At 46.4% G+C, this 70,257-nt stretch overlaps 8 protein-coding genes across 8 annotated transcripts; 6 read left to right on the forward strand and 2 right to left on the reverse strand.

The window, feature by feature from the left end:
- Positions 361–1,308, forward strand: LOC100516817 (olfactory receptor 52H1-like). Its single transcript, XM_003129448.1, has one exon. It carries the CDS (start codon positions 361–363, stop codon positions 1,306–1,308), a length of 948 nt encoding a protein of 315 aa, XP_003129496.1.
- On the forward strand, positions 9,667–10,626 carry LOC100516987 (olfactory receptor 52H1). The gene has a single exon (XM_003129449.2). It carries the CDS (start codon positions 9,679–9,681, stop codon positions 10,624–10,626), a length of 948 nt encoding a protein of 315 aa, XP_003129497.1. The 5' UTR covers positions 9,667–9,678.
- LOC102165028 (olfactory receptor 52D1-like) lies at positions 20,465–21,399 on the forward strand. Its single transcript, XM_021062224.1, has 2 exons — positions 20,465–20,670; positions 20,727–21,399. The coding sequence occupies exons 1-2, from the start codon at positions 20,465–20,467 to the stop codon at positions 21,397–21,399; spliced, it is 879 nt and encodes a 292-aa protein (XP_020917883.1).
- UBQLNL (ubiquilin-like) lies at positions 24,509–26,741 on the forward strand. Its single transcript, XM_003129450.3, has one exon. It carries the CDS (start codon positions 24,750–24,752, stop codon positions 26,589–26,591), a length of 1,842 nt encoding a protein of 613 aa, XP_003129498.1. The 5' UTR covers positions 24,509–24,749; the 3' UTR covers positions 26,592–26,741.
- UBQLN3 (ubiquilin 3) lies at positions 29,428–31,483 on the forward strand. The gene has a single exon (XM_021102667.1). The coding sequence runs from the start codon at positions 29,437–29,439 to the stop codon at positions 31,393–31,395; it is 1,959 nt and encodes a 652-aa protein (XP_020958326.1). The 5' UTR covers positions 29,428–29,436; the 3' UTR covers positions 31,396–31,483.
- LOC102167734 (ubiquilin-1-like) lies at positions 47,876–50,741 on the forward strand. Its single transcript, XM_013989472.2, has one exon. It carries the CDS (start codon positions 48,245–48,247, stop codon positions 49,745–49,747), a length of 1,503 nt encoding a protein of 500 aa, XP_013844926.2. The 5' UTR covers positions 47,876–48,244; the 3' UTR covers positions 49,748–50,741.
- LOC100517356 (olfactory receptor 52D1-like) lies at positions 52,730–56,075 on the reverse strand. Its single transcript, XM_021062361.1, has one exon. It carries the CDS (start codon positions 54,891–54,893, stop codon positions 53,937–53,939), a length of 957 nt encoding a protein of 318 aa, XP_020918020.1. The 5' UTR covers positions 54,894–56,075; the 3' UTR covers positions 52,730–53,936.
- Positions 59,518–62,343, reverse strand: LOC100525938 (olfactory receptor 52D1-like). Its single transcript, XM_021102668.1, has one exon. It carries the CDS (start codon positions 61,863–61,865, stop codon positions 60,909–60,911), a length of 957 nt encoding a protein of 318 aa, XP_020958327.1. The 5' UTR covers positions 61,866–62,343; the 3' UTR covers positions 59,518–60,908.

The following is a 70,257-nucleotide window of genomic DNA, read 5'->3' on the forward strand; positions in this document are numbered from 1 at the left end:
TTTTTTTTTTTTTTGTCTTTTGTTGTTGTTGTTATTGTTGTTGTTGTTGTTGATATTTCTTGGGCCGCTCCCGCGGCATATGGAGGTTCCCAGGCTATGGGTTGAATCGGAGCTGTAGCCACTGGCCTACGCCAGAGCCATAGCAACGCGGGATCCGAGCCACGTCTGCAACCTACACCACAGCTCACGGCAACGCCGGATCGTCGACCCACTGAGCAAGGGCAGGGACCGAACCTGCAACCTCATGGTTCCTAGTCGGATTCGTTAACCACTGCGCCACGACGGGAACTCCCCCTATGTTTTCTAATGTCCATTGCATACAGTTTGTTTTAGGACACAGAAGCTATGCATCCGCTCTCCATGGCCGTGGACAACCTGACTGGCCCCAACACGGCCTCCTTCACTCTCTTGGGCATCCCTGGACTTGAGCCGTACCACGTCTGGATCAGCATCCCGTTCTGCCTCATCTATCTCGTGGCCATCGTGGGTAACAGCATCCTTCTCTACCTCATTGCAGTGGAGCACAGTCTTCATGCACCCATGTTCTTTTTCCTTGCTATGCTGGCTGTTACTGATCTTGTATTGTCTACCACCTGCGTCCCCAAAACTCTTAGCATCTTCTGGTTGGGTCCCCAGAAAATCAGTTTTCCTGGCTGTCTCACACAATTATTCTTTCTGCACTACAGCTTTGTTCTGGACTCGGCCATCCTGATGGCCATGGCATTTGACCGCTACGTGGCCATCTGCTCGCCCTTGAGATACACCACTATTCTAACCCCCAAGACCACTGTCAAAATGGCTGTGGGAATCTTCTTGAGAAGCTTCTGTGTTATTGTCCCATGTGTTTTCCTTGCACATCGTCTCCCCTTCTGCGGGACACGTGCCATCCCTCACACGTACTGTGAGCACATCGGTGTCGCCCGGCTGGCCTGTGCCGACATCGCCGTCAATATCTGGTATGGCTTTTGTGTCCCCATCATGACGGTCGTCTCAGATGTGGTCCTCATTGCTGTCTCCTACGTCCTCATCCTCTGTGCTGTCTTCCGCCTCCCCTCCCAAGAAGCTCGCCAGAAGGCCCTGGGCACCTGCGGGTCCCACGTCTGTGTCATCCTCATGTTCTACATCCCAGCGTTCTTCTCCATCCTTGCTCATCGCTTTGGACAGAATGTCCCTCGTGGCTTTCACATCGTGTTTGCCAACCTCTATGTCATCATCCCACCTGCCCTCAACCCTGCCGTCTACGGAGTGAAGACCAAGCAGATCCGAGACAAAGTCATTCTTCTGCTCTTTCCTAAGAAGTCCTATTGATGTCTGCCTGAGGTCTAGGAGGCAGGGGACTGCAGTTTTGACCTCTTAGTTATTTTAGGCAGAAGTCTTTTCTGCCGCTTCAGTCACAAAGAAGTTAAAATTTTAGTCTAGGAAATTATATATATATATATATATATAATGTGTTATATATATAATGTGTTATACATATTTATATTTATATATATATATAATGTGTTATTTACATAACACATTATTTCCAGAAACTGAAAAATTGCAATTCCTGTTGAGTGCTCTAGGGTAATACAAAATTTTAAATGAAAATAAAGTGATCAGTATCTCTTTTTCTTTATAAATATGTTTCTAAATAATCCGATTTTTTTTGCAGATTTATACATCAGAGTAGCTTATGTATCATAATAGCATAAGACGTTTCTAGCCTGATGGCTCTGTGAGGTTCTGAATTTTTACTTTGGTTACTTCAATGCATGTCTGCACATCATCAAGTATACATTCTGGCAGGTACTGGGGGCATGTAATGTTCATTTAAGGCATGAATGGCAAATAATTATCAAGTTATTAAACTCACGGTGCAGGTGTTTATTTTGGACTGAGGATGGAAAAACCAATGATGAAATCCAAAGATCATTTTTCACTCACTCCTGAGAAAGCCAAAGGAGATGTTTTACGACAGACAGAAACAAACCAAAATGTTAAAAGCAGTGCCTTTGGAGAGAGGCTATCAGAACAAAACATCAGATTAGGTGTTCAGGAAATCCCTGCCTGAAAGAAATTGCAATTTTTCTATGAAAAATGGAAATCATGAGAAGTCAGTCAATTAGGGAAGGGAGGGTGTTATGATCCAGGCAGAGGAGATGAGAGACCTATACACTGAAAACTCTAAGACATTGATAAAGGGAATGAACAATAAACAAATTCAGGTTGCTCCATTACCCTAAAATAGAGCGTTCTTATGAAACCTTTCATAAGTCAAAACGGTGTAAAGCAAAAATTACCTTAGGACACATCTTGCTGATGGATGCATAAAATAAATTGATAGAATGCATAAAGGATCCCTGACATAGTTCCAGGCTCTGAGGGCTTGATGCTGAGATGCTGAGGGTAGTTCCCAGGGAAGGAGTTTGGTGATGCCACTTTAGCAGCTCTGGGTGTGCACTGCCTCTATAACAGCTGGTTGAAAAACAAAGGCTGACTTTTTTTTTTTTTTTGCTTTTCATCTTTTTTCATAAAAGCTATCATTCTCTTCAGCTTTCTTTCCATTGGTGTAAATAGTTACTAATAAAATCTTCCATAAAAGTGAAATGATATAAAGCAGATACTCTAAAAGTAGGGGTATCAGTACATGGAAACGTCTTGGATTGGGAGAATTAATACTGTACAAATGCTCACATGACCCAAAGCAATCTGCAGACTTAATGCAATTCCTGTCGAAAGTCCAACGGCATTTTTCATAGATATAGAAAAAGTAATCTTAAAATTTGTGTGGAGCCCCCAGAGATCTGAAGATTCAAAGCAATCTCACAAAAGATGCACAAAGCTGGCAGCATCACACTTGCTGATTTCAAACTATGTTACAAATTAATAGGAATCAAAACAATATGGTGATTATAGAAGAGCATAAAAACAGGCACGTGGATCAATGGAACAGAATAAAGATGAATATGATGGACAGTGAGGGAGCAGATGGAGTGAACACACACATACACGCACATGCACTTACACACAGTAAATGTGTGACAGGATGGGTGTGTAAATTATGTGTTGTGGTAAGTAATTTACCATGCATATCTAGATCAAATCGTCATGGCATACGCTTTAAATATATCCAGTTTTCTTTGTCAGTTATACCTCAATAAAGCTGGAAAAAAGACAAGCAAACATGTATGGATGAAAAAACCGTGGTCTGCTTATTTTTGGAAAAAAGCCTGAGGTATTAGAACATGTAAAGACCCAGAGCTGAGAAAAGGCTCAGTGCATTAAGAGACCTGGAAACTGAGGGGGCGGGGTGGGTTTAGGGAGAGGGAGACGAGAAGGTGAGATTGAAGACGACAGAACAATCTAGGTTATTTTCAGGAGTTTAATATTCCAGGAAAAATGGAAAGCTGAGGAGTTTTAAGCACGTGGCAACAAAGCTCTGAATTGTGCTATAAAATATTATTCCTATGTCTTATGTCTTGGGACAGGGTTTGTGATCGTTTTGGGGGTGGTGGGGGGAGTGGCCACTGGATTTAACGGCCACCCTATCCTGCCCTCTCATGTGCACGATAACCCTTCACAGGTGGGCAGCCTGTTTTGACCCGTCACCTGCCTGAAGAAAAGGAAAAGCCACCTTCAGTGAGAACTGGACCAAAAAAACATATTTCCATGGGGCTACCTGGTCCTTGAGAAGCAGCTCTGATTCCATATGCTGTACACACACCTAAACGGGAGTCCAAGCAATTGACAGGGGCCCAGTTCACATGCACAAAATATGAGAGGCGGCATCAGGAAATGCTCACTTTCATTCTTTAATCATTGAATCTCTGGGTCTTTGTTTTAAAAGTAACAATTTCAAGGGAAACAAATTGTTATCTGCATAGTAGCAATGGAGCAGTGAGACTTGCATTTTGAAATGAGTATAATAATATTAATATTAATAGTATTTCTATATGAATCCAATGGAAATCATTCCCTGAGTCCCTAAAATACTATTTTTATTGCCCCAGGCTATGGAAATAGACAGCGGATTCAGGAGATATTTCAGAGGGAAGAGCAATACACTGTGGTTGAAAAAACTGCATGTGACTGGTGAGGTTGACATGGGCTGAGCGTGGGAGCCTTGAACGCATAGCTTTAGGGGGTAGTGACTGTGGTTTGGGACACAGTGGTGTTGACCACAAGTGGGATGTGTAGCCAAAGATGTTCCCAAGAGGCATTTTGATGCCCACAGGCCCATTCTCACATAGCCCCGCAGAGGAAATACTGGCCACGATTCATTCACTCTGACCTCAGTGCCAACCAACGTTCCTGTTTTCTGGTTTGCATGCTCTCATCCACCTTTATACTGGTCCTCTAGGGAAAAGGAGGGGCCCGCACCCCCCCCCCCCCCGCAGAGCTCTTGCACGCAGATGTCAGGGCCTCACTCTGAAGGGCAGTAGGAGACCCTCCTGAAGGGGCCGTGTAATTCCTAAGGCAGGTGCACCGTGAACCTGCTGGGGTGCTAAGCATTTTCACAAGCACTGTCCTAATTTTTTGGTCCTATTACATAATCGTGAGACATGGGGGCTATCACAAAACTTCTTCTTTCTTCTTGTCCCCTGAGAGTGAGAAGAGAGGGTGCGGGGGCCCCTCAGGCCCATTTATTTCTTTCCCACAGTGAATGACGTCCAGGAGAAAAAAATCAATAAATCAGCAGGGGATCAGTCTGTCTAACTGTTCCTTCTTTTCACCGCCACTTATTTTTTGGGTGCGTCTGCCCCTCTCGCAGATATTCTGTGTCTCTCACCACAATCCTTCTGCTGCCCATTGGCCCCATTCCCAAGACTAGGTGAGTGCGGGCTGTTTGAAGGGGCTTGGCTGGGACTAGGATTTGCAGAGAAAGAAAGGGTGGGTGGAAAAAGCTCAGGGCCCCGTTTTCCAGGAGCCATGGTCTGAGCCCCATAACGTCCTTTCCTGAGCACTGTCACTTATTAGCGGAGGTCAAGGTGACCTGTACTGGGACACGGGCTCCATGAACTCAGTGCCAAATGATCAGATAAGCAATTGCACAGCTGGCTTAAGAAAGGCCATGGCTGGGAGTTCCCACTGTCGCCCAGCAGGTTAAAGATCTGGGGTTGTCTCTGCAGTGGCACGGGTTCTATCCCCAGCCTGAGGCAGTGGGTTTAGGATTTGGCCTTGCAACAGCTGCAGCAGAGGTCACAGCTGTGGTTTGGATTCAATCCCTGTCCTGGGAAATTCCTTATGCCGTGGGTGCAGCCAAAAAAAAAAAAGGAGTGGCCATGGAAAGTGCTGTTCTGGGAATTTTTGACAGATATGTGACAAGGACCCATAGACTCAACTGGGGAGTGGATTTAAGTATGCAGGTGGTCTTGTTATTTTTTATACTTCTGTCTATTTCTGTTCTCTTTTTCACTGTGTGGTCTGATGCTTGTGAAAACACAGATGATATAAAAATATAATCTGAGATAAAGGATAAAACTAATTATATGCTCACTATGTTTCAGACACCACACTAAGGGGTAGTTTGGGGGCGTGTCCTCTTTTGTCCTGAAAATAACTAATTCGATGTTTTAGGCCTTTCTCAAAAAATGAGGAATTCAGGGATCATATATAGTCCATGTAAGCTTGACCAAATTCGGACAGACAGTAAATTATAGAATTGCGATTAAAGTGCGTAGCCCTGTGGCTCCACTGCATACAGTGCATACACTATGCCAATGTTTTATTGAGATATTACAGGGACCTGTGCATGTGTGTGTGTTTGCATTCATCATAATATAAAAATCACATTTAATAAAATCAGTACTAATTAATTCATATTATCTAAGACCTAGTTCATATTTATTTTTTAATTTTTTTTAAGATTTAACTGTGGAAGTCCTTATTCTCCTTGTTTAGACCTCGCTCGTATTTAATTTTCCCCAATTATATGTTATCTTCTAATCCTGGGTTATTTAAACAAAGTCCATCCAGAATTACATTTGGTTGTTCCTTGTTTTAAATTTACTCTAATTTAGGAAAGTACTTTCCTCCTCCAATACCCTGTCCTTTTTTAATAGCACCAACTCATGGAAAATACCAGACTGTTTTGCAGCTCGCCCCACATTGTGGATTTGTCTGACTGTAGAGTGACTAGCCTCAGATTTCACTCTGCGTGCCCATGTGCGTGTTTATAAATCTGTTGTACTTGACCTCATGAAAATACAAAAACTATAGAAGACCTTTCCTCTCATACGTACAAATAAAAGATGACTTCAGACAAGCTGGAAGAGCTGGGATTCAGAGCATATGATTTCAGAGTGTTGATGTCACGTATTGTTTAAGTGAGTGAGCAGAGCACAAGAGGGCTTCACCACTCAAAGGCTGCACAGCCTAATCAGATCGCCCCTGTAGGTAACAGGTGAATTCTAGGCCCCCAGTGGATAAGAGGCCTGGATGACGGCGCGTCCAGGGAACACAGCTACTCAGCTATAAAGGGCTGGACTGTGGCCCGCCGTCGGAGCTCTGCCCTGAGTTCCCAGAGCCCAGGCCGTAGGAATTACAGAGGCACCTGGGGTGGCTGTCAGGAACACGATTTTATTTACAGACAAGAGAAGGTCGGAAAGAAAAGAACATTTAGTTTCTCTTTAGCAAAAGCAGAAGAGCGGAGACACTAAGTGTCGGCCTGGGAGGTGGAAGGTACGGTGATCTGGGTCTAAGAATAAGAATATGATGAACAGTGAGGGTGCAGATGGAGTGAACACCAGGGTTGGCCTTGCCGGGTTGGAATCCGGGCTACGTGGGCATCACAAGCTTCCTCTTAGCTATGAACTTGGGAGTCCCTGGCCTTGCTGTGTGGTTGGTTCTGTCAGGATTGTAAATCACTTTCTGTGTGGATGCATTCCTGGAGAAGGAGGGAACTTTAAGAACCTAGTCATTTTGTGTGTGCATAATGTTCCTTATTCATGACTTGAGCAGCTGAGTCACAAACAGCCCTGTCCAGCAAATGAGAATCTGCTGCTCAGCCTCCTCTCACCCCTCCCCTCCTCTCCTGGTCTAAAGGGAACAGCCCGCCTTTGTCCCATCTGGGAAGGGAATCATTTTTTAATACAATTTTTAAAGGTTACACTCAATTTTCAGTTCTTTCAAAATATGGCCTGTATTCCCTGTGTTTTATAGTTTTATAGCTTATAAATACCGCCTAATACCTAATACCGCCCACCCCCTACCCCTATGACACCCCTTCCCTCTCTCTCCACTGGTAACCACCTGTTCGTTCTCTGTATATGTGTGTGTTTCTGTTCTGTTATAGTCACTAGTTGGTTGTACATGTTTTTCGATTGCACGTGTAAGTGATGTACGGTATTTGTCTTTCTCTGACTGATTTCACTGAGCACGATGCCCTCCAAGTCCATCCACGTTGCTGCAAATGCCAAAAATCTCAAGAACTTGTCTTTAAAAGATTAACCCTCAGAGTCAAGATGTGGGGACCTTGCAAAGAAAATGGCAATGACACGATTCAGTCATGGAATATTTTCTATGTGTTTTCCTTGTGCATGTGTGTGCAGGGTATATGCATGTGAGTGTATGTGCACACACGTTTGCAGGTGTGTATGTGTGTGTAAGAGAGAGAGTGGGAAGAGGAGTTGATGTTTGTGGAAGATTATGGTGGGTAAATACATGATGGTAAAATACAGGAAAGAATGAAAGTATAGATCAAGATATGCTTGAGATACTCACGACTAATAAGCTCCCTCTCTCTCTCTCTCTCTCTCTGTGTATCTAAGAGACTATGTGTCCTAGAGTATGTGTGTCTATCCAACAGAATATGTACTTACAGAGACATAACTCTTCTTTCGGACAGAAATCTTGACCACTGGTGTTCTTCAGTCCAAGGGATTAGGATATTACACAACAGCAGACTGTAAAGAAAGATAGAAAACTATCTTTTTGGAGGAAGAAGGACTCACGAGCCTTGACTATAGAAGCATTTAAAATTTAAATTTAAATGACACCTGTGTTCCAGCAGAGTGTAGTAACTCAGGAAGAGTTTGTTGAAATGAATTGGGTGTTTGAAGGGAAAAGGAGTGTAGATCTCACAATCTAAGGAGCGCAGTCGCCAGGTAGCTTGAAAAGAGTGAATGACTGCCCTGGGGCAGAGACTGATATTCAGCAATGACAGAGCAATCCTATATGAATCAACTATGTCCATAAAGTCATACAGACTAAAACCCACCAACCCAGGAAAATTAGGCCCTGTAAATTGTTAAGTTGTATCAGGGATATACTGCATAAAGAAATCAGGGATTGATGCCAATATGGAAAGCTGCCTGGCAAAGGCTGGATAAGTGCTAGGAGTGGGATTGCTGGATCATAATGTAGTTCCATTTTAGCTTTTTGAGGGATGTACATACTGTCTTGCAGAGTGATTACACCAATTGACATTCCCACCAACAGTGCAATAGGGTTCCCTTTTCTCCACACCCTCTCCAGCAATTACTGTTTGTAGACCTTTTGATGATGGCCATCCATTCTGGCTGGTGTAAGGTGTTACCTCATAGTAGTTTTGATTTGCATTTATCCTGGACTGGGTGATGTTGAGCATCTTTTCATATGTTTTTGGCCATCTGCATGTCTTCTTTGGAGAATTATCTGTTTAGATCTTCTGCCCATCAGGTTGTTTGTTTTTTTGATATTGAACTGCAGGAAGTATTTGTATATTTTGGAGATTAATCCCCTCTCAGTCGCTTCACTTGCAAATATTTTCTCCAATTCTGTGGGTGGTCTTTTTGTTTTGTTTATGCTTTCTGTTTCTGTGCAAAAAGTTTTAAGTTTAATTAGGTCCCATTAGGACCTTAAATTAAATTAGGTTTATTTTTGCTTTTATTTTCATGACTTTAGAAGGTGGATCTGAGATGATATTATTGAGATTTATGTGAAATAGTGTTCTGTCTATGTTTTCCTCTAAGAGTTTTATGATCTCTGGTCTTACATTTAGGTCTCTAAATCATCTTGAGTTTATTTTTGCGTATGGTGTTAGAAAGTGTTCTAATTCCATTGTTTTGCATGTAGCTGTCCAGTTTTCCCAGAACCACTTATTGAAGGGACTGCCTTTTCTCCATTGTATATTCTTGCCTCCTTTTTCATAGACTAGTTGACTGTAGGGGTGTGGGTTTAACTCTGGGCTTTCTATCCTGTTCCACTGATCTATATTTCTATGCCAGTACTATGATGTTTTGATGACTGTAGCTTTGTAGTATAGTCAGAGAAGAAAATGAATACGAATTGGAAGGGAAGAAGTAAAACTGTCACTGTTTGCAGATGACAAGATACTATACACAGAAAATCCCAAAGATACTACCAGAAAACTGTTAGAGCTCATCAATGCGTTTGGTAAATTTGCAGGATGCAAAATGAATGCATAGACATGTACTGCATTTTTATATACTAACAATGAAAGATGATCAAGAGAAACTAGGGAAACAATCACATTTATCATTGCATCACAAAGAACAAATCCCTAGGAATAAACCTACCTACTGAGACAAAAGACTTGTACTCTGAAAACTATAAGAAGTGGATGAAATAAAGCAAAGTCACCTTATTTTTAGGGGTGAGTAATGATGAGTGGTTTGAAGTGAGAGTGACTCAAGTGACCCTAACTTTACCACCCTCTGTCCTCAGCTTCCAGGACTTGTGCCATCCTGATCCACCATGGTCATTTTCAACCTGAGCAGTTCCAACCCAGGATCCTTCATTCTCATGGGCATCCCAGGTCTGGAGCAGGCTCATGTATGGATTGGGATCCCCTTCTGTATCATCTACATTGTGGCTGTGGTGGGAAACTGCATCCTTCTCTACCTCATTGTGGTGGAGCGTAGCCTTCATGAACCCATGTTCTTCTTTCTGTCCATGCTGGCCACAACTGACCTCATCTTGTCCACAGCTGGTGTTCCTAAAACACTCAGTATCTTTTGGCTTGGGGCCCGAGAGATCACATTCCCAGGGTGCCTTACCCAAATGTTCTTCATCCACTGTAGCTTCGTCCTGGATTCAGCCATCCTGATGGCCATGGCGTTTGACCGCTATGTGGCCATCTGTTCTCCCCTGAGGTACAACACTATCTTGACCCCCAAGACCATCATCAAGATTGCTGTGGGAATCTCCTTTCGAAGCTTCTGCATCATCTTGCCAGTCGTATTCTTGCTCACCCGCCTGCCTTTCTGCAGAACACGCATCATACCCCACACGTACTGTGAGCACATCGGTGTCGCCCGGCTGGCCTGTGCCGACATCGCCGTCAATATCTGGTATGGCTTTTGTGTTCCCATCATGACGGTCGTCTCAGATGTGGTCCTCATTGCTGTCTCCTACGTCCTCATCCTCTGTGCTGTCTTCCGCCTCCCCTCCCAAGAAGCTCGCCAGAAGGCCCTGGGCACCTGTGGGTCCCATGTCTGTGTCATCCTCATGTTTTATACACCTGCCTTTTTCTCTATCCTCGCCCACCGCTTTGGACCCAATGTCTCCCCCACTTTCCACATCATGTTTGCCAACCTCTACGTTGTTATCCCACCTGCCCTCAACCCCATGGTTTACGGAGTAAAGACCAAGCAGATCAGAGATAAGGTCATAATTTTATTTTATACCAAGGGTACCAAATAGTGTTCCACTGAACACTGGAAAAGATTGGATAAGTTTATACTGTATATTATCGTAGTAAAAAATTGACAAAAGCCAATGCTATTTAAAGTGAGAGCGCTCTACACGTGATTTTGCATATTAGGAAAATGGCATGACCCACATGAAAGACATGGTTCTCTGTATAGAAAACTCCTTGACAGCCTGATCCTCTGTGGACTATGAAATTTCACAGGACTTGATGAAAAAGGAGAGAAAAACAGAGAGCCAAGTTACTCTAAATAGAAAAAAGCAGTCGAAATGCAGAAATGGAGATTTGCATTCGTGGAGAGAGAAGAAAGACTGAAACTGAAAATAATCAGTGAGAAAAGGTTCACTGAGAGGATTAGGAGATGGTTATGATAGTATCAGTTCTAATTATTGTCCGTGTTTGTTTCTATAGTTCCTGTTAAATGTCCCATGCCCCACACCGGGAAGAGCCTTTCCGTATAAGCCTGTTTAAGCAATGAGTTCTCTTTGCAGCCCTGCAATGGGACCGAGAGAATATATTTATCAGTACCAGGGTTGTTGGCACCTGTGCCGGAAGGAAAAAGTTGCTTCTAGGCTCCAAGATACCTTGAGAAAGTGAGCTTCCGAGAGAGAGCCTGGGAGAACGTGACCCTCCGAAATGACTGGAGATCTGAGAAAAGGGCTGGACTTCCCATAATACATGGTGAGACCTCAAGCCAGTTCATTTGTGTACTAAAGTAAAACAATACCAGCAATAATGGTAATAACCCCATTGGCCAGAGGACTTGCGGAGTTCTTACCTGCATAGTGTCTTTCCTTGATTAAAAGAGGGAATCAGGAGTCCCCGTCGTGGCGCAGTGGTTAACGAATCCGACTAGGAACCATGAGGTCGCGGGTTCGGTCCCTGCCCTTGCTCAGTGGGTTAACGATCCGGCGTTGCCGTGAGCTGTGGTGTAGGTTGCAGATGCGGCTTGGATCCCGCGTTGCTGTGGCTCTGGCATAGGCCAGTGGCTGCAGCTCTGATTCAACCTCTAGCCTGGGAACCTCCATATGCCGCGGGAGCGGCCCAAGAAATAGCAAAAAAAAAGACAAAAAAAAAAAAAGAGGGAATCAATTACAAAATAAATTCCTGTGGTGAGGCGTGTGGGTGAGAAGGGGAAAACTACCATGAAGTAACACATTCAAAGTGAGATGCGCCTGGACTTCTTCAGATTTAGAATTGAGAAAACACTGTACGCTGGAATCAAAGGAAAATGTAGGGTTCTCCCAATAATTTTCTGAAAATTATTCATCTGGAAATTATTGAATACATGCTATACTACGTATTTGGGCTATAGTATACTCTAACCTTTTGGGATATGAAGATGAATAATATGGAAAAGGTTCAGCCTTGCTTCCATGGAACTTACTTTTCAAGGAGAGTGACAAACAAGAGGCAAGTAAAGAAATTAATACATTTCTTTCGAATTGTAACATAAGCAATAGAAAAACAAAGCTAAATAAAATGATGGACTAAACCTGGATGAGGAAGATGATGGGAAGAACAGCACATGCAAAGGCCCTGGGGCCGGAAACAGCTTGACATGAACTGAGGCCAGAACTGAGGCCAGTGTGGCCGGCGCAGAGTGAGGGGGCCCAGGAGGTGAGAGATGAGGAGGAGCAGGACCTGCTTTCTGTGCCACCTTTTGCTAAAAATGCCCTCGGATGTCAGAGGGCATGATCTCATTCTCTTTCCCATGGTTTAAATCTTGCTGAGAATGTGGACTAAGAGCTGATATTTTTGAAAGTTTACTAAAAGAATAGTAAGTAAATGGAGACTGAGCTGAGGTCACTTACAAGTACATACTTCTTCTGGAGTTCCCGTGTGGCTCAGCAGGTTAAGGACTTGGCGTTGTCAGTGGTGCAGCTCAGGTCACTATTATGACACAAGTTCCATCTCTGGCCCAGAAACTTCCCCGTGCTGAGGGCCTGGTCAAAAAACAGAAAGCAAAAAAAAAAAAAAAAAAAAAAAAAAAGTACACACTCCTTTCATCCTGGTGGGACCTCAAAGCCATGGTTATTTGCTGACACCCATGAATGGCTCTTTTGGAAGCTTAGTGACCCAGAAAAAACAACAAAGGGATTATCCCCTGCACTGTCTCCATTTCCTTCTCCCACCTTCTATCTTTGTGTCAGTTATCTGTTATTTATTTTTTTTTTTTTACACTTCTCAGGAGAGTTCCTTTATTTCTATGGCTTTGCGGCTTCTTTGCTGGTAAGTCTATACCTTAGTTTTTATGTGTGACCTTCCGGGTAAATTTCAGTGTCTGCTCTCCTCCCTCATACGGGTCGGTACTAATATCACAAGCGGAAGGTAGTCGAATGTGCTTGCAGACTGCAAACACTGTTCTGATATGAGCTTTCATGTTAGCGTTTTCACTAATTATCACCGATAGTCTCATGTCAGACTCAGCATGTTCAGACTTGCGCTCATCATTGTCATTTAAAATCCTCCCACCGCTTCACTATTTACAGGAGGAGAAAACAGCTTAACCCCTATTTGCTCTTCCCTCAAGTTTAAATTTATTGTCCTAGCTGGTGAGACTAGTTGCAAATATTCTGTTCTATTGTCAGACCAGGAATGAAATTACATGTTCTGGTTGGATCAAAAGAAAATGATTATAAAAAACATCAGCAGGAAACACTGAGGAAAAAAAAACTGTCACACACATACATTGTCTTATCCAACATCTATTCTTTTTTTGCAAATTCCCATATCTTATATTAGATATTAATTATTAAGACATTATCAATAGGGGAATTGACTTATTTTATCTTCCTAAACTCAGAATTTAGATCTGTATTCTACAAAGAGTAGGGTCCAAGAAATGTGTCCCTAAGACTTTCCATGTATAACTTTTCTTTAGATCTTTGTGATTCCATTTCTGTTGCTTCTTAGCCCTACTCACTCCACCATCGCATTTGCTTCGACCTCGGCCAGGCACTTGCCCTAAGTATGTAGACCACCTACTGTGTAAACGTTCTATGTCATATGCCGATGGCAATTGCATGTAATTACTGTATTCAGAAGACTAATGCAGGGCTTACTAAAAATAAATAATAGTGCAAATTTACAGCATCTGCCTTGGAAGCAAGGAGGAAGTTGGAGGTCTTACGTCCTGCACCTACCATTTTGAACTTATATTATTAAATAAATTTATAAGTGACATATGTCATGATTCCAGTCCAGTAGCATCCACAATGAAAGAAAATGCATACAGACTAGGAGTAGAGATGTGGAGCAAGAACACACCCTGCTTACAATCAAGAAGTTTATAACCTGGCAAAGGGGCAAGTCACCAGGCAGGTAATTTACTCAGATCGTGTATCCCAATGATTGGGGTAGGCGTTAGGGAAGCACGAGGGAAGCATATTCGATCCTTCCTTGGAGGCAAAGAAAGCTTCCTGGAAGAGTTCGTTTCCGTGATTGTCTTAAAAAATACAAAGAAGCTGAGCCTCAAGAATAAAGGGAATGGCACTCTTGGGCATATATCTGGACAAAACTTACCTTGAAGAAGATACACGCACCCATATGTTCGTTGCGGCACTATTCACAATAGCCAAGACATGGAAATAACTTAAATGTCCATCAACAGATGAATGGATTAAGAAGATGTGGTATATATACACAATGGAATGCTGCTCAGCCATAAAAAGAACAAAATGATGCCATTTGCAGTCACATGGATGGAACTAGAGACTCTCATCCTAAATGAAGTAAGTCAGAAAGAGAAAGACAAATACCATATACATCTGGAATCTAAATATTTGGCACAAAGGAACCTTTCCACAGAAAAGAAAATCATGGACTTGGAGAATAGACTTGCGGTTGCCAAGGGGGAGGGGGAGGGAGTGGGATGGAGGGGGAGCTTGGGGTTAATAGATGCAAATTACCACATTTGGAGTGGATCAGCAATGAGATCCTGCTGTGTAGCCCAGGGAACTATATCTGGTCATGTGCGATGGAGCATGATGGAGGATAATGTGAGAAAAGGAATGTGTATATATATATATATAAAACACAATATATTATATGAAAGAATATATTATATAAAAGAATATGTATTATATATTGCATAGAAGAATGTGTATATAGGTGTGTGTGTGTGAGAGAGAGACTGGGTCACTTTGCTGTGACAGAACACTGCGAACCCACTAAAATGGAAAAAATAAAAATTGACAGAAACTGTAGAAAATTGACAGAACACTGCGAACCCACTAAAATGGAAAAAATAAAAATCATTTTAAAAAAAAGAAGAAGAGGGGAATGGGAGCTGCCTGACAGCAGAGATTGCCGGAGTCTGGGTGGGAACCCATGTGCTACAAAGTTCTGCCGGCCTAGGTGGATGGAGGATGGTCCCTCGTGATGACGCTTTGCTCAGAGGGGCTGGGGGGGCTGGGCAGGGAGAAACTCGGGAGCTCATAACCCGGTCGTCAGTGGCTGCAGGGAGCTGATTGAAATATCAGCACAGGAGGTTTGTAAATAGTCCTGCAGCTTATGCTATTATTGGCATTTAAAAGTCAATCATTAAAAATAAATGAATAAATAAAAGTCGATAATTAATCACACATCCTCTACTTCCTTTTGCACCTTAATTGAGAGAGAAGCATAGGAGTCAGATGGACATAAAAATATGAATTTTGGCGTTCCCATCATGTCTCAGCAGAAACGAAACTGACTGGTATCCACGAGGACATGGGTTCGATCCCTGTCCTCGCTCAGTGAGTCAAGGATCCTGCGTTGCTGGGAGCTGCAGTGTAGGTCACAGACGCGGCTCGGATCTGGGGTGGCTGTGGCTGTGGCTGTGGTGTAGGCTGGGGGCTACAGTTCTGATTAAACCCATAGCCCAGGAACTTCCATATGCCATGAGTGCGGCCCTAAAAAAAAAAAAAAAAAAAAAGTCAAAAAGGCAATGAGTATTATTTCTGGTAGTGTTGAATTCAAGAATGTGATATGATTATATATTTAGATTGGCTTTTACTATTTTCTTTCCAAGTTTAAACTTGGGAGGACACGCCCAAGAGTGAGCTCAAATGCACAGAATAATAAAACTAGATGATGCAGCTGCAGAAGGAGAGCACTGAATCGGATATGGATGTGCACACACATGGATACACGTAGAGAAATGCCTCTAGAACCGTTCTTCAAAAACTACGGATGAGGAGTCACCACATTTTTTTTAATCTCCCCAAACTGTAGATTAACACTTTCGTAAAGTACTAAACTAATTATTATAAAAATAAAATTAAAAAATAAACATCAAATGCACATCTTGTTTCTCTTATTGTATTCAAAAGACAGAGCATATATTACAATAGGTTTAACCAGAATAAAAGTAGGAAAAAAAAAAAAGCCTTCCGGAAATTGTACACACTGTTGCCTGCAAGAGTGCCTATAGGTAATTAATGCAGAGAAGTTATATTACACTGCGAGGTTTTGTCATTCAGCAATTAAACCAAAAGTTATGAGTGGAGAGTGAAAACTTCATATTAAAAGCCTTTGTTTACCTTTTGAGGTAATATCATGGATTGAAATGTTTAAATGTTTTAATATATCAAGTGAGCTTGCATTGTCTTCGTTCATGTATCCAAACAGGCTGCACTGATGACGTTCTTTGTAGGCAACGCGTTATGTTTCAACCATTTCTTGTGAGTTCCTTTTGTTAGGTTTTGCTTTGCTAACATGAGGACTCGGGAAACCTGACAAGGGTTTGTGAACAGAAATTGAAGAAATGATTTTGAAACAAGTTCATCATTCCAAGGACATTTGTTTTTATTTTTTTTCAAAATTAGGCAAATACAATGCTGTATTTTATTGTTTTATCTTCAGTGCTTTATTAGTATTCAGGGTCAACAAGTTATCCTGTACATTTATAGTTTCATTCAAATGATACTTCTGTGAAAGGAATAATTCCAAATCCTTGAATTTGCTATGTGTGGATTTTGTTTTGAGGGTAAATAGAATTTAAAACACACATTAAATTCGTAAGGTATTCAATGATAACTTCCGCAGATGTGCAAAAAAGTAGCTCATTACTTATCGAAAATTATTATTATTTTATGGAATTTGTCATAACAGTCTATAGAAACTCTGATCTTCCAAATTTCTTTTCTATCTGCCTCCACAGTTTATCCACTGTTGGAAAATATGTTGCATAAAAGTGTAAAGACTGTTAAGATTTTACCAAAATGTTGAAATAAGACAATCTGACCATCTAATTAACATTCTTAAGAAATGAAAAGTTTTCTTATTTTGGAGACACACTAAAAGTTTATTTACTTATTTATTTTTTGTCTTTTGTCTTTTTAGGGCCACACCCACAGCATTTGGAGGTTCCCAGGCTAGGGGTCGAATTGGAGCTACAGCTGCCCCCCTATACCACAGCCACAGCAACGCCTAATCTGCAACCTACACCACAGCTCAGGGCAATACCGAAGCCTTAACCCACTAGGCACGGCCAGGGATCGAACCCGCAACCTCATGGTTCCTGGTCAGATTCATTTCCGCTGCGCCATGACAGGAATGCCTCAAAGTTCATTCTATAGTTCAAACACCTTAATAGAACTTTTCCATGCAATAACCATCATTCTTTATCTGGCAGAAATTCCTGAGTTTTTTTTTTTTTTTTTTTTTTTTTTTTTTTTTTGGTCTTTTTAGGGAACTCCAATGTTTCTTCTTTCTTTTTTTATTTATTTTTTATTATTATTATTTTTTTAGCTATTTCTTGGGCCGCTCCCGTGGCATATGGAGGTTCCCAGGCTAGGGGTCGAATCGGAGCTGTAGCTGCCGGCCTACACCACAGCCACAGCAACGCGGGATCCGAGCCGCGTCTGCAACCTACACCACAGCTCACGGCAACGCCGGATCGTTAACCCACTGAACAAGGTAGGGACCGAACCCGCAACCTCATGGTTGCTAGTCGGATTCGTTAACCACTGCGCCACGACGGGAACTCCTCTTCTTTCTTTTTTTAACTGCAACTTGAATGTACAGAAGTTAGTAGCATGATCGTTATTTTTTTTGTATGTGAGATTTGAACATGAAAGGGATGTGAAGAAATATATATAAATATTTTACATTCTTGCTAACATTCCTGACTAACTCTGAACTGCATATAAAACGATGCAGGATACAATAGGAACACATGTAGCTTAGGGTTTAAGTTTGGTATAAAGGAAGGTTCGGATGGGACAGTGATGACTACAGTAAACACACAGGAGCAGCCAGCAAGGTTAAAGAGCTTACATCAGAGCGTTTACCTAAAGACGTGCTCTGGAAAATAAAAGCTTAACTCAATGATGTGTTTAGTGCAATAGGAAGAGTGGGGAATTGTATAAAACTTAATGTGTAAAATTCAAGGTTATTTTCTTTACTGTGTGATAGCCGGGAAGCTGATCAAAAACAGGAATTTCAGGAATTCCCGTCGTGGCTCAGGGGAAACAAATCTGACAAGTATCCATGAGGACACGGGTTCCATCCCTGGCCTTGCTCAGTGGGTTAAGGATCTGGCATTCTTGTGAGCTGTGGTGTAGGTTGCAGATGCGGTTTGGATCTGGCACTGCTGTGACTGTGGTGTAGGCAGGCTACAGCTCCAATTCGACCTGTAGCCTGGGAACTTCCAAATGCTACGGGTGCAGCTCTAAAAAGCAAAAGAAGAAGAAAAAAAAAAAAAAAAAAAAAAAAAAGGGAACTCTGCCCACTTTATGTGTCCTGTGAGTTGGACTGCCATATCATTAAGTAGCCTTGAAATATGTAGTTACGTTGTGTTGGAAAAGGGGCAACCTGCTTAGGGCAGGTGCTCTCACAAGAAGGAGTGAGTTGGGATGCCTCTCTCAGAGCCCTTAGAATAAACTGTCTCACTTGCACAGCAGACTTGCTGTTGAGAGTCTCTGGGCCATATGCCTCGGTAACTGCTGCCAGACTCTCTAGCTTAGAGTGTCTACACACACGCTCCTCAAGGAACAGGTCCAACATGAAAGGGGGTTATTGGACTATTCAGGAATATTGAAAGAACGCATTTACAACGGCATAAAAATATTTTTTACTTATGGTAAACCGTGAATTTGTTCTATAGTGATGTAAGCACAAAATAATTTTATTCAAACTGCAGACTAAAAATATATACATAATGCCACTGTATAGCACAGGGAACTGTGTCCAGTCTCTTGGATAGAGCACGATGGGGGATGACGGGAGAAAATGAATGTAGGTATGACTGGGTCACCACGCGGTACCGCAGAAGCAGACACAACATTGTAAATCAACTATACTAATTTTTAAAAAAGAAATACGGTGAAAAAAGAAAATAAATTCTTCTAAAAATATAAAAACAGATACAACCTATGGGTGACACATGGTGAAATATCTGTCGCTGCTACATTCTACTATGTACCTCCACGTGGAAGGGGGTGCATTTTTTGAGGGGGGGAATGTTATGAAAATAATAATATCTACGGTTAAGGTCCAAAGGCTACCGCGTGTGGGTCTTGGAAAGCCAGAGGGTGTCCTCAGGCTGACTCGTTCCAGTTGCACAGCCTTGAGAACATCGTGACTTTTCTGGGTGAATCTCATCCTTACAGGCGATTTGCACGTGTTACCCGACTCTGCACAACCGCCTTTATGGGGAGTCACACCACTTGTCACTGGACACTGGAGTCAGAAGCGTTAAGCAAAGGGTTCAAAGCCACATAGCAGCGGCATTAGAAGACAATGCCACCAAATTCCTCATTTTATTTGGAAAGAGTTTGCGTTCAACCTCCTTTGCTTGGGTCTCTTGGCAAACAATGTTCTTTCTTTGATCCAATCAGATCCCATCTGAATTTTTCATTCTCCTTTCAGACTTTTTTGTTTTTTTCAGACTCAAGACCATTCTGCTTTAAATCACCTTGGTTTAGTCCCTGACTCGCCTTATCTTAATAAAGGACTTTTTTTTTTTTTTTTTTTTTTTTTTAACAGACTGTGAAATTGAGAACTAAGAAAGCAGAGGAAAAGACCACGAGAGGAATGAATTCCAAGAGTCATAAGAGGCTGAGGATAATAACAGTAGTTCTATTGAACGTGCTGGGCATTTGGTGTGTTTCAGGCAATGTTGTACCCTGTGTAATTGCTTTCCACATGTTATTTTTTTTTCTCTTTACAATATTCCTGTAAAGCAGGTGCATTTATTATTATCCACAATGTAGAGATAAGGAAATCGAAGCACAGAGAAGCTGAGGATCTTGGCCAAACTCACACAGCTTATTTGTGGCAGCACAAGGACTCGAAACTGGGTGATCCGGTCTCAGAGCCGGCTCTGGGTTTGAACCACTGGGCTAAAGTGTGAATAAATAGAAACCAGAACAAAGTGACACTCTCTGCCACACTGCCCTCTCATTCGCACCTCTTCCAAAGTCAGGGCGGGTACCACACATTCTGTTTAAACCCCAACTGGGAGCAATTCATCGATTCACCCCAAATCCTCCAACAAACCTCAGGCTGAGCATCTGGCGTCTGAGTTTGTTCCCTGAACTCTCTGCCCTCTGCCCTCCTTTCCGGTAAGGCTTCCAGATGCAGGCAGTATCTTCTTTGATGGTCCCTGGAGAAACGACCTCGACCCTCCAGCCTGGGAGGCAGGACACAGTGTGTGACCCACTCTCGGGAGAATGGCTCTGAGAAGCCAGAGGCCCCTGAGAAGGAGCAGCAGGCCCCATCTATTCCCCGCAGGGACAGAGCCAGGAGGGACTGGGAGACGGTGATGGATCCCTCTCTGCCTGCTGCCAACCAGAATGTGCTGGTCTCTGAGCCTGGCCCTTTGTCCTGATGGGAGTGCCAGGAATGGAGAGCTTGCAGGTTTGGCTTTCTCTGCCCATGTGCCTGCTGTACATGGCAGCTCTGGCAGGGAATGTCCTTCTCCTGGGGCTGGTGGCAGCGGACAAAGCACTTCAGGCACCCATGTATCAATTGCTGGGGCTTCTGGCAGCTGCCCACTTGGTTCTGGCCACATCCACGGTGCCCAAAGCTCAGGCTGTGCTCTGGGGCCTGTCAGGCGAGATCTCCTTTGGGGCCTGCCTAGCCCAGCTCTTTGTTGCCCATGTAGCTTCATTGCCGAGTCCTCAGTGCTGCTGGCCATGGCTGTGGACCACTACGTGGCCATTCGCCAGCCTCTGCGCTACAGGGCGCTGCTCACCCAGTGTGTGGTGGGCATCGTGGCGGCGGTGGCTGCTGTGACCCGGGGTGACTGTGTCGTGGCGCCCCCGGTGGCCTTGCTCCAGAGACTGTCCTACTGTGGGCGGCGGGCGCTGCCGCACACTTACTGGGAGCACATGGGCGTGGCTTGGCTGGCATGCGGCAACACGCGCCCCAACTTCTGGTACGGAGTGGCCACCATGCTGCTCTCTCCAGCCCTGGATCTAGGGCTCACAGGTGCTTCCTACGCCCTCATCCTCTGGGCTGTCTGTCGCCTGCCATCCCATGGGGCCCGCTGCAAGGCCCTGGGCACCTGTGGGGCCCATGCCAGTGTCATCACTCTCTTCTACACACCGGCCCTCTTCTCCTTCCTGGCTCACCGTTTCGGCCGCCACACGGTGCCCGGCCACATCCACATCCTGCTGGCTAACCTCTACGTGGTGGTGCCCCCTGCCCTCAACCCCGTGGTCTACGGGGCGCAGACCCAGCAGATTGCTCAGAGGCTCAGGCACTTGCTTCGGCTCTGCTGGGCGGGGGCAGTGGGGGGGTGGGGCCTGAGAGGGCCTCCCCCCGGGAATGAATGAACACCCTGCTTTCTCCAGCACGCTTCCTGGAGTCAAGCCAGGCAGTAGGACCCATAGGGGCAGAGCTCTCGCCAAGGCATCTCCATCACCTGCCACTAGGTGGCACTGTGCTCACTTCAGTCCCAGTCCCACCAGGGCGCTGAGGGCCTCTCTCCCAGCCTGGCCGGAGACTCCGAGACTCGTCCTCTTTCTAACTCTGTACTGAGCTCCACAGATGCTCACGCACACTGGTCTAGACTGGGGCGGACAGGGAAGCCCAGGGCCCAACCAGGGTATCAGGATCTTGTCTTTCCTCAGCGCTCCGTCCAGCCAGAACCAGAGGAGCGGAGAAGCGGCTCCGAATGGGGGTGTGTTACTGGATGGGACCTTGAGCGAGAACTCCGCGTTTGCGGAGGGGATAAGACAGGAGGCGCTGGGAAGATGTCACAGTCGGAATAAAGTAGAGCACAGGGCTGGACGCTGACATGGTTTCTGACGTGGGTGATTCCCAACTACATCTTGGGAGACTTGTTGGTCTGGGAGGGAAGAGAGTGGCCAGTGCTGCGTTGCCTCCCTAGGCTAGTTCCCCTCCTTGCTCAGAGCCTTCTCCAGCTCTTCCAACTAATACTACTCATAAGATTTCGTTGGCAAAATATAGGAAAATGACCCCAGTAAAAGGTGTCATGTTTCAAGCTCTGCCTTTCCTTCTGTCCCCCCTAAAGTTCCATGAGCATCCGCCGGGACACTGATTCTGGGTAGGTTTCCCACTCTGTGCAGCTTCAGTTCTGTAACCTGTTCCTCTCTTCATCTCTCGGTCCTGTGTGGTTCCTCTGGGCCCTGTGCTTACAGCAGGGCCAGACCAGGGGAGCTGATGGAGAACGACTTTGGGCAGGGAGTCAGGGCGGAGCTCTGTGAAGCGAGATGAGAGTATGAGCTCCCATTAAGGGTTGCCCTACAGAGCCCTGGGTGTGTCTTCTTGGAGCTATGCATTCACCAAAGCTCTGGGATCCTTTCCTAAGAAGGGCAGGTGGAGGCTCCACCTTGCTCAGTGGGTTAAGTATCCATCATTGTCACAAGCTGCAGGAATGAGCTACAGATGCGACTTGCATCCTGCGTTGCTGTGCCTGTGGTCCAGGCCAGCAGCTGCAACTGCAATTTGACCCCTAACCCAGGAAACCCCATATGCCGCAGGTGCAGCCCTAAAAAGACAAAAAGTTTTCATGAAACATAGTTGATTTACAATGCTGTATAATTTCTGCTGTACAACAAAAATGATTCCTTCTAAATAAATAATCCTTTGGTACAATAACAGCAAGACTCCTGGCCAGCTCTCAACTCTCTGGAGTTTCTTGGCTCACTTTCAGCACCCCGAGAACATATAGACACAGATTCTTGGCTTGTCACTTCTCTATCTGTAAGGTGGAGCTCATTCATGCAGGTTTCAGACCCTAACATCCCTGCAGTCACACAGAGGATGCCAGAAAACTTCACACACGCTCCCTCAGACTCACACGTTCACACACACACACACATTCACAAATATGCATCCCTCTAGAGGTGCGTTCTCACTCTTCCGTATACTGTATTTCCATTTATACTCAAATATCAACCCATCTATTTTAAGATAGCCACTAAGAGGACATTCCCCTGCTAACCGAATACAAGCTGAACTCCATCTTCCCACTTTGCGTGGCCCGGAGAAGTTGGCTTTTTAGATGCCTAAACCTGCCCTGTTAGGAATTTCACCGCTAACCACCTCCACGCTCACCTCTTGGTTAAGAGCCGCCTCTCCCCCTAAATGCTGGGACACAAAGGTAGGCGCTCACGACGGGGCCAGGACATTGAAACAAATCATTTCAAAGGTTCTGCGATAATGCCATGAGGAAAAGGCCAAGGGGCAGGTGAATAAAAAATACGTTGCAAGGAATGATCCCTACCCCTTTAGATTGCAATGCCTCCGGGAGCAACCCTCCCGGCTGGCCCTGCGGCTGCTTCTAGGATAAAGGAAGTCTTGTTCCCATCACATGGGAACACTCTGGGTGAAGTCTGGAATCCCCAAATCTTAACCCCCCCAAAAATCACAGCCTCTTCATCTGCTTAAGAACTTTATTCTTGGGGGGTTCCCGTCGTGGCACAGTGGTTAACAAATCTGACGAGGAACCACAAGGTTGCAGGTTTGATCCCTGGCCTTGCTCAGTGGGTTAAGGATCTGGCATTGCCATAAGCTGTGGTGTAGGTTGCAGATGTGGCTCAGATCCTGCGTTGCCGTGGCTCTGGCGTAGGCCAGTGGCTGCAGCTCTGATTGGACCCCTAGCCTGGGAACCTCCATATGCCATGGGAGCGGCCCTAGAAAAGGCAAAAAAAAAACAAAGAAACAAAAAAACTTTATTCTCGCTCCACTTTCCTTCCTAAGACTTCACTTTTTCCAGCTCACTAATGAAAGTAATAAGCTCCTTTCTATGGGAGAAATTGCTTTCTTATGGTAGGTAAGTGATTTAACCTACAGCTTCAGGAGACTCAGCTTTTTGTACAGCAAGCCTGATGTCCTTACAGAGACCCACACATAGCACCAAAGAGAAACACACATCCCACGAAGTGATCTGCTTTTTTCGTTTGTTTGTTTGTTTGTTTTTTGCTTTTTAGGGCTGCATCTGCAGCAAGCATATGGAAGTTCCCAGGCTAAGGGACAGTCGGAGGATCAGAGCTGCGGCTGCCGGCCTACACCACAGCCAAACCAGTGCAGGATCTGGGCCAAGTCTGTAACCTACACCACAGCTCACAGCAACAGTGAGTCCGTAACCCACTGAGTGAGGTCAGGGATTGAACCCATGTCATCATGGATACCAGTTGGGTTCATTTCCACGGAGCCACACAGGGGACTCCCTGATATGTTTTTTTTAATTTTTATTTTTGAATATTACCATCCTGGGAAACTTGTCCCCAGTTTCCTGGAAAATGGTCTTACTTTATTTTATTATGGAGACCTGGACGCCCCAGATTTGTCTCCCCCCCCGCCCCGCCCCAGCCTGTTCAGGCAGATACTGTGAAGCTTTGAGCCGACATCACAATATCCCATTTCTGAAGAGGTTATGCTTTTGGTGGGCGGGGCCAGGGGAGGGGCGGCCCTGGGATGAGTCATCTCCGCTCCGCCTACCTTGTATCAAGTATGAATCAGTAGCCACGACGGGCCTCAGCTGGGCCGTATCTGGAGAACTGGGGTGAGGGTACAACATCACAGGGGACCTGGCCCCAGTCCGGTCACACATCCCGCTAGGGGCAACCAGGAAGCCAGCCTGTGGCCTGAGAACACGACACCTGAGACCCGCAGAAATACCCGTCTGCCCTCACCCCTTCTGCCCCTGCTAAGTTCCATGCCGCATGTCATCACTCGAACACCCAGGACGGCCCAGGGCGGGCGTCCTGCGCGTCTGCCTGCAGATAAGAGCAGCTCTTCGAGTGTCACTCAAGTGATCATCAAGACACCAGGCAAGCAGGAAAACTTTACCATAGCCGATGACACCTCGGTGAGGCAGTTCAAGGAGAAGCTGTCGGCGCACTTTAAGTGCCAAGTGGACCAGCTAGTGCTGGTCTTCATGGGCCGGCTTCTCAAAGACCACGACACACTGAGCCGAAGGGGTGTCCTGGATGGACACACCGTCCACTTGGTCATCAAGTCCAAACATGGCTCCAGATCCCTAGCTCATTCCACCCGGAACCCGTCCACCAAAGACCCCAGCCACCAGGACAGAACCAGGCAAGGAAACAGCACGGGGGTGGACCAGCCTGCCAGTGTGGGTCACAGCCCAGTGGAACCGGCTCTCTCAGCAGAGCCTGACGTGCCCAAAGCACATACCCGGGACCAGGACGTAGGTCGTCCTGAGCACCTAACTCAGATCCTGGAGAACGCTAGCACTCAGAGGCTTCTGTCCAATGCAGACCTCATGAGACAGTTCATCTCAGAACACCCGGACATGCAACAACTGATGCAGCAGAACCCCGAGGTCTCACACATCCTTGACAGTTCTGAGCTCCTGCGGCAGACGCTGGAACTGGCCAGGAACCTTGCTGTGATTCAAGAGATCATGCAGATCCAGCAACCCGCACCGAGTCGTGAACATCCCCTGAACCCACAGTCATGTGTGGGCTTAGAGTCCATCCCAAGGGTACAGACCTCCCCCGGGCAAGGCTCTGCTGATTTCAGCGATGAGGTGCTCAACCCATCGCAGGATCCATTTGGGGGCAACCCTTTCACAGCTCTCCTGGGAGGACAAGTGCCAGGACAAGTCCAGTCCTCACCCCCATCTCCACCACCCCAGGAATGGGGGGAGCAGCTCCCCCAGCTCCCTACAACCAGAGTCATCTATGCTAGCTCTCGTGCCTTCTCCTCCGTCACCCCAGCCAGCGCCACCCCCGATAAGAGTCACCATACTTCCAGGGCCTTTACTTCCACGAACTCCACCAACAGCCGGAGTCACACTGGTACCGTAGAGAAGCCAGCTGGGGTATCAGTCTTACCGAGCGTAGAGGTCACCCAGCAGCCCCAGGCAGAAGACAAAGATGCCACCATCTCTCTAGATAGCTCTGGCCAGAAATTAGAAGATGCTCTCCAGCTGTCAGATGAGCAGAGCAGCTCCCCCATCACAGGAAGCCTGATGCAGCTGCTTTTGAACAACCCCTCGCTGGCAGCCCAGATGATGCTATGCGTGAGTATGCCCCAGCTGAGCCAACAGTGGCAGCAGCAGCTGCTGGCATTTCTGCAGCAGACACAGCTCTCCGAGACGCTCATAGCTCTTGGCAACCCTAAAGCATCGCAAGCAATACTGCAGATTGAGCAGGGTCTGCAGCTGTTGGCCACCGAGGCACCTGTTCTTCTGCCCTGGGTTGCACCCTACCTGTGGGGCCTGGGGTGGCTGCCTGCACCCAGTTGCAGCTACCCAGACACAGTGCCCTGGGCCTGGGATACGCCAGATATGGCTAAGCCTAACGGGCCCGAGGCCTGCCACAAATCTGGAACGGTCCTGCAGAGGCTACAGTCCCTAGCTGGAGACCCCGCCCACCTTCTACAAGCCCCTGAGATTCGTTTCAGCAAGCAGATGGAATCTCTCCGGGCCATGGGCTTTGGGAACCAGCATGCCAATTTGCAGGCCCTCATTGCCACTGAGGGCGACAGCAGCGCTGCCATCCTTAGGCTCAGGAGATCCCAGGCATTCTAACCAACATGCCCACCTCCTTGCGTGTGACCTGCCTGCTGATCCACTTGATCACCTCGTCTGCCTTTTCCATCTCTTCTGAGGCTTCCTCGACTGCATAACAGACCATTGGCCGTGGCTGAAAAATCCGTCAATAAAATGGCTACACCAACTTGCTCCCATGGCAGGTTTGGCTTTTTTTTTTCCCCCCAAAATGGCAACAGTCTCTGTATAGTATCCTCGCCTCACCTTCCACGCACTAATGAACACACACATATCACACGCATATATGAATAGACGATCCTATTTGCACACCTAGAACCCCAGGCACAGATATAATACCATGCTTCCGTACCAAGAACGTGCACATAGAGCCTCAGGGAGGCGTGCACGCATGACACACGCAGCCACAGATTCACATCTAAAGGCACGTCCAGTCAGTCAACACACCGTGCACACCATGTGCACACAGAGCAGCACACAAATACCTAGAGACCCAAAAGAGACCCCCACGTAGGGGAGGCATTCTCAACATGCCCGTACAAGAGGGGAGATACTATACTACACCCATAAACCCAGATATTTAGTCATAACGACGTTGATTTCTCAAGTCCAAATGGTTCAAGTTTGAATGGGGCGGGGGAGCATGTCCTGAGGGGCCAGAGTGGGAAAAATACACGATTAGCCAGGTCTTAATAAGCATTTATCCACGCAGGTGTCTCTTACTAATCGTCATTGTCACGAACATCGGGTTTGGCTGGACAGTGACAATTCCAGCACAGAGTTACAGCCGCTGTCACCCCCACTGCACACCCCTGTCCCTGCATAGCCAGGTCTCCGGGGAGCCCGGCGCCTTCTGAGAATAGGCTGTCCTTCGGCAAGTCTACATTCATACGACTGATTTCTACAGTGAGCCAATGCCCATCTCCTCTTCCCCCTGCTGCATCAAGCATATCCCAGCCAATTAATATGTAAACCACTGTGGTTTCATTATTCAATTACTAAATATATTTAATAAGCTTTTGCCATGACAAGTGAAATATTGCTTTAGGCATTAAAGAAACAGCAGGGACAAAGCAAATACCCTTTATGTATGAAGTTGGTTTTCACCATGGCCCCTAACGCCATTGGTCTCTCTTGCTCAAATATTGGCCAATTCTTCATCCTCCTCTTCCTCACCTCCCAGCATCATTTGACAGAGTTAGTTAGTCTCTCCTTTTTCGAAACTCTTTCTTCATTTGGCCTCTTTCTCTCTCTCATATTCATTTTCCTTTCTTTCTTTTTTTTAACCAAATTTTAAAGTCATTTGTAATTTTTTTTTCCACTGTATAGCATGGGGACCAAGTTATACGTACATGTATACATATTTTTTCTCCCATTGTCGTGTAGCGATGTAAGTAGCTAGACATAGCTCTCAATGCTACACAGCAAGATCTCATTATGAATCCATTCCAAGAGCAATAGTTTGCATCCATAAAGCCCAAGCTCCCGATCCCTCCCACTCCCTCCCTCTCCCCCTGGGCAGCCACAAGTCTATTCCCCAAGTCCATGATTTTCTTTTTTGTGGAAATGTTCATTTGTGCTGGATATTAGATTCCAGTTATAAGTGATATCACATGGTATTGATTTTTCTTAATGTTTATTTTGTCTCAATTTCTTTTGCCGAATTCATCTCCTCTTCCAGACTTCTAAGTATTGTACGGTCCATGATTCGGTATTTTTCTCTCCATCCTGTTACTGTGCTCACTCATCACATAATTCTAATGACTCTGTAATAATTAGTTCTGCTAAAGAACTCCAGACTCACAACATGGAACTTTCTACATTTCCATTCGGATGTGAAATAGGCATCTCAAATATATGGGAAACCGAACTTTTCATTTTCTGTTTAACATCTCTGGTCTTTTTGACTTCCACAAAAATAGCCAATCCATTCTTTGAATTTTTTTTTTTCTGGAGGATAATAGTAAAGGGGAGAAAAAGTAAACTAAAAAGTTCCTTACGCCCTAACCCCTCTGTCATGCTCTAGATCCTGCCCATCAGCAAGTCAACCCTTTGAAATATACATATAAAGAATTCATGGCTAACATTGAATCAGAGAGAGGGCCAGAGCAACGATGCTGGAAGAGGCTCTACTGGGGAGCAGCCGAATTGGGGTGGTCACGGGGACCCCCAGGATTAAGGAGCCTTTCCTAAGTGTCCAATCCCAGTCTGAGTCTCCACGTACCACACACCAGGTTGTGTGAAAGCCAGACTCTTGGCTCGAGGAGGAAGGCTCCTCCCAGCCCCGTCTCTACCAAGAAGGCAACTGAGACAAAGGAAGCAGGAGCGTTGAAGGGGTTGAAGTGTGGGGGAGATGAAGCCCCCCGGGATCTAGAGCGCCTTGGGGAGGTCTCAGGAATCCATCGTATGAGGCTGTGATGTCAGTGCTGAGGTCACAGAGGTGGCCTGATGGAGTGGCTTCCAGCTTAGAAGACTTCAGGGGTGGCTGTGTAGCAAGATGCGGGCGGTCTGGAGCCCTGTCTAAAAGGAGGGACGGGGCCACAGCTGACGGGTGCGTAGTCCCCAAACCCGGTCCCTCACGCCGCCCGTGCCACCTCACTCATCAACGACAGACCCCTTTCCTGTGCCTCAGGTTTCCCTCGCATGACCCCCAGCATCTCTCAAACCCCCAATCCCCCCCAAAGCATCCTATCCCAGGGACCTCATCGCCCCTTCCACGTGACCCTCCAGCTCCCCCACCTGGAGACCCCAGGTCCTCTTCCTGCTCACCTGTCCCACTTTGACCCCTGCCCCACGGATGATCTGAGTCTCTCGTGCCCATACCCCCAGCTGTGTCCCCACAGACCTGGGCCTCCTGCAGCCCACCATGGCCAGAAGTGGAGAGGCCCTGCCACAGGGCAGCCCAGCGCCAGTCCCGGATCCCCACCTCATCAAGGTGACGGTGAAGACGCCCAAGGACAAGGAGGACTTCTCAGTCACTGACACCTGCACCATCCGGCAGCTGAAGAAAGAGGTATCCCAGCGCTTTAAGGCCCACCCTGACCAGCTGATCTTAATCTTTGCCGGTAAAATCCTCAAGGACCCCGACTCCCTGGCACAGTGTGGGGTCCGAGATGGCCTCACTGTCCACCTGGTCATCAAGATGCAGCGTCGCACCGTGGGCGCAGAGTGCCCGGCAGCTTCCGCCCCCGGCCCAGCAGCCCCAAGCCCTGGACCGCTCCCTCAGCCAAGCTCCATTTACCCGGGAGATGGGCCGTCCCCCTTTAGCGTAGGTGTCCTCGCAGGCCTCCAGGGGCTAGGCCTGACCTCCGGCAGTTTCCCCGACCAGCCGAGCTCACTGACGGGGCAGCAGGTGTCCACGCCTGGGTTTGTGGCTCAGATCACCGATGACCCCTTCATCCAGGGACTGCTGTCCAACACAGGCCTGGCGCACCAGCTGGTTCTTGACAATCCCCACGTGCAGCAGCTGATCCAGCACAACCCTGAGATTGGGCATATCCTCAACAACCCCGAAATCATGAGGCAGACTCTGGAGTTTCTCCGCAACCCCGCCATGATGCAAGAGATGATGCGTAGCCAGGACCGGGCGCTCAGCAACCTGGAGAGCCTCCCTGGTGGCTACAACGTGCTCCGGACCATGTACACGGACGTCATGGACCCCATGCTTAACGCCATGCAGGAGCAGTTCGGTGCCAATCCCTTTGCCCCCACCACTATGGCTAAGGCTACCACCAGCAGCAGCCAGCCTTCAAGGACAGAGAACCGGCACCCTCTCCCCAACCCCTGGGCTTCCACCTGTGCAGGCTCAGGTGGCAGGCGAGGCGGGAGGCCTGAGGACCGGGACGTATCCGAACCTAGAACTAGGGTTCCCAACATCCTAGGACATCTAGGGCTCTGTGACCCTCTCCAGCAATTACACGAGACGCCCCTGTCCCTGGGGACCTATCTGCAGGGGATGGCATCTGCCCTCAGCCCAAGCCAAGAACCACCACTGCCGCCACAAGGAAGCCAACCTCCTCCAACTTCACCCTCATCCCAGGAATCTGGGTCAGGCCAAGCTCCCCCCAGGGAGTCAGTAGCAGTCAAGGGAAAGCCCACCTGCCCCGGGTTCCTGAGATACCCCCCAGAGAGGGGTCCTAGAAAGGACGGAGACCGCAGTGGCGCAGGGAATGGCTCCACCCTGCCTGATCTTGTCTCCGGGCTGGGGCGTGCGGCCAACAGGGCCCCGTGTGTTCCTTCACCACCTTCCCCCATGGCAGCTACCGCTGGAATCCCTGAACATGCCTGGTGGCCGCCGCCAGCTTATCCAAGATCGCTGAGGCCAGACAGCATGAGTCAGGTCCCACAGTTGCAGGACGAGATGCACTGGCAGCTGCCGCTGCTGCTCCACCTTCAAGCGGCCATGGCCAACCCTCGTGCCATGCATGCCCTGCTGCAGATTGAGCAGGGGCTGCAGATCCTGGCTACCGAAGCCCCACACCTCCTACTCTGGTTCATGCCTTGCCTAGCAGGGCTGGGAAGTATGGCAGGAGGTGCAGAGCCTAGAGAGGGCACCCTTCTGCCGGATGATCCCCCCACACCTGCAGCTCCTGGGGTGTCCTCAACACAGGACACAGAGCTGGGCCTCCATCCCCCTCCCTTCCTCCAGATATTGCAAGCCCTAGCTGGTGCCAATTCCCAGCAGCTGCCACCCGAGACTCCCTTCCGGGTACAGCTAGAGCGACTGCGGGCCATGGGCTTTCTGAATCCCGAAGCCAATCTCCAGGCCCTCATTGCCACAGGGGGTGATGTGGATGCTGCTGTGGAGAAGCTGAGGCAGCTGTAGGAGCCTTCGTCGTTCAGACCATATCGAATTTTCCTCTGCACCTTCCCCCGTATCCTGCTACCCGAACTCCCCCAATCTTGAATATGCAGCAGCGCTATGAACCAAATGTACTATGATGCTCTTTACTGCAGAGACTGTTGTTCCAGAGTCAACGAGGAAGAAGGAGAGGCAGGACAGGGTGGGGGTGCCGTGAGGGACCCAACCACCCCCGCCGCTCTTTCACTGTGGGCCCCGTCGGAGCTCTGCGAATGCCTAGCTTGAGATGCAATTACATCCACTCTCCAGTGTCATTTGCTGCCTGAGTCTGATTCTTGGTGGGCTAAGCGAAAGGGAGGAGCAGATAGGAGAAGAACTGTCTCTACGTAGATGGGAGGGCTTGGGGGGGAAAACCGAAATATTTGAAGCTAGAAGATTCAGAGGCATAGAGAACAGAGGAGAGTGAGCTGAGGACAGCAGCTTTCCTGGTGTCCCTCCAAACGCCCCCCCAGATTGTGCATCTTATAGGAGCTGCACTATGCATTCTCTGTTCGTTGGGTCTCTCTACCACCAGCTGAACTGATACTGGGCACCCCTTCTTATCTGTACTGCCCTTGAAGACTCTCCCACAGCTGGCTCTCACTTTTTATTGTGTGTGTACTTTTTAGGGCCACACCCGTGCCATATGGAAGTTCCCAGACTAGGGGTTGAATCAGAGCTGCAGTTGCCAGCCTACGCCACAGCCACAGCAACACGGGATCCAAGCTGAGTCTGCAACGTACACCACAGCTCATGCCAATGCTGGCTCCTTAACCCACTGAGCGAGGCCAGGGATGGAACCTGCATCCTCATGGATACTAATCGGGCTCATTACCGCTGCGCCACAGTGGGAACTTCAGCTCTCACTTTTTGGAGTCCATCCTGATCCCTGAGTGGACAGCAATGGGACAGGATTCAGGCTGAGTCCTGCACTTCCCTGATCTCACCAAGTTTACAAAGTTCCTGCCCTTGGCAGCCAGACTGAGAGGCTTGATTCCGCTGCTGTGGACTCAGCTTTTCCTGGGTTTTGTCTCTCTTGCGATGTCTCGCTCACAGACTGAGTGCCTGCCTCCTGCTCAGCATTCTGCCAGGGGTCAGGAATTCAGTGTGAAGAGGAGACATGATCCTGCCCTCGTGAATTTGTGATGGGAGCTGGAACTGCTCCAACTGTGAGTATTCAGACACTACTCATGTATCATCACACACCAGGGCGAGTACTGTAGAAAACAGGGAGCTGTGACTGGCGCGACGGAGGCTCTTCTAGTCTGGGGCCACAGGGAAGCCCGCTATGACCATGTACACCAAGCTAAAATCTGGAAGGCGGTCCGAGTGAAGTAGGTGATTTGAGCAGGGAAGGAAGTGTCTTCCAGAAGAAGATCCCCTCTGTGCAAAGGCACTGGGGGAAGGAGTGCACAGCGCCCAAGAGGTACCCGGGGCATCTCACACTAAATTCTCTCTTGCACTCAGGAGCCTCTCCCATTTCTCATGCACTTCTAGCGCAGAAGGGTTACAGTTCAGAGATCAAGTGCATGAACCATGGCTTCCAGCACATAAATGTGCCTGGGCTCCCACGGAAACCCACTGTGGAGGAAGGTACGGCCACGAAACACACATTCCCGCGTGAACGCGTCTTCACACAGACACGTTTCTGTACCCGTGTACCAGCGCACACGGAAAACAGTTTTATCATAGATGGGGATGTCCACTTGAAAAAAAAAATAGGGCTGCGTTCCTACCAAGGAAAGAACAGAGTCTTTGAAGGAGGATACCACTAAGGTGAAAGGGGCCGTAGGTGTGTGTTGGGGGCCACTTAGGAACTGGGAGAAACAGAAGCTCCCTCTGGAACCTGGGATACGGGCACCAACCTACCTTGAGCTGTTAGCTACCAGCATGTGGCTTAGAGATGAGACGAGCTCTGGCGGAGCTTTCTCCCATTGTTTCAGGTTTCCATCTCAGGGTGGGGCGCCCCCTTCTGCCTCCGTTTACCCTTCTTCACACCCATCAGTGGGGGTGGGGGAGGTTCTTGTCTGCATCCAACGGAACTGTTGTTCACGGTGGTGCGAGGGGAAATGCAAAATCTTGCCTCTTCATTTCCTGCAACAAAGAAGGCTCTGGGGCTGCTCCTGACGGCCCAAGCTGTGAAAGGAAAGCTCTCCTTTCAATCCTTGGAAGGCCAGGCAGGTTCGAGAAACTCAGGGAAAGATAGGTTGCTATTATCTGCCTTCCGTACTGGCCAAGAAAAGCCTGAAGTCTCATCTGATGTAAATTTCAGCTTACAGGGCAGATGATGGGTGGGAGTCCAGGTTTAAAAATCCTGGGTAGGAAGGTGAGTGCTCCTTTTCAGACTATTTTCTGGTCTTTTCCTATTGAGAGCCCTCTACCTTTGATTGGGTGCGGGGGAATCTTTGTTCCAGCCTCCTCAGCAACGGAAGAAAGGTCGCAGTCCCTCCACCCAGCAGCTGATCTAGGACCTAGCATGTGGAAACCATTCATAATTGATTGACTCAGTGAATGCTGAATGCTGAGTGAAGAAACGAGTGGCCAGATGCGAGAGTGGCTGAGAAAACGAGGTGGATTCCAAGCAAAATCGAGGCCCTGGCAAGTCCAGGGCTTGGGCTTGGGAAAATAAAGACCTTTGGAGTTTGGGGAGGAGGAGATCCTGTGGCCTGAACTTGGTCTCTGCTCCCTGGGTGCTCAACAGGAGACAGAGTTTTGGGCAAAGGAGAAAAAAAGGTTTTTTGATTTGTTAGGCAAAGGAGGGTCACAGCAGGTTAACGCCTCAAAGACTGTGCCCCCCTTAGGGGAGATTGGGAGGTGGTTTTATAGTTTAGGGAGTGGAACATAGGGCCACAGATAAGGATCAGGGCAGAGGCAAGCTTGCATTGTTTTCAAAGCCGGTACTCAGGGGTCAGGTGCTCAGAGGTCGGGAGTCTTCTTTCCGGAATAAAAAATGCTTCATTAACATCTTCCATGTGTTGGGGGTTTACTTCTGCAGAAGAACACAAAGAAGCTTTGATCTCTATTCCTTGAGGAGGAACCACGCCCCTGCCCCAGAGCTGCTCTATTGTTTGCTAATTGCTCCCCTCCAGTCTCTGGTCCCCTCCCTTCCCCAAATGGCAACAGTTTGAACCTGCCCTTTGGAACTCAGGGGAGGTCCTGGAGGCTGAAGTTTATTCCCTAAAAACAAGACATGGGGGGCACAGAATGGCTTGTGTGCCCAGGAGCCCACAGGACCCTGCTTGGTTTCAGTTACTGAAAGAGCAGACCTCCCGAGATGTCCCATTTGCTGTCCCTGCTCTGACTCACACTGTGTCAGTGCTGGTCCAGGTCACTTACGTGGGCCTCCTCGGAAGGACCCTGCTGTAGCCGGTTGTGTGGGTGGGAAAGAGAAGCAGAATCACAGTTTCCGTCCAACTGAGCCCTGAGCCTGGCTCCTCCCCAAGAAAACGTGCCCTTTCTTCAGACCCAGAGAGTTACTAGAAAGCAGAACAACAGAGATGCTTACAACGCTGATTTGCATCGTGAAGCGCCAGCAGGTGAGTGGACAGCCATTTCAGAGAAATGTATTATCTAAGCAACAGAAAATGCTTTTCCGCATCTGTGTTCTTTATTTTTCAAGATGTTCCCCAAATATCTCTGTCATAAATACAAACATATTTTTTTTAGATAGTTTAATGTTTTATTACTTAATTAAAAAAAATAGCTAACACTTATGCTATGGTCTCTGCACAAGGGTGGACAAAGACTTTTCTGGATTTAAAGCAAGGTCTAGAAAAGAACAAGTTTGTTGGTGCAAGAGACACTGTTAATACAGTGGGCTGACTTCCTCCTGATAATCAGGGAGTTTTGACTCTGGGTATCTGGGCGTATGTATCTGTTTCTATGGCCCAAAGACAAAGGAGTGTGAGGAGTGGTCTTGCCGTATACCTGTTGGCCTGCTGGTTGATTGGGCAAGGATGCGATCTTCTGATACACTTGCTGGTTGGTTGGGGAAGGGTGGGGTCTTTGGATCCACTTGCTGGTTGGTTGGGGGCATTTGTTGCCCTGTAGCAGAAGGGGAAGGAGTGGGCTACATACCTTTTCCAGGTGGGGGGCAGGAAGGAGTCGGCCAGGTTGATGGGGCGGGGGGAGGGAAGGAGGGGACCACATACCTTTGCTAGTAGGGGTGGGAGGAGTCGGCCAGGTGGCTGGGGCGGGGAGGGCCTGAGGAACATTGTAGCAATTACAGCGAGACAGGTGGATGATAAGGGTCTGGCAGTTCATCCTCCACTGTTGGCTTTTTGAGTTTTATCTCCTTGGAGAAGGCTTGTAGTCCACAATTTATTGAAACTTTCCTCTAGCCAGCCCTGTTCTAAGCACTTTACATGGGAATCCACGTTTTTTATCTTTTAAGTATTATTATCCCTAACTTCAGATGAAGCAAACTGAGGCATAGGGAGAGAAGAAGTACATCTCTTGAATTAGTACACCCCCTGCTTAATAGAGCCAGGAGTTGAAATTAGGTTATTGCCAGAGCCTACACCCTTAAACATTGCGCAAAACCAAGTTAGTGCTTGCATCTTCACCCATAGAAAGTGAAAAGGGGTAGGGTTTTGTGACATTTAATTGGAATTTTTGCACCTCTGGCTCTTGGAAGTATAACACTGGATTGCAATATTTTCTTTACCATTTCCTACAGAGGTGTACATGTGTATTTATGTTTTTTTTTTTTTTATTTCAATCTACTAGTTCCACACTTCTTCAATTACTTTAACTTGGAAATATTTTATTTATTTATTTAGTCTCTTTCTAGGGTTGCACCCGTGGCATATGGAGGTTCCCAGGCTAGGGGTGGAATCAGAGCTACAGCTGCCAGCCTACCCCACAGCTCATGGAAACACCAGATGCTTAACATACTGAGTGAGGCCAGGGATCGAACTTGCGTCCTCATGGATGCTAGTCAGATTTGTTTCCACTACTCCACGACGGGAGCTCCCCTAAACTGGAAATGGTTTATGACTATAACTAGGTGACTCATTATTCCTTTGCAAAATGCCATCGTTTACTTTTATTTTTCTGAATATACTTTATAGCAGATGCCAAATTTCAGAAAAGGCCAAAGGGGTTCTTAATTGGCTTTCCATTACATTCATAAATTAAAGAAGAACTGAGGAAAGTGCAATAGACACTCTGTCCTTTTAAAATAGTCAATGTTACCATTCAAATTTCATTTGTTTCCCTGTCAAGAACTGTCATTTCTTTACATAAGTCTTACACACTAGGGTTTAGCATTATGTTTTGGGGGTTATTTCGATTGAAATTTTTTGAATTATATTTTCAGAATGGATATTGCTGTGCTGTCACCAATTACACTATGAATTCTGGGGGTTTTTCTGTTGTTGATTTTCATGCAAGCAAACGTATGCATCCTTGAAAAACTCTCATAAAACTTACTCTCTTCTGATAGTTAAACCTCCTTTCTAAAAATACAGCTTATGTTCTCAGTTTAAAAGCTATATATGTATATATGATAATATATGTATGTATAATATATACATAATGCTTAATACATATATTAGATAATATAAATAAAATGTTAAAAAACATCAATCATTTCACTACTGGATAACACTGCTAATACCATGATGGTTGCCTTTCTTCTTTTACAAAACTGTAATTATATTAAACACGAACTTTATAACCTGCCATTTCAACATGATAATGTGTCGTGGTACTCTCTTTCCAAGTTACTAAGTAGCCTTCTGGAACTCACTAGTTTAAGAAATAATTCCTGAACACGTATATGCCCAAAACTGTGCTTGATGTTAAGGATACAATTGTGAACAAGATACATGTGTCTCCTGCTTTAAGAAGTTTATGGTATAGTGAAAAGATAGACAGACAGAAAGAAAGAAAGAGGAGTTCCCGCCGTGGTGCAGTGGGAAATGAATCTGACCAGGAACCATGAGGCTGCGGGTTCGATCCCTGGCCTCACTCAGCGGGTTAAGGATCCGGCGTTGCCGTGAGCTGTGATGTAGGTCGCAGACACAGCTCGGATCTGGCGTTGCTGTGGCTGTGGCATAGGCCAGCGGCAACAGCTCTGATTAGACCCCTAGCCTGGGAACCTCCATGTGCCGCAGGTGCAGCGCTAGAAAGACCAAAAAAAAAAAAAAAAAGAAAGAAAAGTAATAGCTAATGCAGAGCACTCACTGAGAACTATGCACTAATGTATAGGCTTTATTCCTATTAACTCATTTAATTCTCAAAACAACACTATGAGATGAGTGCTATTATGAAACCTACGCAACAGATGAGTGGAGCAAGGGATAGCTAGATGTGTTTCCTTCAAGGCGGCACTGAAAGGATGAAAATGCAACCTAACCCTCCCAGAACCCAGGAAGTTAATAAAAAGCTCTAAATGCCCCCGAATTCCAGACCCTGCTCGCTGCCAGTAAATAGGTAGAAGGTCACACTTCCTATTGTTCCAGGGCCTGCTATCCTGGCCTAAGTAAGATAACAGGAAATGAGTTGACTAATCGCTTTTCTGGATTCTGTAAAACTGACTGGCACCATGGAAGAATTGATTACACATTGAAAGCCCTAGTGACCTATCTCAACTGCAATCTGTCACTCTGCCCAGGAGCCCACGCAGATGCGGACCTCCGGAGCTGTTTTAAAATGATTGGTCCACGGAGCGCGGGCTCTCGATATTTTAAAATGATTGGTCCACGGAGTGCGGGCTCTCGAAGTTTTGAAATGATTGGTCCACGGAGCGTGGGCTCTCGATATTTTAAAATGATTGGTTTGCGACTCACAGGCTTTGTTGTGAACCCCATAAAAGCTGTCCCGATTCCGCACTCGGGGCTGCAGTCCTCTACCCCTGCGTGGCATACGACTGTGGGCCCCAGCGCGCTTGGAATAAAAATCCTCTTGCTGTTTGCATCAAGACCGCTTCTCGTGAGTGATTTGGGGTGTCGCCTCTTCCGAGCCCAGACGAGGGGGATTGTTCTTTTACAGGCCTTTCAGCACCACCAGTAAATGAAAGAGCTGGAGCTGGGATTTGAGGCAGTGTTTCGCGAGTCAAAACCCGTGATTCTACATCATTTTCTATTAAATAATTAAGCTATTATTTCGTGCAGGGAATAAACAAGGCATTTTGCTAGAGTGTATGGGGGTGGGAATGAGAAGGTATCTCTGGAGGGAGTGTGTATGCAGAGACCCCAAGGGCAGGAGGAAGTCAGACATTCAGAGAGTGGGGGGCAGAACGTTTTGGGCAGGGGGGAAGGTATACAAGAGTTTCCAGAGTTTGATTAGAGCTCTGTAAGGTTGAAGGAGAAGGAAAACAGGCCGGCGTGTCCAGAGACAGAGAATGAGGAGAGCACTCGAGTTGAGGAGGGAAAGAGGCGAGTGCGCAAGATCGAGCCGGGCTTTGCTGCAAGTGCAGATTTTTTTATCATCTTATGTGCAGCGTGATTGAGAGGGTGGCTCAGGTGGCCACTGAGTCAGGGCAGAAGACCCCCTGCAGTCATTCAGGTGAGACATGGTTTTGGCGCAGACTCGGGGTCTCCATTAGGGCAGAGGGCAGGACGTGGACAACTGAAAATATATGTCGGAGGCCAAATTTATAAACCTGTCTGATGAGATGGCATGTGCGGGTTAAGGAAAGGGAGAAATCAAGAAGTCATTTATTTATTCGGCCACCAGTAACTGATACCCTCTCTATGCCAGGCTCTGCCCTCGGTCCTGGAGACAGGTGTTCTAGACCACAAGGCCCTGCCTTCATGAAGCCAACAGGCAGGGGACAGGCAGCAAGTAATCAATTCACAGAATTTCAGGCAAAGGGGGAGGCCGAGAAGAAATAGAGGGTGAAGAGAAGGATGGACAGATGGACTATTTTGGAGTTTAATCAGGGAGAACATCCCTCAAGAGAGCCTGTGAGCAGAGATGTGAGTTAACCAGGGCAGGGTTGCCAGGCAACAGGGACATCCAGTGAAAAGCAGGCAGGAGCTTGACATGTTCCAGGAATACAAGAAGCAGGGCGTTCAAAGGGTGGGCCAGGGAGACAGGCGTGGGCCGAATGCTTAGGGTATTTTAGTCTTGGGAAGGTATTTAGATTTTTTTCTTTTTTCTTTTTTTTTTTTAGGGAAACACATGTGGCATAGGGAAGTTCCCAGGCCAGGGGCTGAATCAGAGCTACAGCTACTGGCCTATGCCTCAGCCACAGAAACAGAGGATCCGAGCCACGTCTGCGACCTACACTGCAGCTCACAGCAATGCCAGATCCTGAACCCAGTGAGTGGCAGCGCCAGGGATCAAATCTGCATCCTCATGGATACTAGTCAGGTTCATTACTGCTGAGCCACAACCAGAACTCCCTAGATTGCATTCAGGGGAGCAGGAAAACCTTCGGGGTGGTTTGGGATAAAACGGTGAGGTTAATAGCTCTTTATTTTTAAATCTCTTTGGCTGCTTGTGTAAGTCCTGACAGTTGTGCATTTTCTTTTCTTTTCTTTTCTTTTCTTTTTTTTTTTTTTTTGGAGCCAGTGCCTGACTTGGGCTTTGATTACCTAGGCACCCAAATCAAAGACAGCTTTCTCCTGAAATCGCATTACTGGACCATGTAAAGAGCCCAGCTGCACCGCTCTGCTAGTTCCTTTGTCTTGCAGGTCAACATTTATTTCCATCCCTGACCGTATGAGTCATCTGTTTTTTCCCTTCCTGCAATTTAAATTTCTGTTCTTATATATATATATATATATATATATATATTTTTTTTTTTTTTTTTTTTTTTTTTTTGTCTTTTTGTCTGTTGTTGTTGTTGCTATTTCTTGGGCCGCTCCCGCGGCATATGGAGGTTCCCAGGCTAGGGGTTGAATCGGAGCTGTAGCCACAGGCCTACGCCAGAGCCATAGCAACGCGGGATCCGAGCCGCGTCTGCAACCTACACCACAGCTCACGGCAACGCCGGATCGTTAACCCACTGAGCAAGGGCAGGGACCGAACCCACAACCTCATGGTTCCTAGTCGGATTCATTAACCACTGCTCCACGACGGGAACTCCTGTTCTTATATTTTAAATCCACCCACGAAGAGTGAACCTGTGAACCCCTAGGTCCCCACCCTTGACGCCCCAAAAACAGAGCCCAGGTCCACATTCTCTCTGTACCCCCAACCTCGCTGTGTGGCCCCAGGTTGTGTCCTGTAGCTCCCAGAACTTGTAAGAAAACTTGTCTCTTCCAAAGTTCCCTGAAATTTTTGCTGAGAGCATCTTTTGATCATCATAAGAATCGCAAGACCTGTTCCAGCTACAACGTTGGTGATGGAGAGATTGAGTCCAGCACAAACCACGCCTGTGGGAATTAGTGGATTCGTGACTGGGCCGGGAGAGGAAGGAGGGAGCCCATCAAGGAGGCCCTTGTGGTATCGAAAGTATTAAGGCCATCCGACTCGGGATCTACTGTGAGAAAAAAAAAAAAGCCCATAATACTTGCTGATAAATTAGATGTGAAAAGAGAGGAATCAAGGGTGATTCCCGATGTGAGGGCCTGGACTACAGGAGGAGTGATAATTTATCAGAAGCAGGCCGGAGACAGGAAGAGATGGCAGGTTTGAGATTCTGTTCTGACATTAACTGTCTTGGTTATAAAATTAGCTGATGTGGGAAAGATGGAGAGAAACAGGTTTTTTTTCTTTTAATTACTTAATGAATTTTATTACATTTATAGGTGTACAACAGTCATCACAAACAAATTTTAAGGCATTTCCATCCCAAACCCTCAGCACGTGCCCCCATCCCCCAACCTGTCTCATTTAGAAACCAGAAGTTTTTCAAAGTCTGTGTCCGAATCTGTCGTGCAAAGAAGTTCATTGTGTCCTTTTCTTAGATTCCACGTGTCAGTGACAGCATGTGATGTTGCTGTCTCACTGTCTGACCGACTTGGCTTAGCATGGTAATTTCTAGGTCTATCCGCGTTGCTGCAATTGCCGTTATTTCTTTCCTTTTAGAGTCAGGAGTCCATTCACTATTCTATTTGGTTCCTCCTTTCATGACAGCAAATGCTTCTAATATAGGCCAGCTCCTTGATTATCCTGAAGGGGAGCAAAATTTGCACCCCCAAACTGTGTCTCTTTAACATGAGAATGAATTTAGGCTGATTATTTTTAAGAGCCAGGAGACTCAGGAAGTTGTTCCTGTTACCTCCCCCTGAATCACTCAAAATAATTGACACTAAGGACCTGTTCCAGAAAGAAGAACTATCCGCATAGATAACCACAGTATAACATGAACTGGGTGTGGTAAACGGGGGGAAACTCAGCAAGGCCTGACGGAGCGAAGGCCTCAGTCCCTCTGTCTCAGCAGAGGCCAGGACACATTCCCCCACCAAACACTGGCTTTTCATCTCCCTGCGAGTTGTCTTCCTCCCCTTTGAAGCCCCAAAGCACTGCCTTCAATGCTTTTGTCTTTGGTGCAAGACGGTATTTTTTTCCATTTTTTAAAAAGTTTTTTGAAGTATGGTTGATGTACTATGTCAGGATAATCTTTGCTGCACAACAAAATGATTCAGTTACGTATGGATACATATCTGTTCTCTTTCAGGTTCTTGTCCCATGTACGCTGTAGGAGAATATTGGCAATATTGGGTAGAGTTCCCTATGCTGTATCTACTCCATATGCAATAGTGTGCATATGCCAATCCCAGACCCCCAATCCATCCCTCCCCCCCCACCTGTCTGCCTTGATAGCCTTAAGTTTATTTTTGAAGTCTGTGAGTCTCTTTCTGTTTTGTAAATAAGCTCATCTGTATCTTTTTTTAAAGATTCCACATGTAAGTGATTGCATATGATGTTTTTCTTTCTCTGAGTTATTTCACTTGGCATGATAATCTCTAGGTCCATCCATGTTGCTGCAAATGACATTACTTAATTCTTTTTTATGGCTGAGTAGTATTCCATTGTATCTATGTGCCACATTTTCTTTATCTATTCCTCTGTGGATGGACATTTAGGTTGCTTCCATGTCTCAGCTATTGTAAACAGTGCTGCAATGAACACTGGGGTGCATGTATCTTTTTGAATTATGGTTTTCTTGGGATACATGTCCAGACGTGGGTTTGCTGGACCACAGGGGTCATATTTTTTTCCCATGTGGTAAATAATTACTTAAATTTTTTAAAAGTTATTTTTATTTATGTTTTTAAAAAATTGTCTTTTTAGGGCCACACCAGCGGCATATGGAGGTACCCGGCCTAGGGGGTCAAATCAGAGCTGTAGCTGCCAGCCTACACTAGAGCCACAGCAACGTGGGATCTGAGCCACATCTGCGACCTACACCACAGCTCACGGCAACACCAGCTCCTTAACCCACTGAGCGAGGCCAGGGATGGAACATGCATCCTCATGGATACTAGTCCGGTGTGTTAACTGCTGAGCCATGACGGGAACTCCAGTAATTACATTTTTTAAAATTAAAGTATAGTTGGCTTACAACACTGTGCCAATTTCTGCTGTCAAGTGACTCAGTTATACATATATATCCCAGGAGACTGGATATAGTTCCCTGTGCTAAACAGTGGAACCTTACCATTTATCCATTCTGAATATAACAGTTTGCATGGTAGTTCCATTTTTAGTTTTTTGAGGAACCCCCATACTGTTCTCCATAGTAATTTTCCAATTATCATGTCCACCAACCGTGTAGGAGGGTTTCCTGTTCTCTGCAACTTCTTTTGGCCATTTTGGGGAGTTGCTCAGTTTTCCTGGGTCTCTCCCACGTACATGTGTTATTAAACTTTTATTTAATTTTATCCTGTTCATCTGCCTCATGCCAATTCAATTCTTAGACCAGCCAGAAGAACCTAGAAGGGGAGAGGAAGTTTCCTTCCTCCCTGACCATCCCATGGTTTGATATTTAGGGAGCAGGACATCTTGCTCTCCCATGATAGTAAATCATTGCCTGTGTCTTTAATTCAGTCTCCCCTTTTCTCTCCTTGCCTCCCCCTCCTCCCTGCCCACCTCTCCTTTCTTCCTTCCTGCATACATTGTATCTAGTATCTGCCTGCAGTGGGGTTACAGTTGCAAAGAAGCCAAGTTCCTTGTTCTCATGGAGCTTGTATTCAAGAGACAGGAAAATAAAATAAAATAGCTGCCGAAGAAATAGGACATAATCATAAGCTGTATGCAGATAACTGAAACAGACTAAGACAGTGAATGGTTGAAAAGACCTTTAGGAAGAGATGTGAAGGTGACTTTGGGTAAGACGAGGGGTCACGCATTAAAGGTTTAGGCATCAGCTGATGCAATGGCTTCAAGTTTGGGAAGGTGCTTGGCCCATTCCAGATACAGCAGGGAGGCCAGTGTGGCCAAGTTTTGTAGGAAAGGGGAACATCAAGGTCAGAAAGTCAAGGAAACAAGTGAGAATCCAACCAGGGAAGGCTTTGTAGCTAGACAAGGAGTTTGGGGTTTATTCTAACGGTGCTTTTTTTTTTTTTTTTTTTGTCTTTTCTAGGGTCACACCTGTGGCATATGGAGATTCCCAGGCTAGGGGTCTAATTGGAGCTGTAGCCTCTGCACAGCAACACCAGATCCAAGTGACCTACACCACAGCTCACGGCAACTAGATCTTTAACCCACTGAGCGAGGCCAGGGATCGAACCCACAACCTCATGCTTCCTAGTTGGATTCATTAACCACTGAGCCACAATGGAAACTCCTAAAGGTGCTCTTCTAAAGACAGCCCTTGCTACGCCCTTCAGGGGAGCTTCTCAGGCTTAATTAAACATACTATTCTAAGCCACACTTGACACAGATCTACTCAGAGTATTCAGGAAGGGAAACACAGCTCGCCAGCTGGGCAGAAGTAGGCACTTCTCATTGCGAGGGGGTCCTTATAGCAGTGCTGCATCAGTTAGCTTAGTCCCCCAAGAGCCAGCTTCTTCCAGATAGCAATTCCATGTTAAAAAAAATTAAACTACCATCAGGTTTTTCTGAAGCAAAATTCTGACAAACACTGAAACTCCACAAGATCCTGACCTTTTTTTATTTGTGTGTGTGTGTGTGTGTCTTTTTGCCTTTTCTAGGGCCGCTTCCATGACATATGGAGATTCCCAGGCTAGGGGTCTAATTGGAGCTGTAGCCACCAGCCTATGCCACAGCCACAGCAATGCAGGATCCGAGCCACGTCTACAACCTGTACCACAGCTCACGGCAATGCCGGATCCTCAACCCACTGAGCAAGGCCAGGGATCGAACCTGCAACCTCATGGTTCCTAGAATCCTGAAACCTTTTCATACAGTTTCATACATCTAATGAAAATGTGATGAAGATGGGAAAACTTGAACCACTCTCTGTGCAAAATATGGGAATGCAAAATATTTTCTATAAGTTAGGTCTTAAATGCAGTAAACTTCAGGTCAAATACATACAGTCTGGGTTTTCCTGCATCTGTTTGGAGCCCTAGGTCTGACAGGGCTTTTCTGGATACCACGCCTCCTTCACCAGGGTGCTTGGAGTTGCCTCTGTTATCTGCTGTTGAATATGTTTCTAGGCATTTGGTCCACCCTGACAGGCCCATCTGTTCTTTGCACCTTCCAATCCAATCTGAATGTGCCAAATTTGGCTTTGACAGCAGTATTTATATAACATGCAATATTTAATAAGTGTCTGCTCTGTGCCACGTATTGTGGATTGAATTTTGTAGGTATTATTTCTGGAATTCCTCTTGTGACTCAATGGTTTAAGGACCTGATGTTGCCTCTGTGAGGATGTGGGTTTGATCCCTGGTCTCACTCAGTGAATCAAGGATCTGGTTTTGCTGCAGGCTGTGGTGTAGGTCACAGACAAGGCTCGCATCCCCAGTGGCTGTGGATGTGGTGTAGGTCTCAGCTGCTCTCCGATTTGACCCCTGGCGCAGGAACTTCCATATGCCACAGGTGCTGCCATAAAAAGAAAAAAAGAAGAAAAACATATATACATAAATATTATCTCCTTGAATCTTGACAACAAATCTGTGAAAAACTAACATATTAAATATGATTTTTTAAAAAGTCTTAAAATGGTAAATGGCTTGTCCAAGTTTATGAAATAGTGACTGTGGAATTTAAACCAGGGCTATTTGACCCTAGAGACTCCCAGCTCCTTTTTTCCCCAAATGGTAAAGTTTAAATGGATTAAATAAATAGTAAATAGATTGTTGCACTTTATAATTATAAAAGGAATATGCATACAATATAAAATATGCAAATGATGGGTAAAGCATGGTTCTTTTGCTGAAGAACTCAGTGGCCTGAGTGGTCAGGACGCTGGCCTTCAGACACAGGTGTATAAACAGACTGGGAAAGGCCATCCGCTTGGGCAGGTGACATTTAGGCACTGACAATCGCGCCTGTCAGTAGGGGAGAAGATGGCAAGGATGGTTCATCTCAAAGCCTAGGAGGGGAAAAATGCCTGGAACCATAGACAGGCAAAGGTGATTCTGGACCATTGCTGCTTGGAATGCCCTTCAGCCTCTGCTCCACTTCGATGTACTGGCTATGCTAGCCAAGCAAAAGCCAGAAACAGTCATTTGAATATTTGAGTCACCTGTGGGCAACCCAAATGGACTTCCCAGTGGGAACTGGTCCTGGTACTAGTGTTTGCATCACAGAGGTTGTCCTGAAGCCTGGACATTACCAGAAGAGGCCCACGAAGCTGCTGGCTGCTGGCCAGCCAGGAGGATGAAAGGGCTTTTGAACTCAGGGTCTCGATAGTGGTCAGATGTGGAAGACATTCATTCATTCAAACTCACTGAAATTTAAGAACACATATTAACCTACCACAAACGACATAGCTGTAGAAGGACCTAGATGTTCATGTTGCCACATCTAGCAGAATATTCTGGAGGAGGCATCCTAGGCAACCACATCCTACTTTCACAGTCCTTTGAAATTCTTGAATCAGAAAAATGGCTCACGTATTCAACGGCAAAAGTCTAAGCCAGCCTGATGTATTCTTCGAAGTAAAAAAAAAAATGTAATTATGTCAGGGATTAGCCAGACTTTACCCTTGGGCTTCATCTGCTTGGAGCCGTCAAAGCAGCAAAGCAGTGCTCTGGGGAGTCACGATTTTTTATCTGCTTTTAGAGATAATCTCCCTCCCAAGTGGCCATTCCCCTCTGCAAATACACCTTAAATCTAATAATGAAGTCAAAAAGACTTAAAGCCAAATTGATATTTCTTATTAATTTTTCTTGGCTCAGCTCTGACCCTCTGGGAACTGAGATCGCAGTTTCTCACTCGGGGAGCAACGTCGTTTCCAAGGTCCTGGACAGATGATGCTGTAATTCTCAGAACCATGTAGGTAAGTTACCCGCCTGGAGAGCCTCAGAGACCCAAGCTGCCTCAAGACCCCAGTGAGGCTGCTGGACCAGGTACGCGTCTCTATTCTTTCATATGGAAACAGTAACTTGAGGCCTTGACTGGGCCATGATTGGTCCACAATTTAGCAAAAGATGGGTGACTAGAATGAGCTAATTCTTCCATTAGTAGCTTTTCTGCTGAGCCGTATTCATCAGTCAAACTCAAGAGGTATGATTTTCTTTTTTTTCCTGGGTCCTAATAAAACTTTATTTACAAAAACAGGAAGGAGGCTGGATTGGGCCCCTGGAGGCTGTTGTTTGCCAACCCTTGATTTAGAGTATATGATACTATCTGATTGTACATGCATATCTTTTAGGTAAAATTTCTCCTCCTGTACAAAGTGGTTTCTTTTTTTTTTTTTTCCATTTTTAAGTTTTATTGAAGTATATTTGATTTATGATGCTGTGATAATTTCTGCTGCACAAGAAAAGGATGCAGTTACACACGTACACAACACAGTCCCTTTCAGATTCCTTTCCCACATCAATTATCACAGCATATTGGGTACAGGTCTCTGCTCTACGCCAGGTCCTTGTTGGAAGTGGTATGATTTTCAATGGTGTAATTGCCTGGTGCAAAGCTTATTTCTAGACAGATGCATTTATTTTTCAATTCTTATTTAAATCAAATTTTAGGAGTTCCCATCGTGGCTCAGTGGTTAATGAATCCGACTAGGAACCATAAGGTTGCGGGTTCGATCCCTGCCCTTGCTCAGTGGGTTAAGGATCTGCATTGCCGTGAGCTGTGGTGTAGGTCACAGACGTGGCTCGGATCCCACGTTGCTATGGCTGTGGTGTAGGCTGGCGGCTATAGCTCTGATTCAGCCCCTAGCCTGGGAACCTTCATATGCCGCGGGAGTGGCGCTAGAAAAGGCAAAAAGACAAACTAACTAACTAAATAAAAATAAATCAAATCTTAAAGAGAGGCAGAGTTCCCATCATGGCTCAACGGAAACGAACCCACTAGTATCCATGAGGATGGGAGTTTGATCCTTGGCCTCTCAGTGAGTTAAGGGTCTGGTGTTGCCATGAGCGGTGGCCTAGGTTGCAGACTGGACTCTGATCTGGCGTTGCCGTGGCTGTGAGGTGGTCAGGCAGCTGCAGCTCTGCCTGGGAACTTCCGTATGCTGCGGGAGTGGTCCTAAAAAGAAAAAAAAAATCTTAAAAAAGGCCACCTCAGGCAAGTGGTAAAGACCCTGCCCTTCCCCCACTCGAGTCTGCCTCTCAACTGTGACCTCATCGCTGACATCATCTGCCCTACGGCTGGCCCTGGAGAAGGGCAGCTGCCAACCCCGTGAGAGCCAGGTGGCTGCAGGGCTACGCTGGGAGGCAGTGTCCACAGGACGTGGGTGACAGGCCATCACTGGACATCTACCGGTCCCTGCGCTTGGGGTGCTCAGCGCTTCTATCTAGGCTTCTTCAGGTCCTAGGGAGCCCGGCCTGCTGTCTGCTCTCCAGGAAAGATGGCACGGGCTGGGGAAGAAGCCGGGGACAGTCGGCTGGTGTCTGGACGGGAGCCACGATCACGCATCATCAGAGTGTCTGTCAAGAGCCCACAAGACTGCCAGGAATTCCTGCTGGCAGAAAATAGCAGCATCCGCCACTTTAAGAAACAGATCTCCAACCGCCTTCAGTGTGACGCGGACAGACTGGTGCTCATCTTCTCCGGAAAGATCCTCCGGGACCAAGATCTACTGAGCCAGCGGGGCATCCTCGATGGCACGACGGTCCACTTGGTGGTGAGGACCCATGGGAGAGGGACTCTGCCCGCTCCTGGCACCCTGCTGGGCCCCACCCTCCGCTGCGCTCCCCGTGCCGAACCGTCCACCTGGGAGAGGCTGTGCCGCCTGGCCCGGAGCTCTCCCGACCTGGCCAACTTCCTTGGCCAGCTGGCTCAGCTCCTGACGGCTATGCCTGAGTCTGCAGGGCATCTCTTGGAAGACCCTATGGTCCAAGGCCTGGCAAATGAGAAACCAGCCAATGCCGGCCCTGTCCCTGCATCTTCGAGGCCAGTACAGAAACCGGGGCCAGTTCTGAAGGCCCTGGGAGACCGGCAGAACCTGGCCCAGCAACAGGAACCCCTGCCGGCAGACAGGCAGGGGCTGGAGGCCTTGAAGGCAGTGCCAGGCGGTGACAATGCCATGCGCCTGGTCTGCTCTGACATCCAGCACCTCATGCTCTCCACTCTGGCCCCACTGGTGGCTTCCAAAGGCCACAGCCCAGGTTCAGAGGCTTGCAGAGGGGGAGCCAGTCCTCACAGCGTTACTAACACCACAACCTCTGCACCTGCCAGGCCGTTGGCACAGGAAGTCAGTACAGGCATAGCTGCCCAGGCCAGGGGCCTGGTTTCAAACCAGGCCAGTTCGGGATGCAGGACCGGAGCATCAGACTTGTACTCGGCCCAGGGGAGCCAGCAGCCCATCGAGAAAGCCCCTCCCGCCAGTCACCTGAGCCCGCCCCCCACTGCCTTGCGCAGAGCCTTCCACGTCCTGCAGCGGAACCCAGCATTGCTCCAGCAGCTGGCCCCGGACAGCCCCCTTCGACATCAGATGCCACCCCTTCCCATACTCACCAACCCACGGGCACTGCAGGCCTTGATACAGATAGAAAAGGGCCTGCAGATACTGTCCCAGGAGGTGCCCGGGTTGGGACCTTGTTTATGGGGTCCAGGCAGGCCACACGGGGCTACAAGCGCTTCTGAACCCAGGGCCGGAGGGCAGGGTCCTAGAGCAGACCCTGTGCAGCCCACCTTGGCCGTTCTTCAGCTCCTCCACGCTCTGGCCAGTGTCTGCTCCCAGTCCACCCTGTCCTCACGCCCCCTCACTGAAGGGCCCTACCAGCAAGAACTGGAGCATCTGAAGGCCATGGGTTTTGCCAACCGTGATGCCAATCTTCAGGCCCTCATGGCCACAGGCGGAGACATCCATGCCGCCGTTGAGAGGCTGCTGGGGGTACCAGAGGCCTAGGGCCCCCCAGCTGATGGCCACAATGCACCACCCCCTGGAGGGCAGGGAGGAGAGGAAGGGGGAGGGGAGGAAGGGGAGGAGCTTATTTTGGGAATTCCTCCTGCTCAGATCACGTGCACCCTCGCAGAGCCGAGCCGCCTCTCACAGCCCAAGCCTGTTCTGCATTAAAAAAGATTGCTTGGATCTTGTGCGTGGTGTCCCTTTGGGGGGCAGGTGGGCAAAGAGAATGTTGTTTGGTGGGGGGGCGGGGATCGATCCTGTTCCATGGTCTTGGGTCTGGGTTCACCCATTCTCACACCCATAATCTCAGAGTATTTTCCAAATGTGAACAAGAGGTAGGGAAATAGAGTATTTTTGTTTTGTTTTGTTTTGTTTGTTTTGTAGTATCTTGATTCCTGCCCAGTTGGCAGCCCAGTTCCCTAGCAATTCTTCTATCATCACTAGAGCCCACCCCTGGTACAACTCTGGGGTGAAGGAACCCTGGCTTTTGTTGCCCTGGGAAGCCGTGAGTTTCTTTGGAGTCTCAGAATGCCACTCCCTGCCTGACCATGTTTTTCTTCTTGAGGTCCAGTCTCTTGAAATTGCAGAAAAGATAAGTTTAACTTCCCTTTCAGGGCTCTTCCTTTGCTAGCGACCCATGCCAGGGTCCTGCTCTTAGGAGGGTGACTTCTGCTACTTCAGAAGCTCCATCCTTTGCTCCTATGCAGGCATTTCTTCATGCTGCAAAATGTGGGACTCTGCTGTCTTATCAGCTACAGAATTTAATTTTTCCTTTTGTCTCTGAGTTTCTTTGCAGTGTCTGCCTCCCCTCCCAGGGGCCATGTTTCACCATCCCCTGCAGTCGGAGACATGTCCCCAGTCCAGAGCGGAAGCTTTCTCAAAATCATTGCTCATTCCTAATCTTCCAAAATTTTTCTACGGAACTTGATACACTGACCCCCTTTTTAAAAAAAAACCATCCGGGACTTCCCATCGTGGCGCAGTGGTTAACGAATCTGACTAGAAACCATGGGGTTGCGGGTTCGATCCCTGGCCTCGCTCAGTGGGTTAAGGATCCAGCGTTGCTGTGAGCTGTGGTGTGCATCGCAGACGCGGCTCGGATCCCATGTTGCTGTGGCTGTGGCTGTGATGTAGGCTGGCGGCTACAGTTCTGATTTGACTCCTAGCCTGGGAACCTCCATGTGCCACAGGTATGGCCATAGAACAGACAAAAAGACCAAAAAAAACCACAAAAAACAAACGAACTGGCAGTGATGCTATTTTATTGTTGTACTTATTTGACCTTTTTACTTGACCTTTTCACAGACAATAGAGTTGTAGCCCCCCATGTGGCTGAAGTCGGTAGGGGCGCTTGCTGTAGGCTTTCTGATGGGAGGAGCTGATTCTAATCCCTCTGCTGGGTGGGGCTTAGTCTCTGGGTGGGATTAGAGGCAGCTGTGTGCCTAAGGGGTCTTTAGGCAGCTGGTTCTGAGGGGCAGGGCTGTGATCCCATCTGGATTGTTGTTTGCCCTGGGGCTTCTCAGCTCTGACTGTGGGTGGGGCCAGATTTTCCCCACCTGGCCCCCTCCAGAGAAAGGCAGCTGCTGAATATTCCTGAGAGCTTTGCCTTCAATGTCCCTCCCTCACAACAAACCACATTCACCCCTGTTTTCCCAGGATGTTCTCCAAGAACTGCAGTCAGGTTTGACCCACATTCCTATGGAGACTTTGCTTTGCCCTGGGACCCAGTGCACATGAACGTCCGTGTGTGCCTTTTAAGAATGGGGTCTCCGTTTCCCCCAGTCCTGTGGAGCTCCTGCACACAAGCCCCACAGGCCTTCAATGCCAGATGCTCCAGGGGCTCTTTCTCCCAGTGCCAGATCCCCGCACGTGAGGGTTTGACGTGGGGCTCAGAACTCTCACTCCTGTAGGTGAGTCTCTGTGAACCAGTTAGTTTCCAGTCTGTGGGGCTTCCCACCCAGAAGGTATGGGGTTGTTTATATCACAAAATCAGCCCTCCTACTTCTTGACGTGGCCTCCTCTTTTTCTTCCGGAGTAGGCTATCTTTTTTAAGGTTTCTGGTCCATTTGGGTGAAGAGTGCTCAGCCTTTAGTTGTGAATTTTATGGTTTTTAGGAGAGAAGTTGAGCTCCAGTCCTTCTATTCCGCCATCTTAATCCCCTCCTCCTTAACTTATTTGAAAATACAAAAAAGATCTTTCTTAAGAGGTTGGCAATTCTACATCTTAGCATCCTTGTAGTACATAGTGAGTACATAATAAAATCCCTTTTGAAGAGCTGAACCTCTGGTATAAATTATTGGAAAACATTCTACTCTAGTGGTATTTTGGGTGTGTTTTTAATTTTTCCTATCAATCTTCATTTACAAAGGCTTACGGAGGAAGCTGATGTGAGATTTTCTCAAAATGCACAGAGCTGCCATCTCAAAATTGATATAATTATTGGATGTTAATTAGGTGCTAATGAACATGGGCTTTTTAACAAAACGTCTCTGATACATTTATTCTTCAGATATCCTAATGTCCAGAATAGGGATTTGTAGTTGACACTACAGAGTACATGTGGGTTTGAATGTATACACATACCTGTGATCTCACTATGGTTTTTTATTTATTTTGTCTTTTCTAGGGCCGCTCCCATGGCAACCTTATGGTTCCTAGTCAGATTCCTTAACCACTGAGCCATGACGGGAACTCCTCACTATGGTTTATCATAATTTGCCTGCAACTGTAGGCAAATTCTTTTTAAAAACATTTTCATTTAAGTATAGTTGATTTACAATGCTGTGCAAATTTCTGCTGTACAGCAAAGTGACTCAGTTACCTATCTATCTCTCTATTTTTTTTTCTATTATCTTCCATCAGGGTCTGTTCTAGGAGATTGGATATAGTTCCCTGTGCTCTGCAATAGGACCTCCATAACCTCCATATGCTAAAGGAGCGGCTCTAGAAAAGACAAAAAAAAAAAAAAAAAAAAAAAAAAGAAAGAAAAATGCTTTACCCTCCTCCATCCTGCAGGGTCCAGTGGGCAGATATCTCCGTGGAGTAAGAGACCTTCTCAGTCTTATTAGCTGTATTCCTGGGGGCCAAACCCTACTACCTCCAGTTTGATAGCAGCTACTGGCTTCTATAAATGACTTTCTTTCTCTGGGAACTATTGCATTCTAGCTTTAGGATGATAAGAGAGCCCCCCAAAATTCCTAAAAGAGCTTTAAGAAGTAGAGTTTGCAGCCGGGGCTGCAACATCTTCTGTTTGTCTGCTACGTATGGTATGTGCAAGCTGAACTTTGGTCAGCAAGAAGAACTATGGAGAGTAAGAGTCTTGTGCTATACCTTCCCCTTGGCTGCTGATTTTGAGAAAAATATACTTTTAATCAGCCCTACTCCTATCCCAAGGACTGTCCACATACTTTAAAATTGTTATATAATATTGTTATCACAGTAACCCTGCAGAATGTCATATAAAACAATCCTAAATCTGTTTCACCTCTCTAAAAATGTTTAGAGAGAGAGCACAACTTTCTCATCCTTACTGACTCAGCATTTTCATGTCAGGGAGGGTCTTCTCTTGTCTACACTCAATGATTTTTTTTTCCCCACCACAACGTTAAGAGTTAGACATTAACGTTACCCTCCATTTAGCAACTGGCCAAACTGAGGCAGAGACGGATTAGGAACATTCTCAATGCTCCAAAAACGAGGAAGTGGAGGAGCCAGGATTCGAACCCAGGTACTCTGACCTTAGATCTTGTGCTTTTATCACTGCCCAAAGTCCTGGATTCAGACTAGATGTACTTCTGGTGTTCCTGTCCTCTGCTACCTGCACTCGAGGAAGACCGTTCCCACCGTGGCACCCAGACTCCTTTCAATAACAGTCACTGACCTGGTTTTTACTATATTAGGAGCTTTGTGCATTGGCAGTATCATAGCCAGTGAAGTTCACTGAAGGTACAGTTATTGCTCTTTGAAAATTATTTCCAGGAGTAAAAATATCTTTCTGGGCTGTTCAGAATTGCTCAAGGAGCCTCAGAAATAAGGTATATTCAATGTGCTTATTGGTAACGCCAGGTTCTCTGACCTTTCCGTATCCTTCTAGTCCTCCCATGGAAACACATTCCTCTCATAAGAGGAGTCTCCACTCATGAAAACGAATCCAGATTTGTTTTTCTCATTTCCAACCTCAGATCAGAATTCATACCGAAATTTTCGCCAAGTGAAGCAGTCTTGGAAGTCGACTCCGAATCTCCGTGGTCCTGGCCCCATAGATGATGGGGTTGAGCACAGGCGGGACCAGCACATAGAGATTAGCCAGAAAGATGTGCACGTGCCTGGGGACTCGGTGTTGGCCAAAGCGATGGGTGAGGAAGGAGAAGAAGGCAGGCACGTAGAAGGCCACGATGACCCCCAGGTGGGAGCCACAGGTACTCAGAGCCTTGTGCTGGGCATCACGGGATGGAAGGCAGAAGACAGCACGGAGGATAAAGCCATAGGAGACGGCAATGAGGATGGAATCCAGACCCATGGCCAGAAGAGCCACAGTCAGCCCATAGACAATATTGACAGTGATGTCGGCACAGGCCAGTCGGGCAACGCCCATGTGCTCACAGTAGGTGTGTGCCATGACACGGTGACCACAATATGGGAGTCGCCTCAGCAAGAAGATTAAAGGTGAGACAACAGTTATACTCCGGCATATCCCCAAAAGGCCGATTCTGCCTATGACGGCGTGGTTGAGAATGGTCGTGTATCTCAGCGGGTGGCAGACAGCCACATAGCGGTCAAAGGCCATGGCGAGAAGCACCGAGGACTCGAGAGCGTAGATAGAATGGACACAGAACATCTGGGCCAGGCACCCAGCAGAGGAAATCTCGCCCGCCTGCAGCCACAGAATGGCCAGCGTCTTGGGCACAGTGGTGGAGCTGAGAGCCAAGTCGGTGAGCGAGAGAAGGCAAAGGAAGAGGTACACGGGGGCGTGCAGGGTCCTGTCCGTCACTATGACCAGGACGAGGGTGGTGTTCCCAGCCAGCGCCACCAGATACAACGCACAGAAGGGGAGGGCGATCCAGGGGTGGGCCCACTCCAGCCCTGGGACCCCCGTCAGGAGGAGGGCGGCCGGGAGCCCGGGCTCACTGCTGTTGGAAGCTGGCATGGTGCTCGGCAAACAGAGGGCTCTGTCCAAGGGCTGCAGTGGGGGGGTCACCTGTCCTGCGACAGAGAGACTGGCTTCCTTCACATAAGATCCTGGGCTGTCTGTGAAGTCATCTTTCTGAGGCTGGGAGAAACAAGCGTTACCCACTTGTTGAAGAATCTTGAAATCCTCTACCACATCTGATGTGCCTGCTCCCCCTTCTGCTACTGCCCATCCTCATCGGTCTTATTTTGAGTTCTGTGTTCCAAGCACCAAGCTAAGTATTTAAGCATCTGTCCAATCGGATGCTTCAAGAGTTATCTGTTACACATTCTGCCCATAATTCACTAACCTTCAGTTAACCCCCAGGGAGGGCGAGTCCTTGTCTTTCTTTCATTCAGGCCTTTCCCTAAGCCCATGGAGTTTTCTTTCTTTTCCCCATGTCTATTTTTAAAGCATCAGTGAAAGCTTCCCTGTCTGCCAGAAGCCTTTTCCCTTTTCCGGTCCATAGTGATCCTTCACTTTTTTCTCCCATTTCTCCCTACTGTACAAAAACCTCATTGGCGGAGACTGTGTGGCTATTTCACTTCCCCACCGACCACGACCGTCTCTGTACCTCGTCATTTTGATCAATGTTCACTAAAGACTCAGTTCTGATGACGCTTCATAACATACCATCGACTTCTTAATCGTATAATAACACATTCATTGTATTGCGTGCATGTTCGCATAATGTAGCTTCCCAGATATACACCCCAAAACTTCTGTGTACATCTCACCTGAAGAGCCTGGAAAAAGCGAGGCCATGTGGATATTCTCAGCGAACTCAAGATCAAATATCTACAGTGATGGAGTATTCAAGAGGGTGTAACAGAGGAAAGCACGCGCGGTACCAGACATGCCAGCTGGGGGGTCAGCACTTCCTACCGCAGCAAAACCAGCCAGAGTCTTGCACGGCCACCCGTGTGATGGCCAAATGCTACGGTCAGATCGGAATGCCACGTACTTAGTAGAGGCAGGTTAAGGGGTGAAATCTAGGGTCCTGAGGTTGTTAACAGCAAAGACGTCCCGGAAAGAGAATCTATTTTTGCTGTTGAAGCCTCACTGGGATTACAAACACCCTCTCCTAGCAGCCTACGTTTGACGTTTAAATAACTGGGGGAAGGGGGAGAGGGATCTGAGCAATGAAAATCCACATATGGAGTTCCCGTCGTGGCTCAGGGGTTAATGAATCCGACTAGGAATCACGAGATTGTGGGTTCCATCCCTGGCCTCGCTCAGCGGGTTAAAGATCCAGCATTGCTGTGAGCTGCGGTGTAGGTCGCAGGCGCAGCTCGGATCCCGCGTTGCTGTGGCTGTGGTGTAGGCCGGAGACTACAGTTTCGATTCAGCCCCTAGCCTGGGAACCTCCATATGCCACAGGTGTGGCCCTAGAAAAAAGGCGAAAAGACCAAAAAAAGAAAAAGAAAGAAAAGGAACGTACCTTGTGGTAGGCATGCATTTGCAGGTGGAACACGCTGAGGCTGGCGTTCTCTGAGCATGTGTGCTGTGAGTGTGAGGCTGTATGGACAGAGCAGTGGACTGCCAGCTCACAGGTCTGAATGTGTACTCTGGGCTGAAAGCACTGATGTTTTATCTGATCTCAGTTTTCCAGGCTCAGGAAATGTCTTCAGTTCAGCTTGTTGTTCCAGACTCCTCTGGTCAATAGGCTTGGTAAGCAAGGTTATTTATTGATTCTCCCTATGATGCTCAGGTGTGAAAACCAGAGTGGCCTCCTCTAGGGATTTAATCTCTGGTGCACATCTGGAGACAGAGAAAGAGGGGGAGGGTGGATAAAATGAGGGAGAAATAAGAAGGGAAGTTTCCCTTCACGCCTTTTCAAAAAAGGATGGAAAGTGAACACCCAGGGATTGCTGTTCTATATTTACCCTCTCTCCTCAGTTCTTACTTTTTTCTGGGTCTCGTCATTCTCTCTTCTTCGCTTTATTTCTCTGTGTCTTCTTGAACTCCCACCCACTGTAAGTCCACCAGCACCCTGTGCTCACGAGGCGTGGCGGGACCTTCATGAGAATGGGGCAGCGAGTCACGGCGGTGGACATGTGCACACGTCACTGGACCGTTAGACTTCACTGCAAAACACAAGTTCAAAGATAAAATGATCAAGAATTTTGTTACGATGACAGCGAAATACTATGGAAAGCAGGAGGCCCTTCCGAGCACGGATGCTGTGCAGTTGCCCAGGTCGTGTGCCCAGGAAACCAGTCCTGGCAGGAAAGGGCATGGGTTCTGTAGGTGGATCCCCTAGGATCCCTCGACATCAACCATCCATCAAGCTCTTGCCTCAAGGGTTACTTCCACCAAAGCCCCTTCCAGGACTCATTAACGTCACCCCCATGACTTCAGAGCACTGTACTCTCTGTCCTTGTAAGACACCTCTCTCTAATTACTTCACACTTAACAGTCTTCAAAATTTTCCCGTGGGGATTTTCTAGAAGAATTTTCAAAACATCATACGCCCCTTTAAAGCTTTAAGTTGACATCTAAAAATGATCATTAAAAGTTTAAAGAATAGAAATGGGTGCAATTTCCAGGATATCATGAATATTGACATTTAATAATCAGACTCCCACATGGCAATTTAAAATGTATCCTATGGAATTTCTTTATGTGCTAGAATTTTCAGCGCATCATTATTTATGTAAAAATAAGTGAACAAATTTTTCCTAACTGTCAGAAATTTAACACACTGCCTTATCTCCTTGAAGTTTCTCCATTGTCCCACACATATTTTTGCTTGAATATCTCGTGATAACTTTTATTCTTGTAACAGTGATATTTATATATATTGGAATTATTTTATTTCCTATAACAATAGCTCAATGTCAAAATTTTACTTTTTAAATCGAATTGTCACTGACTTAACAACACAATATGTTTCATTGGTACAACATTATATTTCAGCTTCTGTATACACTGTAGCATGTTCACCCCCATCCAGTTTCGATCCATTGAATCAGAAACTGGAATTGTCCCTTTGCTTGTAGCCTAGCAGAAGCAATGGCCCGATGAGAATTGCAACATAAATAACTTCTTAAGATCTCAGACTTTTTACAACAGTGTTTGTGATCATATCCTGACAAGGCAAGAATGATAAAAACGGATTTCTTCCTGCCCGGGTTGTTTATGTGGTTATTTAGACTTTGTTATTCCTTTGTAGGAGCTCTTTGGATCCCAGCCTGGATAAATCTTACTACCTAGCTCCTATGGTCCTATCTCACCTACTGTTGAATATTATATTAACAGAATAAGGCTGCCAAGACAAAATGCCATATGTTGAGTGGCTTAAACAATAGCCACAGTTTCTCATACTTCTGGAGCTTGGAAAGCCCAAGATCCAGATTTCAAACGATGTAATTTTAGTGAGAGCTTTCTTCCTGGCTTGCAGAAAACACTTCTGTCATCATTTGACCTTTCCTCCTTTGCAGGGACAGAAAGAGTTTCTCCCATGTCTCTCTCTTTTTTTTCCTTTGTTTTGTTTTTTAGGGCCCAGCCCCCACAACATAGGGGTTGATGTGGAGCTGTAGCAGCTTGCCTACACCACAGCCACAGCAATCCCAATCTGACCCACCTCTGTGACCTACACTACAGCTCATGGCAAAGCCCGATAGATAGGTCCTTAACCCACTGAGCAAGGCCAGGGATCAAACCTGCATCTTCATGGTTACCAGTCAGGTTCTTTTCTGCTGGGCCACGACGGGAACTCCTGAGGTCTCTTTTGATAAGGACACACTGACCATATCAACTCAGGGCTCCACCGCTATGACCTCATTTAATCTTATGTACCTCCTAAAAATCCTGTCTACAAATATCGTTATATTGGAGGTTAGGGCTTTGACATGTAAATTTGGAATAACATATACTCTTGATAAAAATCATAAATATCCACAGATTAACATAATGTAACCCCATGGCCTTAAACCTTAGCTTTACCCAGCAATTATTCTGCTTGCTATGGTTACTTCCCTCTATAACCCCCTCAAGTTCCTTTTCAAACATGTTTGCCCCCTGATATATTTGCGGAGTGTTTAGGATCTGGTAACTACTTACATGGATATAGGGAGTTAATAAGAGCAATATGTGCAGAAAGGTACCTATGTTTTTGGTTTAGTTAGTGTGATGGTTAATTTTATGTCAACGTGGTTGGATCACAGGATTCTGCATAGTTGGCTAAACACTTTTCTAGGTATGTTTGTGAGAGTTAATCTGGATGAAATAGCATTTGAGTTGGTGGACTCTGTAAAACAGAACTTATTTATAAAAATTACATATAAATTATGGAGTTAAAAAGAATAATAGCTGAAATAAAATTTCATGATAAAGGCTCAACAGTATTTATTTATTTATTTTTTGGTCTTTTTTTTTTGCCTTTTCTGGGGCCGCTCCTGCAGCATGTGGAGGTTCCCAGGCTAGGGGTCTAATCAGAGCTGTAGCCACAGCAACACCAGATCCGAGCCACGTCTGCAACCTACACCACAGCTCACGGCAACGCCGGATTCTTAACCCACTGAGCAAGGGCAGGGACCGAACCCGCAACCTCATGGTTCCTACCTAGTTGGATTCATTAACCACTATGCCACAGCGGGAACTCCTCAACAGTATTTTTGACAAGACAAAAAGAAAAAAAGAGCAAATTTGCAGATTGGTCAATGGAGATTATCCGGACTGAGTAACAAAGGAAGAAGGATACAAGGAATTGAATAGAGCTGGAGAGACCTTTGAGACAGCAAGAAGGATACCAGTATTACATGCATGGAAGTCTCGGGTGGAGAGGAGAGAGAAAGAAGAAGAAAGACTACTTGAAGAAATACATCCAAAAACTGTCCAAATCTGATGAAAGCTTTTATTTGTAAACCCAAGAAGCTCAAGAGATTCCAAGTAGGATAAACTTTAAAAAATACACTTAGTAATGGAGGTAATCAAGGGACCATGCAGAAGGGATCTTGGGCTCTAAACAAAGGGGTTTCTCTAAATCTTCAATGAATGATACTTTTTTTTTTGGCCGTATCCATGGCATGTGGATGTTCCATGGGCCAGGGATTGAACCCGTGCCACAGCCATGACCCAAGCTGCTGTAATGACAATGCAGGGTTCTGAACCCACCGCACCACAGGGGAACGCCAGCAGGGATACATTTAAGATGAAAAGCAACTGAACCTCAAAAGTGGAGGAGTAGAAAGGGATGCTAAAAAAATACCGATTTATTGAGCACTAATCATATCCCAAGTACAGTCTAACTTAAACAGAGCGCTTATATAACATAGTTTCAACCATTATGCGAAGTAAGATAATGCAAAATCATCTTAGATAAGTTATAAAACTGAAATGCAAAAGTTTAGAGAGGTTACATAACTGGATTTTATTTATTGAGCATTTTACATTTCATGCACTGTTTTCTACATACATTCAGTAATTTATTGCATTCTCAACATAACCCCCAACGCTAGATATAATCATTGTCTTCATTTTACAATTCACTAAAATAGACAAAGAAATGTTTAATAATACGCTCAAAACACAAAATCAGTGAGCAGGGGAGCAAGCCTTCAAAACAAGGCTGATTTTATCTTGTGCACTGAACCACCGTCCACAGATTTGGATTTCAGTTTCAAATTCACTCCAAAGGTTCCATTTTGGTTTGGTTTGGTTTTCACTTCAAATGACCTCCCATTAGAATAACCCACCATGAGCTGCAGGATCCACTCCAGAACAAGACTGTGCAGCTTCTTGGCAAGTAACAGCTCCTTCTGAGATAACAGAAGAAAAAGCTTGCCCTGTCCTGAGCAATCAGGAGCTGCTCAAGGAGCGTATTCAATGCGTCTCTGAAAAGTCCAATTTATCCGACCAGTCTGTTCCTTCAAGCACTCCTCCCATGTCATACCATCTCTCTCACATCATAGGCTTTCAGTTATGTAACTTTATCTAGACAATTATCCTTCCCATGTATCTTCATTTCTCACCTCCAACCTCTGCAAGAAATCAGGCGGAGATCTTCCACAAACGAGGCAGTCTAAGAAGTCGACTCCGAATCTCCGTGGTCCTGGCCCCATAGATGATGGGGTTGAGCACAGGCGGGACCAGCACATAGAGATTAGCCAGAAAGATGTGCACGTGCCTGGGGACTCGGTGTTGGCCAAAGCGATGGGTGAGGAAGGAGAAGAAGGCAGGCATGTAGAAGGCCACGATGACCCCCAGGTGGGAGCCACAGGTACTCAGAGCCTTGTGCTGGGCATCACGGGATGGAAGGCAGAAGACAGCATGGAGGATAAAGCCATAGGAGACGGCAATGAGGATGGAATCCAGACCCACGGCCAGAAGGGCCATGGTCAGTCCATAGACAATATTGACAGTGATGTTGGCACAGGCCAGTCGGGCAACGCCCATGTGCTCACAGTAGGTGTGTGCCATGACACGGTGACCACAATATGGGAGTCGCCTCAGCAAGAAGATTAAAGGTGAGACAACAGTTATACTCCGGCATATCCCCAAAAGGCCGATTCTGCCTATGACGGCGTGGTTGAGAATGGTCGTGTATCTCAGCGGGTGGCAGACAGCCACATAGCGGTCAAAGGCCATGGCGAGAAGCACCGAGGACTCGAGAGCGTAGATAGAATGGACACAGAACATCTGGGCCAGGCACCCAGCAGAGGAAATCTCGCCCGCCTGCAGCCACAGAATGGCCAGCGTCTTGGGCACAGTGGTGGAGCTGAGAGCCAAGTCGGTGAGCGAGAGAAGGCAAAGGAAGAGGTACACGGGGGCGTGCAGGGTCCTGTCCGTCACTATGACCAGGACGAGGGCGGCGTTCCCGGCCAGCGCCACCAGATACAACGCACAGAAGGGGAGGGCGATCCAGGGGTGGGCCCACTCCAGCCCTGGGACCCCCGTCAGGAGGAGGGCGGCCGGGAGCCCGGGCTCACTGCTGTTGGAAGCTGGCATGGTGCTCGGCAAACAGAGGGCCCTGTCCAAGGGCTGCAGGCGGGGGGGTCACCTGTCCTGCGACAGAGAGACTGGCTTCCTTCACATAAGATCCTGGGCTGTCTGTGAAGTCATCTTTCTGAGGCTGGGAGAAAAAATCTGTTATCCGCTTGTTTAAAATCCTCTACATCTGATGTGCTTGCTCCCCCTTCTGCTACTGCCCATCCTCATCAGTCATGTTTCGACTTCTGTGTTCCAGGCATCAAGCTCAGAATATAAGCTGAGAATCTGAGCCCCGTCTAACCTTCCCGACTCTCCTCTCACAACTTTCTGTACATCATTCCCTCGTCTTCTGTCCCTCGTGTAAGTCTGGGGACACTTCTTTCCTCTTTTCTTTTTTTTCCCAAGTCTATGATATCCTATTTGCCCAAGGAGCCTTCCCCCTTTATTTCCTTTCTCTCTAGTTTTCAAACATCTGGGCAAGTGACTCTGCCTTCCAGAAGCCTTTCCTCTCTAACCTAGGTCTTAGTTTTCTCTCTGTTTTTTTTTTTTTTTTTTTTTATTTTGTTGTTGTTGTTCCAAAATCCTATTGAGCTGAAACGATGTCTTTATAAAATTGCAGCCTCCACACAAGCTGCCTGTGTCCGGACCTGGAAAGTTTGATCAGTATTTCCTAAGAGACTCAATCCTGATCGGTTTTAGTAACATAGCATTGACCTCTTGCCTCTGTGCTATAATGTTTTATTTACTTACTCTGTGTTTGTAAGCCAACTGCCCGAATATACGCCCAGTGACTTATTTCTATGTCTCTCCTGAATTGCCTATAAAGAGGTTAGGCAGCCTGAGTATACTCAAATTCCCCAGAATTGAATGTCTACAGTGTTCTGGGCAGACATGCAGGTGCAACGGAAGAAAGCAAGAGATGCATCGGGCATGGGTTGGGGAGACAGCGCTTTCCTAACAATGGCCATGCCGGCTCAGAATCCAGTGTTCCCACCAGTATAATGGTTGCGCGTATAGACCAGATCACAGCGTCAAATGCGGATAGGGGGAGATTGAGGGAGGGAGCGGGGTGGCCTTGAGCTCAAACAGTGGGCATCCCGGAAGAGTGTGTTCTTTTTGTTGTAGAATGCAGGGACGTTGCCCACCTAAAAGAATCCTCTGTAGCACACCTGGATTTCTGAACTTTAGTTCCGAGTCTGTCACAAGAGTGTTGTTACGACCTTGAGAAAATCCTTGCCTTTGTCTGGGAAGTCTCAATTTATAAAAAGCAACAGTTCAGGAATTGTAGCCTCAGCTTTTCTTCCTGTTCACTGTTTAGCACTGGATAAGTCCCACGACTTTTTGAGACTCAATTTTCTCATTTACAAATTGGAAATGGAAAATGTGACTTAATTTTCCGTAGATGAGACAGAATACAAAGACATGGGATTAAAAATTTGGACACCCAAAATAACATTCTTCCCACTTTTTAAATCACTTGGTCCCATGGCCACATAGCGGCGTGAGATGCACTAATTGTTCTGCCTCTGTCTTAGCAAAAGGAAATCCAGGTTCAGAGGAATGAAATGATGTAAATTCAAGTCACAAAGCACGTGCTGTCACAACTGAACTTAGGTCTCAGGTCCGTGGATTCAACGTTTTCCCCTCACCTGTCTCTTTACAGGGCCAACACTTTAATTTCTGTCTTTTTTCTTTCAAGGTGTCCTAGTGTCAGTATGTATTCGTACAGTACAGTTACCAATTTTCTGATCATTACCTGGCCCCCAAAGAGACAGGTGAAAGTGGAAAGCCCCTCTGACTTTCCTGGAGACTCTCACAGATGGCCCCAGACTAAAGGAAAGACGCTTGTGTGGTTGAGAGCTGGCGTCACTCTCTTCTCTTCTCCTCTGTACTCACCAGCCTCTTGTGCTCACAAAGGACGATTTCAAACCAGTTATGGTATCAAGCTGCTACTCGGAGCGCCTGTGGATGTTAGGACCAGGAAGAATGGGTACCAGCAAGATTTTCTTTCTCTGAACATCGTCTTTTGGGAAACCCGATTTCAAGGACGTACCTGTGTGGTTGACACGTGTCCCGAGTTGAGCGCGTTGAGGCTGGAGCCCTCTGATGAGTGTCCTCTGTGGGTGCGAGGTTACGTGGGCCGGTGTGCGGTGGAACAGCAGGTTTGTACAGGTGATGTGCCCTTGGATGTAATGTTTGGTTTTGAGATATGGAAGTCGCGGTTCTGTACAGGTTACATGGGTATCATTTAGAGAAGGCTAGAGTCTGAGTGTTCAATCTGAAATGTCCAATCTGCTCTCAGTTTTGTGCTCAGTGAATGTCTCCAGTTTAGCTCTGGGTTTCAGCCTCGTTGGGTCAATGGACCAGGTAAGTGTGGTTATTTATCAATTCTCTGTGATACTCTGGTATGAAAACCCAGGGGACCTGCTCTGGGGATTTGACAGAAGCAGAGATAATTGGATACGCACATACTAAAGACTGAAATTGGACATCCCTCTCAAACTATATACAAAAATTAACTCAAAATGAGTCAAATATATAAATGTTAAAAAAAAATCTGTAGCACCTTTAGAAAAGAAAATGCTTAGGTATAAATTTTTGAGTCCCTGTATTAGACCATGGTCTTGTGATATGACACACTACAATCACAAGGGATCAAAAGAAAAAAATAGATAAATTGAAATTGGACTTTACAAATAATAAACATTTTTCACTTCTATGGACAGTGTCTAGAAGTGAAAAGACAACCCACAGAATGGCAGAAAATATTTGCAAATCATATATCTGATCATTTTATATCCAAAAATACATAAAAAGCTCTTACAACTCAACAACAAAAAGACAAATAAATTAAAAATGGACAAGTGATTTGAAGAGAAATTTCTACAAAAAGAAAGAAATACACAAATAGCCAAAAAACCCAGAAAAAGATGTTCAGGAGTTCCCGCTGTGGCTCAGTAGTTAACGAATCCGACTAGGAGCCATGAGGTTGCAGATTCGATCCCTGGCCTTGCTCCGTGGGTTAAGGATCCGGCGTTGCCATGAGCTGTGGTGTAGGTCAAAGACTTGGCTCGGATCCCGCGTTGCTATGGCTGTGGTATAGGCCGGCGGCTACAGCTCTGATTTGACCCTTAGCCTGGGAACCTCCATATACCGTGGGTGCAGCCCTAGAAAAGGCAAAAAGACAAAAAAAAAAAAAAAAAGAAAAAAGACGTTCCATTTATTAGTGTTTTGGAAAGTGCAAATCAAATGAGATACCACTCTGTACTTGCTAGAAAGGTTGTAAACAAAAACAAAACAAAAAATAGACAATAACCAGTTTTAGGAAAGATGTAGAAATATTGGAATCCTTATGCATTGCTGGTGGGAATGCAAATAGGTAAAGCTACTTTGGAAAACAGTTCAGTTGTCCTTCATATAGTTCTACTTAGAGGTATCAAAAGTCCCAGCAATTTCACTCCTAGGTAAATATCCTAAAAAAACTAAAAACGTATTTTCACATAAAAGCCTGTATAAAATACTTCAGGAAGCCTTATTTCTAAGAGCAAAAAAAAAAAAAAAAAAAAAAAAAAAGATAGTAACCAACGGATTAATAAACAAAGTCTGATGTATTTATGCCATGGAACATTATCCTAGGCATGAAGTATGGATATATAATGAACCTTGAAAACATTATAAGTGAGATAAGACCGACACAAAAAGCCATGTTTTTCATTATGACATTTATAGGGACGGTTCGGAACAGGCACGTCCACAAACGCAGAGAGTAAATTGGTTCTTCTCAGGGCCTGGAGTACATGAAGACGGGGGTGACTGCTAATGGGAGTGGCGTTTCACTTGAGACTGACAAAAACGTTCTGGAATTAGAGATTGGTGACCGTCGCACAACTTTGCAAATGTCCGCAAGAACACTGAATTGAACACCTAAAACTGAACGTTATGCTATGCGTTTTATATATAAATCATAAAAATTTTTAAACATCACCGAATCATGTAATCATTGAAACGTAAACGTTCAACTGCCTGAGCCCCATTTATCTATGCAACACTCTCCATAAAGCAGATGCAAGCCCTGGATGGGGGTGGGGGTACAGAGGAAGGGGCCAGGCTGATACCCGAGATCTGAGCTGGTGGCTAAGATGAACTCATGTATTAGTGTTTATTATCTAAACATCATAGGCTCTAGAGATCTGACCACAGTGACCAAAAAATGAGTTGTAAATAAAAGTTTCAAACAGGCACAGATGTACCGTATATATGTATGCATTGACATTGTTCAGACTGTATATACTACGGTGTTTACCCAGAGCAATTTCAATAGAGTGCAAGTACTCTGCCTGATCTTTAATAGGTACTTAAATATTTTTTGAAAGAATGTTGGCGTTTAATGATTTGGGTTCTGCTACAAATATGACACAAGGCAGTTACTGCCCTAGTAAGTGGACAATATCCTTTCCGTGACAGTACTTTTTCTTGCTTCTTTAAGTTTGAAGGACTTTGAAGCAACAATTTGGCTTATTTATGTGCCTGTGAAAAGCCATCTGGGAACTTCCGGGCTGCTATTTTCCAGATCACATTCGATAAATTGGGATGCTCAGTATCCTGCTCCTGACCTCACACAGCTGTCCGGTCTAAAAGAGGATTGGCGAATTGCTGGTGACAGCCTTCTTTCATTCATCCCATTAAAGAGAAAATTCATGGCTCTGCCTGGATCTGTAACTTGCCATTATAGAGATAAAGCTGAGACTCTGTCCCTAGTTCACTGATGAGAACCGTGGTTCCAGCCATACTCTCACCATCGCAGGACTCTGGGTGTCCAGATCATCAGACACATCTGATCTGAGCTCTTGGCTTCTCTAACCTCTTCCTGGGATGCAGCCTCCACTGTTCATGTAGTCTTATTGGTTTCATATTCCATTCCTGTAGAACTATGGAATGAATTACACCTACTTCCTTTAAGTGAGAGTAGGGTCACCCACCTGTTTCAGGCTAGAAGTGGGTCCAGTGTCCATCCAGTCTGTGTGTCTGCTTGAGCTGCTGCCAGCAAATGCCAAGATACATACTTTAGGGGGCAGAAAGAGGAGCCATGTTTCACGTGGGTGCTGGTGTGTGGAGAACCTTCTGCACCTACAAGATTGGAGGAGAAGAGGGTATAGAGCGATTAGTGAATTGGCTCTGGGTCCTGTTGGGGTTACTTGACCTTTTACCCTTTTGAAGACATAGCCACACAATTCTGCTATTTCCTTCTACGCCCTCGCACCTGCGTTCGGATTTCCTCATCTGCCAGCAATGACCCTTCTTTGTTCTTTCGCTTTCCTCTCCCTTCTGCCTGAGGCTCACTGTGTTGATTTTCTGTTGCTCCTGTAACATTATCACAAATGTAGCAGCTGAAAACAACAAATGTCTCTCATCTCACCTTTCTGTAGGTCAGAATTCCTGATACCCGAGATGTTTAGGGTCTCCGAAGGCTGAAATCAAGGTTATGGCAGGGCATTTCTTCACGAAGGCTCTGGGGGATAACCTGCTTCCGGGCCCACTTCAGTTCTTGGTTGAATTCAGTTCCTTGTGCACGTGGCACTGAAGTTTCATTTTCTTTGCTGGTTGGTAGCCAGGGACTGATCTTCGCTCCGCAAAGCCGTCCCCATTATTTCTCTGCCTTTTCATTTGGTTCCCTCCACTAATGGTGGGTTGAGTGGCTCCCATGCTCTAAATCTCTCTGACGTCTCCTGCTGCTGCATGTTTCTGATTCCAGTCTGAGAAAGTTCTGTGCTTTTAAGGGCTCGTGTGAGTAGATTGAGGCCACCTGGATAATCCAAAGGGGAAAAAAAAGATCTTTAAGACCCATCGCTTTAATTTCATCTTCAAAGTCCCTCTTGCCAGGAAAGGCACATACTTAGCAGTCCCAAACATGGACATCTTTGCAGGGGGGACATTCGTCCTACTGCATTCACTTCAGTGACCTTTGCTCATTCTTTGAGAATCAAGAGTGATAGTCCATGTACCTGGAAATCTCCTCTGACTGTCCTAGAATATTCCAATTTCCGTCCTTTGTTCTGCCCTAAAAACCCTCCTTGCATCTATTCTCACTGTGTTCACTGAGCTACTCCTTAGGAGTCTTGCAAACGAGACTATGAATTTTCATACTTATTCTTCTATACCTTACCATGAACAAATTCATGCCTAATGCTACAGGAATGAATTACAGATACTTTGTTAACATACACCTCACACCACAGACCTTTAGGGTAGGGATTGAGACTTTGTTATAAATGAAAATACAGTATCTTTTTTTCATTTGAGAAAACTAAAAAAAAAAAAAAAAAAAACTTCTGAAAAAGGAACAACAGACAGAGAGTTCAAATAAATCCATGCCTCTTGATCAGGGCTTGGGGTGATTTCCCAACCTTTTTCATGACTCTCAGGGTGACTCGAAGTAAATCAGGTGACACACTAAGTCGTGCGGTGTGACAAATACACGACAAGCTGCTGCATTTTCAGCCCAGTTAGTCTCAGACAAAGAGTAGGTATCTGAGAGGTTCTTGCCTACAATAATGGAAGACCTAGGTTTAAATATCTTGCCACTAACAAGCTAATATAAATTTTCTGAGATATCCCTTTTCCTTTCTAGACTATAGTGACCTCTTCCATAAAATGAGGGATTAGACACAACATTTTCGCAGGTCCCTTCCTTTTCTGATCCTTCTTACTCCTGCATATTCCCATGAGCAATGAAATATTAAGTCGGAGAGGGTGGAACACTGTAGCTGCTCTATATTCCCAGCAGTTCATGAGCTCTTGAGCTGATAAATACTCAAGAGGCTTCTTGGATGCAGCCTTATATTGCTCAGGCCAGGGAGTTGGCAGAGATAATGGGGGGCTATGAGCAGAGCACACAGGGCCCCCACTACCACTCTTCCTTCCTCTGCACCTCCGTGCATAGAGTGTTCTCAGGTAGGTACATTGGAAGAGCAGACACTCCAGACTCTGGCCCTAAGACACTCAGCCCCAGCTAAGAAGTCTTGAGTTTACAACATCATAATCTGAAGAAGGAAAGGCTGGCTCTAATTGGAGTCAGGTTTTTTTGTTTTTGTTTTTCCTTGCATTGTTTTTCACCTTTGTCATTTACCAGTTCTACGTTTTCCATGTGGTACACTTGTTCTCTGCCTCCCTGCCAGGCTCTCTGCTTCCGACATTATTGCCTCAGCAGGGGTATCTCATCCGGCTGTAGTTTGGATGCAGATGCCTTGGTGTCAATAAGCACCCCCAAACTTTTCTGAGTGTAAACTGGCGTAAGGGTTGTAAAAACACTGGCTCCTTTGGAAGCGCTTTGCAAGACCTATTTCATGCTAAAAGATTCAAAACCGAGGCTGTCTGCATAATGCACCCACAGGCAAACAGATGCTTAGGAAGAGCTTTCGGATAAGGAAAACAAATAGATCCTCTGAATACGGAACTGAGAAAAAGTGCATCCTGAGAAGAAAGGATAGAGGCATCCAGAGGCTGGCAGAGGAACAAAGCAGATTGAAGGCTGCAGGTGAGCGTTTAGAACTCAGAGGCTGTAAAGCTTATGTCTTAAGAGTTTTCACAGCGGTTCACTCTTGAATCTTCACAACCTCATTAGCAGAGTTTCTTAGCATCTCTACAGCAAGGAGAATAAAAGCCCGGAAGGGATCTGTGACTTACCGAATGTATCTCTGGTGCCAGGCCTTGCACTGGGCCCAGTGGGGCTAAACCAATGACTGAGTCAGAGTGGAGTTCTTGGAGCTGGTGAGTCAGGAAGAAAGGTAGGGTTCACAGTTCTGTAGGGATTGTTCCAGCTGCATGACAGGAAGGTATGCTAGAGAACAGGCAGAGAAACAGGTGCCCAGGAAGATGTCGGCCTATAGCAGCGGGAATGGTGGGAAAGGAGAGAGGTTACCTCCTCTGGCAGTGACCAGTCAAGTTTTCATGGATGAGGGCAGCCTTGAACCTGGGCCCTGGAAGATGGATTGCGTTTGTATGTTCACACATTCTGGGCATCTCTGGTTCTTGGGGAGTTATAGTTCATGTTTGAGTAACAACAGGTAGAACAACCTGGGCATTTGAGGTATAAGTGAGGAAATTTTGAGAATTGAGGTCAGAAATATTGATTTAGTACTGACCCTAGAGGGCCCTTCATTCTAGGCTAGTGAGTTTGGATTTACCCTTGGGTAAGGAGGGAGCGTTCAATATTTCTTATCAGAACAGTGCCAGTTTTAGATTTGCCATTTAAAAATATTGGCCGTACTCCAGATAGAGAGTGAAATAAAGGCATGATGTTTATTAGGGGGACATTGTTATGGTGCAAGGATGTGATTTCTTGGATCCGAAGTGTGAGACTACAGGTGGAAGGAAACAGAGAAAGGTGTTGGCAGAGGCACTTAGGGGTCCG

The sequence above is a fragment of the Sus scrofa genome, chromosome 9, assembly GCF_000003025.6.
Source record: "Sus scrofa isolate TJ Tabasco breed Duroc chromosome 9, Sscrofa11.1, whole genome shotgun sequence".
Lineage (NCBI taxonomy): Eukaryota > Metazoa > Chordata > Mammalia > Artiodactyla > Suidae > Sus > Sus scrofa.

Coding starts and splice junctions, on each gene's coding strand:
- LOC100516817 (XM_003129448.1), top strand. CDS start 361: ATGGCCGTGGACAACCTGACTGGCCCCAACACGGCCTCCTTCACTCTC.
- LOC100516987 (XM_003129449.2), top strand. CDS start 9,679: ATGGTCATTTTCAACCTGAGCAGTTCCAACCCAGGATCCTTCATTCTC.
- LOC102165028 (XM_021062224.1), top strand. CDS start 20,465: ATGGAGAGCTTGCAGGTTTGGCTTTCTCTGCCCATGTGCCTGCTGTAC. Junction 20,671..20,726: donor CAGGCTGTGCTCTGGGGCCT/GTCAGGCGAGAT, acceptor TTGCCCATGTAG/CTTCATTGCCGAGTCCTCAG.
- UBQLNL (XM_003129450.3), top strand. CDS start 24,750: ATGCCGCATGTCATCACTCGAACACCCAGGACGGCCCAGGGCGGGCGT.
- UBQLN3 (XM_021102667.1), top strand. CDS start 29,437: ATGGCCAGAAGTGGAGAGGCCCTGCCACAGGGCAGCCCAGCGCCAGTC.
- LOC102167734 (XM_013989472.2), top strand. CDS start 48,245: ATGGCACGGGCTGGGGAAGAAGCCGGGGACAGTCGGCTGGTGTCTGGA.
- LOC100517356 (XM_021062361.1), bottom strand. CDS start 54,893: ATGCCAGCTTCCAACAGCAGTGAGCCCGGGCTCCCGGCCGCCCTCCTC.
- LOC100525938 (XM_021102668.1), bottom strand. CDS start 61,865: ATGCCAGCTTCCAACAGCAGTGAGCCCGGGCTCCCGGCCGCCCTCCTC.